The sequence below is a fragment of the Aythya marila genome, assembly GCF_965140915.1.
Source record: "Aythya marila genome assembly, contig: HAP1_HAP1_SCAFFOLD_171, whole genome shotgun sequence".
Taxonomy (NCBI): domain Eukaryota; kingdom Metazoa; phylum Chordata; class Aves; order Anseriformes; family Anatidae; genus Aythya; species Aythya marila.
This window is the reverse complement of record NW_028136953.1, coordinates 207,526-278,825: the sequence shown is the minus strand read 5'-3', so window position 1 is coordinate 278,825 and position 71,300 is coordinate 207,526. Positions and strand designations below refer to the sequence as shown.

General features: G+C 44.5%; 2 protein-coding genes across 2 annotated transcripts; both read left to right on the top strand.

Moving 5' to 3' along the window:
- Positions 1 to 21,325: 21,325 nt before the first annotated feature.
- LOC309891274 (ubiquitin carboxyl-terminal hydrolase 42-like) lies at positions 21,326 to 27,939 on the top strand (the record flags this gene model as incomplete). The annotated part of the gene is made up of 12 exons (XM_082785644.1): positions 21,326 to 21,554; positions 22,307 to 22,507; positions 23,104 to 23,214; positions 23,374 to 23,476; positions 23,681 to 23,748; positions 23,905 to 23,975; positions 24,507 to 24,589; positions 25,486 to 25,597; positions 25,975 to 26,115; positions 26,310 to 26,410; positions 26,874 to 27,015; positions 27,223 to 27,939. 12 exons carry the CDS (start codon positions 21,326 to 21,328, stop codon positions 27,937 to 27,939), a joined length of 2,079 nt encoding a protein of 692 aa, XP_082641770.1.
- A 30-nt stretch (positions 27,940 to 27,969) lies between these two features.
- LOC309891273 (uncharacterized protein) lies at positions 27,970 to 30,038 on the top strand (the record flags this gene model as incomplete). Its single annotated transcript, XM_082785643.1, is given in 3 exon segments — positions 27,970 to 27,983; positions 29,383 to 29,962; positions 29,964 to 30,038. Coding segments are annotated over 3 exon segments (669 nt in total).
- Between the last annotated feature and the right edge of the window lie 41,262 nt (positions 30,039 to 71,300).

Sequence of the window (71,300 nt, the reverse complement as noted above, 5' to 3'; positions counted from 1 at the left end):
GCACAGGCCGCAGGGGAACTGCTGCTGGGAGCCTGGAGCACCTCCTGCCTCCTGCTGCACGGACCTTGGGGGCTGCACAGAGCTTTCTCACTCCTCCCTGAGCCACACGCTGCTGGGCAGCAGCTTTTGTTCCCTTTCTTAGATGCAAGATCTTCTTAAATTCAGTCCAGCCAAGTAGGAAAAGTAAATGTGGACAGCTGTATCTTGGCAAAGAAGATAGTAGGGAGCAAGGAGGTTCAGCAGTCAAGATGGAAGGTGATGCCATGAGGCTTACAGGCTAGTCATGTTCTAGTGAAACCCAGCCTGAAGAAGAAGAAACCTGCCTGACTACTTGATGTGAATAACAGACTCTGTTCAGCTCTTTCCTAACATAGAAACGGTGCTGACTGCTTCTTCAGAGTAACAGAAGTTCGTGATACTACTGAAATAGTTGTGGTTCAGATGTAGATCTGATTTCTCCTAAGCACACTGAATTCACAACTGTTGATCCTCCAGAGGAGGCTTTGCAATTGAACACCTGGAGAATAGGTAAATTTCCCGCTGTTGTTCTCCTCTCCTCTTGTTTTGTTTTGTTTTGTTTTGTTCCTAGTAGCATAGGCTTAAGACTCTGAAGAAACAGGCTGCTTTTTTTCATTTCCAGCACTGGCTGTTCCTCCTGAGCCCTGCCTTCTATTTTTGCAGTCATAGGATATGTGAATGTAAATTCGTGGAGAGAGGTAGAAAACTCTTTCAACTGGTGTTTTTTTGGCTATGTGGGGAGAACAAATAGAGTGGCTTTGAATATTCTGGCTCTTACTCAGAGCAGCATGTGGAGGGAGACAGATGCGTTTGCTTTTTTAGTGCAATGGCTTCAGAAGCAAGAGGGGCAAAAGCACTTTCTCTGGGAGCTGAAGAAGGTGTCCTAATCACAGGAGAGGTTTCTAAATGGCATATCTTTGCGAGCGTTCCTTTAGTCCGGAGGTTTTTGTTTGTTTGTTTGCCTTTGGAAGATTTTACTCGTAATATTCATGTCCTTCAGCAGAAGTGAGAAATGTGATTTTATTTTGTGCAGTGTCGCGGACCCTCCGAAATCTCCTGGGAATGATGAATACCTCGCCCAGTACCAATGTGATGATGGTAGAGACAAGGAGAAAGCAAGAAGATCAAAAGAACGTGGCCTCATTTCAAAAGAAACCGTTTTGTACGGCAAAGAGTCTTGTGAGCCTGGTGAGAAATTGCGGCAAACTTCCTCTCTCAAGTCTGACACTGAATGTAGCTCTAAAAACCTTTCCTCCTCAGCTGTTACAGAGAGATGCCAAGATACAAAGGACGAGACTAAAACCACTGAGAAAAAGCATTACCGAAGCAAGAGGGAACATGCTCCTAGTGAAGAGAAGGAGACTCAAAAAGCAGATCCTTCGAGCAAGAGAAGGGTAAAGTTGAATACAAAGAATACAAACTTGAGCTCCTGATTGGCTTCATGCTGAACTCTGTGCTGTTCTTGTCCTAATCTTGGTCTCTCCATAGATAATATGGTTTAAATCCAAATAGAATCATGCGATGAGGAAGATCTCACTGCAACAAATTCAACATCTAAAATCAAAGTTGACATTTTCCGTGATTTTCTTCCTGAGCAGAAGTGTGCGGTACTCCTTTTATATTAACGTAGAGATTATTTCAAACAGTCTTGAAGTGCTTGATGACTTAACAGTCTGCAGATTTATTATCAAATCAAAAAAAAACCCGACTTGGTAGACTATTTTTTTCCCAGTTTTGAATGACCACTAGGAAGAAGGTTATTCCGGCATCAAGAAAGTCATGTGGAATGTAACAAAATGTACTGAACCAGTAAGTAAAACTTATATTTTTCTATTATTTCCATTGTTTCAACTCTTCAGATGCTTATGGATGGCATAGATAACAGAGGGGAGATCGTGGTAATCGGAGCTACCAACAGACTGGATTCTGTAGATCCTGCTTTACAAAGACCAGGACGCTTTGGCAGAGAGTTCTTCTTCAACTTGCCAAATAAAGAGGTGAGAACTTAAATTCAACGTTAGTGCTACCATGGCAAAGTCCAACTTTATAGGAAAAAAATAATTGACAACTTGAACAAACGAGTGATATGTGGAGACACTGCATTGTTCCATGGAGGGCAAATCTGGTACTGGATATATATGGTCAGGATGATACCACTAAGTAGTTAGTTCTATAATCAAACCTTTCATTCCCCAAGTTGTACCTGTTTGCTTAATTATTTAGTCCACTTGGGTGTTTTCATCATGAAGTTGTGTTTTTGGTCTCAATCCTTCGCTTATGAATGAATAGGGGATGTGTTTGCATTTGATTGTGCCCCGGATCAGTGGTAGTAGTTTGAGTCATAATTCTTTTCTTCTTTATAGTAATTGTAGCAATTGGAAGCATTGTGCCAGAAGTGCTTTCTGTGAATTTACTGACTGAAAATCAAATGTGATGAAGTAATGAGACTGTCCCAATGAAAGCTTGCTAAGTTTTAGAGAAGTTTTTTGGACAGCAAAGAAATGTTTCTGGATAAATTTTTCATTACAGTATTTTCTTCTGGGTCCTTAGGTCTCGTAGTTTGGAAACTTGTTATTGAAGCTATAAATGCCTTTTCTTTCACTGTAGGTTCCTAGAAAAAGTTCAGTATAACAAATAAGAACTATTCAATTTCCTGGTTGACAATGCAGAGTGTATATTAAATAACTGTAAAATACTTGAAAGTTGAGCAAGTAAGAAAAGCGTATTAATAGATGAGGGGTTTTGAGGGAGGACTGTTTTGTTTTTTGTTTACTTGTTTGCCTTTTGGTTTGTTTGTTTCTTGTTGGTATTTTTAAGGAAAACTTGGGACAAGCTAAAATGCAATGATTTTGCTTCCAGGCTAGAAAAGAAATTGTCAAGATTCATACTCGTGACTGGACCCCTCAGCCACCGGACATGTTGCTTGATGAACTAGCTGAGAAATGCATTGGTAAGACTGAAACAGAAACGGATTCTTGCTTGTGACCAAGTTGTAAAGAACCTTAGCTTGTACCAGGCAGTACCCATGCTCTTGTGCCTTGCTGCACAAGTAGTCAACGAGGCAGCTGGCACACCTTCATAGCAATCAGAGTGAGATGCTTTCATCTATTTACTCTTTGTTGTCGTTCCTCTTGTTGTCTAAGAACGTTAAATGGTTCTGGGGCATCTTCCTCAAGAGTATAGTTTTTGATGAGGAGTCTGCTTCAGCTGCATAAGCGCAGGATATCAGGCAGTGAGCAACATGAAACTTCCCTGCAGAGCGGTAGCACTTTGAATTCCCTGTTAAGCTGTTTGGTTTTGGCCTTACAAATTCTTTAAATGTTGCATGTTGTAAACCTGGGCCTTGACTGATGTAACGTTTGATTTTTGTTTGTTAGGAGACTGTGGTGCAGATATCAAATCTTTATGTACTGAAGCTGCGCTGTGCTCTCTACGCCGATGCTATCCTCAGATTTATGCAAGTAGGGAGAAGTTGCTACTAGACGTTAATTCTATTAAAATAAAAGCAAAGGACTTTTTCATGGCTATGAAGAAGGTTGTTCCAGCTTCAAACAGGATCAAGGCTTCACCCATACAAGCACTCTCACCCATTTTCAAGCCACTTTTTCAAAGATCAGTAGAGAATATTTTACAAGTTGTGCAGAAGATCTTCCCGCATGCACAGCTTGCACTAAAGGAGGACCGACAGCAAGGTATAACCACAGCATCCACTTCTTTATAATTCTGCTAAAGCAAAAACTTGTGGTTTGTGCAATCAACTTAAACCTTTCAGACATAATGGTGGTAGAATTTTATTATTTGCATGTGCGTGTCTTTTTTTTGGGCAAGTCTGGAATATAACGCATAGGTTTTATTGTGGATTCAAAACTGAAATGCCAAATGGAAGCTCTGAATGACTCAATACACAGTAAAGGACGATGCGTTCTCTACTGAAGCATGCTGCTTCTGACGGCAGCTAAGATAATTAGCATTTGTAGAGGTTGACTTGAGGTTTGAAGTATAATGCACCTATTTTTCTTTAAAAAATCAAAACTCAGATCTTTGGAGGGGAAGCATTTCTAGGTCAATGTTTCTAATTCCTTTCTGAAGAATGTCAGAACCAGGATACAAGTATAACTGGTCTAAGCTAAATACTGTTTTAGCTATCGTCCTTTTTAACCAGTCTCCTAATTTAAATGTTTGTGGATCGTACTATACACGTGAGATCAATTAGCATTGATACTTACTAGATGAATGGAATTCTGTGGCCATCACATCCTTTATCCCCGTGCTTTCATTGTGGGAACCTCCTCCAGAAAGAAATGGTCTTGTTTGTTTCTTTTTTAGCTATTAAGCAACTGCAGAAAGTGTTTGTAATCTCCTTTATTCTAAGGGGGAGAAAAAAATCACCAAGAGTAGCGTACCTTACACGTACACATCAGTGGGACTTAGTAGAGCTTTGTAGGGCCTTGTGCCATCTCCTTAGATCTGTGGTGGGCTGAACTCTAGGAAATAGCTTTCAGTGTGTGCTCTCAAATGAAGAAAGGGTTTTGGCACTGATTTAGAAGCTGTATTAATGGAAGAGAAAGAGACAAAGGCTATTCAGGAAAGTTAACAAACCTCTTTTGCCTTTCAGAGCATTTCAATCCTATTTTACAAGATGATATGTTTGACAGTGATGACGATGCATGCTTGGTTTCTGGAGATGAATTAAAAGATGGAATGCCTGACGGACCAGAGAAAAAACGCCTCTGTTTCAGCAGGTAAAGAAAGATAGATCCCTGTTACGTTTAAATTCTCAGGTCTGCTGAGTCTTTGTGAACAGTTCCAGCTGTTAAAAGTGCGAGGGGTGGTAGAGGAAGGGGCAACATCAAGTTTGTGTGTTGAAGGGGTGCTTGGTATTCACAAGAAGAAAGGGTGGAGGGACTAAAGTTGTAACGAAGTTGCTCTGAATGACCAAATTGAAAAGCCCAGGCTTCTCTTCGTAAGCCAAAGTGATTAGTAGACTACCAGAACACGTTGACTTAATCCATGGCATTCTTTGAAAGACTCAAGACCACGTAAATGTGCTGTCTGTCCTTTTAGCTAAAAATACCCCAACTTTATGGGTTTGTGTTGCCACCTTTTGCCCTTCTGTTTTCCAGGATTGTTAAACCAGTAGTGAATTATGTAGCAGAAAGAAAACAGAGAAATGGCTTGTTAAAACACCTTGAGAAAAAATTGAATGGTGTCTTTATTTGTTAAGCCACCAAGTTGTGTTAATCTTGTGATATTTTAGTATGGAAGTCATGCAAGCCCACAGTTGGAAAGTTAGATCATGTTGTCACAGCTGGATCAGTTATTTTTCTCCGTTTCTATTGCTGTGCTGTCCAGAAGATTTTCTGTGCTTTAGAGCAAGGCTAAGTCTCTAGCATCTTTGATTTAAGCCAGCAGAGGTACAGCCTGATTGTAGTGGGGAAACAAATGCTCCTCACCAATTTATTTTTAAATAAAAATAAATTTATAATAAAGTAAATAATAAATATATAATAAATAATAAATTTATAATAAAGTAAAGCAAGATTGCAGGGATATTAATTTGCAGTCTTGGTTTACTAAAGAATAGGAAACACAAGGGAAGAAGGTGAAACAATTGGAATGAGTGAATAACTTAACTGGAAATCTTACATGTATTTAATGTACCGCTGCCATTTGGATTATTTGGGGAGGGAAAAGAAAGTCTATAGGAAAATTACTTGGAACATCTGTGTGTCTATTCAGCACCTCATTTATAAGCTTGTTTTCTTAACTCTTGTTCTAGGAGTGCTTTCTGCGAACCCGTCTGCCCCATCTGCTAATAGTAGGAAAAGAAGGGTACGGCCAGGTTTCTTACGTGGCACCCGTGGTGTTGCACGCTTTGGAGAAGTTTCCCGTTCACACCCTGGACCTTTCTGTTCTGCTTACAAACGTTGCATCGCCAGAAGAAATCTGCGGACAGGTACCTTTTTTTCTTTTTCTTCTCATCGGATTCACTGACTGTATGTAAAGGATCAATCGAGTTGCAAGTAAGGTGAGCAAAATTAATTGGTAATGGAGGTGGCCTTGTTTTAATGCGCTGGGATGTTTGCTTCTGTCTGAAAATCCCCTTTTCTTTTAGACAGCACCACAAACAATCTGGATGTTGTACATGTCCACATTTTCCATACCCAGTTTTACAGTGAGGCTGTTGCTAGCAGCTCAGGAAGCTGGGCGGTGTTGCTAATAAACATCTCTTTGTGGAAAGAAATGCTGTTCATGTCACTGGGATCCAGAAAGTAGTTCTCATTGCCTCCTAAGACTGTGTGCTCCCAGTAGATGGCTCTGTATCAGACTGCATGTCGGCTACTTTTTGTAGGCTTCTTCTAAATTATATTAGTAAGGCAACCGAGGTTTGGGGCTTCTGTTTATTTTGCTTTCGCACGGACATACACAACTTGTGCTGTTGCAGTATGTGCAATAAAAGCATTAACATTCAGAAAACACTTCATTTGCACAGTGATGTGGTTTTAACTAGAAAAAATGAACAGATTTGGTGTTTTTACTTTTAGGCAGGAAATCCATTTTCTTGTTTGGCATCACTACCTTAAAATATTTTTACCTTTAGTGGAAACGTTTGAGAGCCATACAAGTAAGGACAGACATGTTACACGACTGAATACTGATGTGTCCCTTAAGAGGGACATTTCCTTTCTTTGTTATGCGATGATTGTGGCTGTGGCCATATAGCTACGGTGTCTAGCCACTGCCTGAATATATCCTTCCCATCTTCTGACTAGAGTTGTCCGAATACTGATAATCTGAAAGGGTGCACAGAGAAATTCCTTATGTGAAAGGATGCTTGCCACTCTGTTCACGTAGTTTCATTTCATGGGGCAGTCAGATGGCTATGTAGCTATGTATTAAGAGGTTCTTGTACGTGTTTTAGTTTTCTTACGCAAGCTTTCCTTTTCACTAGCTGATCCGAAATGCTCAGAAGACAGCACCAAGCACAATTTATATCCCAGATATCCATTTATGGTGGGACAACGCTGGACCTGCCTTGAAACTTACTTTTCTAACTCTACTACGTAACATTCCAGCATTTTTGCCAGTTTTGCTGCTTGCTCCGTCTGATGTACGTCACTCAGATCTCCCAGAAGAGGTATTTGTCAATACTTTCCTTACTATTTCTTCAGTGTCTTGTAATTTATGAATGCTTTCAGCATCAAAATGCTGTGCTTTCTTAAATGCATGCTGTTATTACTCAGGCACCCTAACAAATCACTTAAAATTTGCTTAGAGAAAAAGAATACTGTGAAAGCATCTGCTTAAGGTTTTTTCTGAGTCAAGCAAGTGACTTTCACCCCCTTCTCACACATGCAAATAATAAATTAATACAATAATTCTGATGGCTACAAAGTGGTTTAGTCAAGAATATGAAGTGCTTGAAATTACAAGAGGATGTTTTTACTGAAGAGATTTCTTCTGACAGTCTGCCATTCCATGCTACGTTGGGTAAACTGCTAATAATGCAATTTAGTAGAGAATTGAAACACTTTGATTAAAAAAAAATAAGTAAATCAGTTTCTTTCTTCATATAGGCCAAAGCTTTCCAAGCTGGAAAGCTGAGTTCCAATTTCTGCTAAAGTAACTTTGGAATCGAATTCTAGTTGTAATCCTAAATAAACTGTAGTAAAAGTAGGTGCAGAACTTCATTGACTTCTGAGAGTTTACATTAAGGGAAGGTGCCCAAAACAGGACCACACTGTTCTCATTCTGATGATTTGGTCTCAGTCACTGGGGGAAGAGAACGGGTCTTACCTAGACGTGTTTATTATCAACTGCTTTGAAAGTGCTTGAGTTCCCACAGAAGTTTTTGTACAGGCTGTAAATTCCTTCTAAAATAAGTAGTGAAATTCCTCACCTACCTTTTAATACTAGAACTTGAAAATGGAGGAAGACGTAGAGGTACTAGCTACTTCAGACACCTTTTGGGAGAGAAATAAAAACTCAGCAAAAAGCCCTCACTTGTCTGCTGAAGCCTGTCTCTTCCCTCGATAGCCATAAAGGTTCTAAGTAAAGGCTGCAGCAAGGCAAGTAAATACAAAGGAGGCGCTGTTGGATGTGGTGAAAGCCATTACTTTACCAGTGTAGCGTACAATCCCTTCAGCGAGCTTTAATTCTACAGGTGATTCTTAAAGGTGATATTTGAATTTGCCGTGCCAACCTGTGAAAATGTAGCCTTTTAAGGCCAGGAAGATAACTTTTTTCAGTTTGTGTTCTTCAGGTTATAATTAATTTGAAAAGGTACTCGTCTTTTTGGAATAGAAGATGAGTTTTTGTGGCCTTAAATCTGAAATGTCTCTCCTCCTTCTGCTTTAGATGCAAAAATGATTTAATACGGAATTTGGAGAAGTGTGCAATATTGAGTTGCCTGGTAGGGCAGAGAGAGCAGCCTTTTTCTGAGGACCTAATTCTAAATGAAGTGGCTAAGCCTCCTGTAAAGAAAAGAGGTGAGGAGGATATGAGAAGTACATCTAAAACTTTCCTATCGAAGTTACTAGCTCTTTGGGCTTTGCTTTGGTGGTCATTTTCTGTCAGTAATTTGTCATATGCTTGTATTTGAGTACTGTAAATTGGCCAATTTTTCCTGATGAATTGAAGTTGATTGGACATTGGAAGTCGTGCCTGTAGCACCACCAGCTGAGCCTCAGAAGCCACAAGAGTGATCCCCACAAAAGTAGGGATGCTGGAGGAGGAAGAGGAGGATACCTTGCGTGACCTTAGAATTTTCTTGAGGGACGTTACTCACAGACTTGCCACTGACAGACGTTTCAGGGAATTTGCAAAGCCCGTTGACCCACAGAAGGTAAAGTAGTGCTGATCCGTGTGTGTCTGTAACTTCTCAGTGTTTGTACTTCTCAGCGTTTTGGGGAAGGTTCAACTTTGTTTTTAGGGCTGCACTGTTAGGATTTTGCAAGAAGCAGAGGCAGTGCTTTTACTTCTGCTGACTCTCAAATGTCTCTTATGGGATTATTTGCTGAAAGCCCTGGTTTCATTCTAAAAAGCCAGTCCAAATGCCAACACAGTTTGCTCGTGAAAAGGCTTTGATATGTAGGCGTGTCACAGCACTGAAAAGCACAGAGATCTTTCCTTATAATGACAAACAGTATTTACAGGACTACTTGAATGAAGTCTAAAGCCCTTTATTGGACTGTCAGTTCCTGTGGGAACAGGAATAGGAGCAGCAGTTTGTAAAAATAAGTTTTGAGATCCTGTTCTCTGTTTCATCTGGAACTCCTCAATAGGAATCAACCATAAGTGCAGTGTGTTTTCTTTTTCCTCCAATTGGCTGCTTAGATGCCTTTTTCTCCTTAATTTATGAGATAAGCCTAAACTAGGGGCGTATATTTCAAAGACAGGTGTAACTTGAATATACCTGGGGATCAGCAAAGTCGTCTTCATGTGGGCCTCCACTGGCTTTTCTTCCCCTTTTCTCCTAGGTTCTTGAGCTGTGAAAAATCTAGACAGATACATATGTCCTCATCTGAACTGGTCATTAGGCTCCTCTTCTGCTCTGAGGGAAGAAATGAGCACCTCAGGGCCCAGTTATCTCATTCTAAAGTAGATGCCTGCAATAGGTACTTCACAGGTGCAATTCATGCACCTTTTCCTCAATGTCGACAACAAAGAGAATGCCGGATGGCTTGCTCAGCTTTCACTGTTGTGATTTTCTGAAGCAAAGTGAAATGAATCTCCCACCCTCAGTGTTTCTTCTCTACCATGCACGTGCTTCTGACCTCCCTACTTCTTGTTGTCCTCTCGTGGCCGCTCTAATGAAAAATGAAAAAGCCCTTCCATTTTTGAGAAGCAAACTGGTTAATTTCAGCATCTTCTGATGCATCGCAAATGTTCAGAGTTTTTAGGAAGTCGTTTATTTAAAGTCTTCAGAATAATTTTGGTAGACAGTGTGCAAGGTTAAGAAAACCTCTGAATGCTTGTATTTGATCTGCAGGTACCTGACTATGCCACAAGGATTAAAGAGCCGATGGATCTTTCAACAGTTCTGACTCAAATTGACTCGCGCCAGTACCTCACTGCAGGAGACTAGCTGAAGGACATCGATCTAATCTGTAACAATGCCTTTGAGTACTACCTGGATCAAAGATCTACAGGTGAGGATGTGCTTTTTAGCCCTAGTTTAAAAAATCTGTCAAACATATAGATGGATAAATGCTGTGTGCGGACAATAGACTTCGGATGGATTAGATGATTTTGGACGTCCAGACTGTAAATATTTTATCATTTTGCTACTTGGGCATGGAATTGTGATATAAGTGTTCCCAAGGAACTAGTGCTTTTGTTTTAATTAACTTCGATGTTGTTATGCTGAAAATATTCACTGAGAGAACCTTTTGGAACAAACCTATGAAGAAAGCAATTTTTTTCTGTGATCAAAACAGTTTCATTGGTTGGTAGACAACATTCAGTTAAAGTGTGTAAAATTTCAGATAGTCACAGCGCCTATGTTTTGCAAGACACTGCATATTCAATGGTGAGGAACGAAATGGATACAGAGTTTAGACGACTTTGTGAACAAATTAAAGAATCTCGTGAGAAAAGAGGTACGTGCTTTAACGCTAAGGATTTGAAGACTTGTCTCTGCATTTGTAACTGAAAATGCACGACAAAGATCTTTGGTATCTATTCTTTCTTGCAAGGTCGCACCTCTGCAGCGTGTGCTCCATGCGACAACTCCAAGTCACCACAGCAGAACCCTGCTACTGAAGACGAGAAACCAGATGAGGAGATGCCAGCGGCACCTGTAGATGCCAGTACACCCATTTCTAATGGCAAGTTGCATTTTATTCAGCTGCTCTTGTCGTTCATACCTTCTCTGTTCTTGAGGCGCAACAGGTGTCTCTGATGCCTGGCTCTTTATGGCAGAGGTAGTTTGTTTTCAAATTGACTTCCAAATGGGAGAGAGAAATCCAGAGGTCATTCATTCAATATAGCGATGAATTAAAGTTCAAAGAAAGTTGGTTCATTTGATGTACTCTTACTGGAACTTCATTTTGTAAACAGAACGACCCCCCACTCAAGGATATCACAGCTTCCCTCCCGTACTAAAAATGATAGTGCTCACCCTTGTAGGAGCAGCAATGTGAAGAAGGTCAAGGGCAGTAAGAAGGGTTCGAAGCTTTGACATAACAAGCCTTACACTTTTTTTGACAGAGCTCCTAATAAGCATCTTTAGCAAGGTCTGGAGATGGGAGAAAAACTCAAACTAGATTTTAATTCTAGGATGTATAATGTCAAGCTTGACTGTTCCTCTGAACAGTCAATTGAATTATTATTTTTTTAATTTAAATTAATTAGTTTATTTTTTTTAATTTAAATTCATTTGAATATAAAGTTTTTTGTTTTTGTTGTAGTTTTTCACGAAACACTAAGTTTATGTGAAAGGTTTTGCTGCAATATCTTTTTTCCAAGGATATTAAGCTTAAGTTATCCACAAGAAAACGGTGGGGAAAGGGAAGCTTTAGTTTTGAAAGCTTTTTTTTTTTTTTTCTCTCCCGGTTTTTCTTGAGCACAGCAGCGTTTCAGTGTCTGCCTGCCATTAGTTGCCCCACTACCAAGTCAGGAGGGTCAATTAAACTTGCGTGAGGCAGAATTTCTTTATCTGAGTCTACGTGGTTCACATAAATATATTCTTGTTTCCTTCTTTCCCTAGGATTATTCTTCTCCCAGTATTGAATGTTTCAACGGACACCGTTTAAGATCAATGAGCAAAAGCATCCTGCGGTGTTCAGTCTCCAGCTTTGAAGAAAGTATGGCGGTACTGAGGGGAAATGTCAAGAGAAGATGCTTTTCAAGGTGCTGTATTTCTATATGTTCAATCTCTGTTCGATTTGTAGATTGAAAAGCAAGAGAGAAAGCATGTGCAGTGAGTTGTGGCCTGATAAACCTCCGGCTAAAATCAGCAGAGGCCTATGAGCATGCTGATGGCGTACCAGTACCTTAAAACTAGCATCCCTCTTCTCAGTGAAAGTCTTCTGCTTTTCTAAAAAAACCTGTTTTTTTCCCCAACCCCTTTGAGGTGTTGTTGTGGTTTAACCCGGCCGGCAGCTAAACACCACACAGCCCTTCTGCAACCCTCCCACCTCCCTCTCTGGGATGGGGGAGAGAAACGGGACAGTGAAGCCCGCGAGTTGAGATAAAGGCAGTTTATTAAGACAGGAAAATAATAATAATGATGGTGATGATGATAGTACTGCTACTAGTAATGTGTACAAAACAAGTGATGTACAATGCAGTTGCTCACTACCCGCTGACCAGTGCCCAGCGTAACCCCTAGCAGCCCGGCTGCCCCGCCCTATCCATGGTGCAGCGTGTTGCCATAAGGCATAGAATTCTTTGGCCAGTTGGGGTCGGCCATCCTGAGTCTGTCCCCTCGCAGCTGTTGCTGTGCGCCGATTCTGATCGCCAGTAGGACAGTGAGACACCGAAAGGTCCTTGGCTTGTTGTAAGTACTGCTCTGCAGCAATTGAAACATCGGGGTGGTATCAGCACTCTTCTAAACATCCTTTCACACATTCTAAGCCAAAACATAGCAACCTACCCGCTACTAGGAGGAGAACTAACGCTGTCCTAACTGAAACCAGGACATGTATCTTTTCCACTTGGGTGCTATTGCTCATAATTTTGAGAATTCAACATGAGCAAGCTAGGAAATGTGGGTACATACAGAACCGCGTGTATATGGCACGCAACAGACTTGGGATGTGGATCCTGCGTGAGGCCTACAGGCTTCTCTTTGTATACCATGGAGCACTGGCTTGTAAACATGGTGAAATTTCCCATCCTTGATGGGTCTAATACAACAAGTCTTTTCTCCCTTCTCTGCCGTGTCCTCTTTCTTAATGTAGGCAGTTGAGAAAGCCAAAATTGGAACGAAAAAAAGAATATAGCACAGGTAAGTGGCTGTAAGTCCCCGGGATACCTATTTGCGCAGGTTACTGAAGAGGATGGCACTTGGTCACTCCATGGCTTTCATTTGGCCCCAAAGCCTTCTGTAGTCAGCTGAATTCACTCCTCAGTGACTTTTCTGTGAAGAGAGGTAGGTGCAAATAGGAGATTTTATGAATTCCTTGGGGAGGGAGCAGTGTGAATTGCAGCTTGGTAGGCACAAAGCAAACTGTTCTAATTGTGCAAAGTAAATCGATACTTGGTAAGTTCAAACTCAGTTTTATAGCTGGCAAGCACAAAAGTAAACCTTAGCTGTGATCCTAGCAGCACAGCGGTGTAGCTCTTCCCTTCCCCTTGTCCTCTTGGCTCTTTTAATGACAGTGCAAGCAACCAACCTGTGCCAAAGGGTGCTGTATGGCAAACAATGGGCAGGCTTTTTTCTAAAAAGCACGAGTTTGAGTTATGTGGTGTTTGGGTGTTTCTCTTGAAACGATTCTTCCCTCCTTGAGCTGTTAGATCCTAATGCAGGAAATGGAAGTGCTGCATGCATAAACAGAGTAATCAAACATACACCTCTTAGGAAGAGGCTTGCAATGTCCTAGTGTTTGTTTTGAGCACTGTTAGATACAGTTTGACATGAATGGAGTGAAAACACCTTAGAGAAAGGTGTTGATTGTTCTCACTTTTCCAAGACAGAAATAAGTGGAGTAGATTTCCCTCCTGCATGGAACAAAAGTTGCACGTTTGTTTTTGTCTGGCTAGCTTTCAGTCTCTTTAAAAATTTCCCTACAGGTCCCAGTTTTAAGTAGACAGTTTAAACGTGCAGAGCGATAAAGAAGTGGAATGCAGTGGTTGTGACACCAACTTCTGACCTGAAATGTAAAGAAAACTCAATCCACTTCAGGGTGCCTTTTTTGTCTGTCTGTTTCCATTTTACAAGAGCAACGGTGAAATAAGGAGAATCCCATCTTCACTGTTTCAAAATCCTTTGTTTCTGCGTTTCAGTCACCAGAACATTGAGGAGTAGAGCTGGTGCAAAAACTGTGAGACGAGTCCACGGAGAAAACAGGGACTTGGAGCTGCGCCGCAGCTGTAGAGTCGGACACAGTCGGTACTCGACTACTAACTCGTCCATTCTATTTGACAAACTTATGACAAAGTAAGTCATCTTTTCTTGCAGACCTCTTAGAATGATCTTTCTTAGCAAGCCTTTGCACTATGGCATGATGTTGGCCTCGACTTGCTCTTTATTTTGACAGCAAAGAGGTATGGCTGCTCCTGGCATTTCCTTCCTGTTTACAGGGAGACACCGTTACCTGGCTAGATAAACAGATTTTCTTGAAGGTGCTATTTCAGCATATAAGAATTGATTTAAAAAACAACCAACAACAACAACAAAAGTGCTTCATGGCTTGCTAGTTTTGTAATCTCACATTTCTCCAGGAATACTTGATTTGCTGCATTTCACCATTACACTCGTCAGCGCCGCTGATTCTGGTTTATCACTATTTGCATTGCAAATCTCCTTGTCCAAAGCTTAAACTGATGTATGCACTGCTTGAAAACAAAACCTGAAGTTGCAGAGCAGAAGACTCAAGTCATTATGTTAGCCGCTGTGTAACCATACTGCTTTCCAAGCATAAGATGTCCAGCTTATTTTGTTTCTATGAAGAGTTTAAATGGCTCCCGTTAAGCAAAGATGTCCCCACACTGATACTTACTATTAAGCAAGGATTCCACCTCCTTTGGCTGAGGTCTGCTCCCTTACTCACATTGGAACATTCATCCAAGTAGCCTGCAATTCCACGCTCTCGGGGGAAAGTCCATAGAATAGAAAAGGTTCCTCCAGTCTCTTCCTCAGCCTTTTTTTGAAGCATGCAATAAAGCAAAACATTCACAGGCTGCCCTTCCATGCAAAACAAGGCAAATTAGTAAGACAGGAGCCACAAAACTGATTGTCCTTTAAAGTTAAAATGAGATTTGAAATAGATCGAGTTAGCAAGTGTTGTAAGTCTGTAGCTAAGTCTGGTTTTGCCAATGCAGCACAATTCGCTATCACGTAGCCAGAGCTGCTTCTGTAGCTCCAAGAAGCAAAACTGCTTTGACAAAATACTGTGTCATCAAAGCATTCGTTGGCTCAGTAGGCACGGCTCAGGTTCAACAAGTTTGTGAAAAAATGAGTACTAACAGAAGCAGCAGGGTCCAAAGAAACACTTTATGTCCCCACTGCGAAATGAGGGGCTTTACCTTGAGTGTTATGCACACTGTCAATAGAAAAGCACTGTAACAGAATCTGCCACGGCAGTTTGCATGTTACTGAAAGACCATCAGAGTGGGACTGCAGCAAGATCATTGCGAAGTTACAAAAAAACCATGTGGGAGTGGGAGTTTAGTTGCGTTAGATAACACAATCTTAGATAAAGATTTTGGTCTTAACGTAAAAGTAAGGATGTCTACTGATCTCTTCAACTCCAACAACTGAAGCCCAAGTCTGAAAAATCGCCTTTAAGAATGCAAAGAAAATATTTAACTCTTCTGTATGTTCATACTTTGCTATCAAGCAAAGGAATGAATGCTGATGCCTTAACTATGTAGGGCTGTAGCTTACAGAGAGACTACACCTTCCTGTTTTTTTCCCTTTAAAAACGTTAAATGTACGTGAAATTATTTGGGGGTGTTTTCACATGCAAAGCCTAATGCAGTGCATGCAAGCCCTGTCATCTTCTTCGTCTAGTAGTGTCGCGTTAAGGGGTGTAGCCGATTGACCGTCATGGGTCCCGTCGGATTCAGGGTGCTGAACTATCACGGTCACGGATTCACCAACAACGCAGTACGGCCTCGCTCTAGTCGCATTCAAGGAGAACTCTCACAGCTAGGAAGAATGCAATTAAGTGCAATTTCTTACGGCGACAGGTACACAGGTTCTTTGGATTGTCAGTGATAAATTCACTGTCTGCAAAAGCAAGCTAGCATGCATGAAATGCACAGGTACACAGCCTAGGTATTAAGACATTAAAAAGCATCAAAACTCTAGAGATTTCTAAGATTCCACAGAGACGCCTGGTATAAGCAAGCGTTCAGATCTTACCCCACGGCGTCCCAATGGAGTGGGGGTGGGGGAGTGAGAGGCTCAGCCTGTCGAGTGATGTCAGAAGGAATCCTTCCTGATAGTATCTTCCCTAACATCCCCTTTCTCTTAAAGCAATTGGTATTATTTTCTATCTTTAAGGTGGAGCTTGAGTGACTCTAGTCATGCATATCTTGGTTGTGCTTGGTAGAAATGATCTCACTTGCGTTTAAAGGTACAGGCTCTGAGAAATTCCGAGGGCATGCTCAGTGAGGGGTGGTTGCACCTTGGAGGCGGGTAGCTTTTGGGATGGAGGTGTGCTTATGATGCCTAGTCGCTTAAGGCGATTACTCCACAAGTAGTAACTTAGTGTTGATTTAACTACAGCATATCTAAAACATAAGAAGGATGTTAGTATGGAAGAAGCCGATGAAACCAGTCCTTAAATCTTACTACTTACTGTGCGTGAGCAGACTGGCGTGAGTTTTAGCTATACTGGCAAATATCAAACCACACCTGTGTCGTCCCAAAGCTGGGAAAAAAACAAAAACAAAACCAAGGAAATGTTGAAGCAAATAGGGAGGCGTGTAGCTTGTGCAGTCTTTTAGCTGAGAAAATAAAGAAGGAGAGAGACAGGTAGCCTTGAGCTAGCAGAAGCAAGGAAGAGAAGGGCTAAAAGGGAAAAAACAGGAAGGAGAACACCAGCTCCAGACTGACCTATAGTAACCTTTTTCTCATTAAGGGTCATTAGCACATTAAAAATCACACCTGTCAAAATGCTAATCTATGCTAATGTGGGATTCGGTGTGTGTCCCCCCTCTCCTGTTCCCCCTCCCCCCCGGTATTCCTCTGTAATGCACAAGCTCAGTGGAGATAAGTTAGGTGAGCTGTAATAACCAATCCAAAGGAGCCAAAGAGAGAGTTTTCACAAGTTTCCTGTGTATAAATGACGGTGATTCGAGTCAGAGGTGTGCTTGCTTTGCGAAAGATGGCCAAGTGCCTGACTCTGCAGAGTTCTATAAGTAATTATATAATTAAAAGACCTTCGTGTGCATTCCGACTCTGGGTGCTTATTGGCGCGGTGCACTCTGCACGAACCTGCAGACAACATCTGTACTCGGTGTCATGCCTACAGACAACCCTCTGCTGTTTATTTATTCCTGCATATTTTTCTGTGCATTCAACACAACCCCTTTGGCACAACTAGTTAACCACGTAGCTGCCAGTCCACCACTCAGTTGCACTTGTGAAGAGGAAAAGCTATTTCCGTCTACTGGAGGAGCACATCCTCTAAATGCAAGCTTCACTCAGCTGGTCATTTACTGCAGGACAAGATTTGAAAAGTGTTGTTGAGTTCTGGGTTTCCTGCTTACAGGAAAAATTAAGTGCTAGATCGCCCTCTACTCCGCTTTGTCTGCTGCATTTAATGGAGATTAAACTGATTTCATTTGCTCCTCCGTTTATGGACAATGAGCTGAAGGAACAGGTACAGCACATTAGCCTGGAATGCCTTCCCTCCCAACCAAAGTAAACTGGAGCTGTAACTAACACAAGCAGAAGCAAGGCTTCCGTGTTTTCAGCTGAATAAAGTTCCAACAAAATCATCCTCTGGGATTTGAAGGTTACTTCACATGACATGCCAACGACTCTTTTCCCTCCATTGTAAAGCGGATCCCTGCTGTTAGTTGCTCTAGAAGCAAAGGAATCATCGGTTTGGTTACCAAATAGCCGCTTCTGCAAACGAGAAGTGTTGTGCTCTCTCTTCCCTTTGAATGACTCCACACTTCTCATCAGCTACTGGATTGCTGACCTAGAATCAGAGAACATCCCAAGGTGGAAAGGACTCCCAATAATCACCAAGTCCAACTCGTGGCTCCACACAGGACCACCCCAAAGTGAGACCCGATGTCTGAGAGCATTGTTCAACACTTGTTGACCTCCGTCAGGCTCGGTGCCATGAGCAGTGCCCTGGGCAGCTGTCTCAGTAGCCAGCCACCCCCTCAGCGCAGCGCCTGAGGCGCACGGGGCTCGGCGGGGCGGCCCGGGAGGGGAGGACGGCGGGGCAAAGTGGCAGCTCCCTCAGAGCCGTCTCCCCGCCGCCTCGGCCGCATGTCGTGGCATTTTTGTGTCGGGGCTTTTTCATGTCGTGCCCTCGGTCTCTCGCCGCGGGTGAGATGCTGCTCCCCAGCGCGGACCCCTTGCGCGCGGGGCCTGCCCGCGGCGGCGGCGGGAGGGAAACCCCAACCCCAAAGCCCTCCCGGCAGGGAGAGCTCGGGGTGAGGGCCGATCCGGCACCGACAGTAAACACACGCCGGAGGAAACGCTCTGGTTTTAGCCATGAGCAGCGCGGCCAGGTTCACAAGGCGTCACGCTGGAGCTCCGAGTTCGGCGGCGTTCCGAGGCCGTTGTGGCGGTTGTGGAGACGGCCCCGGCTGAGGTGGCTGCTGCTGTCGCTGCTGTCCCCTCTGTCCCTGCTGTTGCCGCTGTTGCCGCTGTTCCCGGACCTTGGAGACCCCCGGCGGCTCCCTGTGCCAGGCCCTGTGGCCCCGGGGAGCTGCCCGCCGCCTCGTCGGCCAGCCCGGCAGCAATCCTGCCAGCACAGAATAGCCCACTGCGTTTCAGGGTAAAGTGACGATTAATTTCTATTTCCTGGCCTGGGTGCTGCTTTCTTCTTTAAGGAAGCTTCAAGGTTAAAGGTTCAACTCAGTTATGTCAGGGTTCAACTCCGTTTCGTGAAGGGGCTCTTGTACGAAAGCTTAAGCTGGGATTGACTCTCTGCTAAGCGGAGGCCAAACGTGGACCTACTGAGAAGCAGGTCCTAAGTGATAACATTTTCTAAAGAGACTGCTAAACACATCTGAAGAGTGCTGCTGCAGAACTCTGAATGGGGGCATAGCAACTGTCTTAAGTGATCTGGAATCTTGAATTTACTTTTCAATGGACAAGAGGTGTGTCTCTCAAGGCAAACAAAGAGAGGAGTAACACCCTCTCTTGTCACTCATGTCAACATAAATTTATGCTCAGAGCGTAGGTGTAGGAACAGCATCGGTATGTATATGGAACATCGGGAGAGGAAGCTCTATCGGTATTTACAGTTTTTCTACTACCTTGCCAGAGAGACGTCATCTCCAAATGAGAAATGGATGTATTTTGAAACAGTGGTGGTGGATCGGATTTCTTCTTTCTAGTGTTAATATTTGCTCTTGAATCGTACTTAATAGCTGGTAACACCTCAATCAGTTGTCAAAAATAAACTTAAAAATGTGTAAGGCTTATCTCATTGGTCAGTATAAAGATCAAGGTCTTCCCTTCCCTTCCCTTCCCTTCCCTTCCCTTCCCTTCCCTTCCCTTCCCTTCCCTTCCCTTCCCTTCCCTTCCCTTCCCTTCCCTTCCCTTCCCTTCCCTTCCCTTCCCTTCCCTTCCCTTCCCTTCCCTTCCCTTCCCTTCCCTTCCCTTCCCTTCCCTTCCCTTCCCATTTTCCCCAGTATTGTTTTTCTGTTCTCCTTCTCACTGCAGTCTTGATTTTGTTTCTTGTCCCTTAAGTATGTTTCCAATGTGTTGCTGAAACATTTTCCCTTTCAATCCTAAAAAAGGAGCTGTCACTGGTGAAGATCGGAGCTTATCCCTGAGCCCAGGAGCTGTCACCTTATTCTTCCAGTCGGACAAGGACGACTTCATTTCTCATGTAAATGCATTTGTCAGGTTTGCGTATTGTTTTTTCAGGAATGGAAAGTGTGTATAGAATGGATTTAAAATCAATTTTAAATGTAAAACGTCAAGGCAAAAAAGTTCTAATTACAACCTCTGCACACAATTTGCCAGCTGTGGGACTAGGAGTTTTCTTATTTACTGTGTTTTGTTTAACGTGTCTGAAGTTTAATGGACAGCAATCAAGGCGTGCTAGAAATCTGAAAGCACTTTATGCTTTGTTCTCTCCGTCATTTTGGTATAACAAACTAGCTTATGTTTTAAACCCTCCATGAGGTTAGTGGTTTCCCTAAAGGTAACAAGTCCCTGTGTGCTACAGTAAGACAGTAACAAAACATGAAGTATAGAAGTTCATCCTGTCATTATTCAGCTTCTGCCTATGGACACACAACTACGCTTATTTAAAGCGGTATCACCTTGAAACCTAATCAGCATTTTAAAAAGGACTTTGTAGCAGTTATTGGCTTTTGTCCTGGAGGGCTGAGGTTTGTTTTGTTTTGTTTTACATTCAGCATTTCCGTTTCTAGCTTACATTCCCCTGTTGTTTTGCATGAGGAAAGCGTGCAACTTTAGAAAGGAGAACGGAAAGAGCTGCTTTTTAGTCTAACTTTTCAGTTTGTCGTAGGAGTTTTAAATGTGGTAGGAGTAAAACACCAGAAGTACTGCTGCCAAAGTTATATTCAAACTCGTCTTTCTTGGAGAAGCAGAAGAAGCCCAGGGAGAAATAAATTTGCAAACATGCTCTTCATGCTCTCCTTTCCCAAGATTTCTCTGAGATATAGCCCATCCTCTGTGGGTTTTGAGGTATATGGTTCCCAGGAGTGAAAAGGAGGGCCAAACATCTCTCCTCTTGGATCTCAGCATGCCAGGGCTTTGGTGTACTGCCACTTACAGCTCCGCTTTTTCACCTGGAAAAAGCGACCGCATGATGTATACTGAGGAGCCCTCACAAATTAACTTGCTATCAACAAGTGACGCCCAGAAAAGGTGTATTTAAAAGCTAGGCTCATTATAGAATCACAACAAACCCCTCATGACTGGTGCAGTAGACAGTGAGGTAGAGGGCGAGCCCTGGAAAGACAGAAGAAAAGTAGCAGTGAGTTCTGGGTACCTTTGTGCAGACGAAACAGAAAAACGCAGGCAGTGAAGTAATAGTGTTCCGTTACTAATGCCAGCAATAGATAATTGCAACAATTATCTATTAGATCATAGGTACTAATTAACAGATAATTGCGCAACTCCGGAAATCAATAAATAACTGATTCCCCTCAGAGAATGTCTTCTACATTTTTATATTAAAAAGACTCCAGAGTTGTAATGGATTAAAATCCTACGGAAGGGAAAGAAATGGCATCAGCCACTAGTTCTGCAGAAGCGAAAAGTAATACTGATAGAGTTTAGATGGAAATTTTCACTTTGTGTGTTTAGTTTGGGGATTCTTTTTAAATCATTCATACCAGCGATTTAGTTCTTAAGGCTGTTTCTTTGAGATTAAGTGACAGGACTTCTGTTACTCTTTTCTTCTTGGAGTGCTTCTTGATAGTCTTACGTCAACCAGAACTTCTGTCTCTGTCGCAGATGTGAACAATGACCGTAGCTAAGAAGCCCAAATCTTCAAAGCCTAAAAAGCCCTCTTCAAGGCGGTCTGGCAAATCCAAGAAACCAAGTCCTAAAATACTGATGTCACGCACCGCCAACTGGGGCCGGATAGTGCCTGCAGAAGATTCAAGCCAAGTCTCTGTGGCCCAAGGACGTGGAGGTGCTATTTACTGTAGATCATCTGAAAAATCTAAGGCTTTTGCCCCAAGAGATCTAAGTAAGTGTGCGTTCTATCCTGCCTCCATTGTCTTCAAAGCAAAAGTAGAAAATGCAGTTCTTACTTGTTGCACTGATAGAGAAGGGGACTACTGTGAAGAAAGACTTCAAAAGCGAATCCCCTAAGGCAACTGAAGTGACTGATGTTACAGAAATTAATTTTGATATATTTACAGTCAACAGAGAAATACGGGGAGCTTTTTGTAATGCACAGATTCCTCCATGTCTTTTCTGTTTTGCAGAGAAAAGTGTTTGATTGTTGCTATTCACAGCTTCCATTTTTCACAGGTTTTTTGAAGGATAACATTGCTCAGGAAAAGATCTGGTATCTGTAGGGGTACCGTCATTCCTAGTTCCTAGTTTTTACGTTTTTACCGTATAATTTCAAGTCTAAGTTTGTGGTTTAAGTTATAATAAGGAAAAAAACAGTAGTTGAGTTAATCAGGTTAAAGATTATAGATGGAGAGGAACTTGGCATTAGGTGCTACAAACAGAATGGCAGTTAGCCTTGCCTTAGAAGAATTAAAATGGTTGACTAAAATTGTTTTTTTTTTTTTTTTTTTTTTTTTTTCCCCAAAACATTGTGTTGACCAGCCAATTTGAATTTGGTGGTATTAAAGCTGTCTGCAATAAGTTTTTCTGGTTTGGATTGTAGCTAGCTCCTCTAGGTGCTCCTGCAGAATAGTATTTTTTTAAATACCTTTCTTCGAAACAAACAAACAAGATCTCTTTTTAAATTTAACTTTCTTGCAGTCGTTAATGATGGAATTGCTCCGCCACAGAGCATTCTTTTTCCACCTGAGAAGATTTGTATGGATTGGCGAGAAACACAAAGTGTTGGAGTTGGCCTGTACAATCTTGGCAACACATGTTTTCTTAATGCTACTCTACAGTGTTTGACCTACACACCCCCACTTGCCAATTACATGCTTTCTCTTGAGCACAGCCAGTCATGTGAGTACTTTCTAACAGTATTTTGAATCTGTTGGATAGCTCTGAAGGTGAAAGAACAGCAGTGATTCTGTGAGATAAGCTTATTTGCCTGATTTTACCTGTAGCAGCTGGCTTTGAGCACTGTATTAGCAGTGGGCTCCGAATAGCATATGGAGTGCAATTAATGCACCATGTTTTATTTATTTAGTTAGTTATTTGTTTGTTTGTTTGTTTGTTTGTTTATTAAAGGATTATTTATTGCTTCATGGGAATAATGAAGTGCATTGGACAGTAATGCATTTGGTAGTAATTTTAGAGAGTAATACATTTTGCAGCCTGTGGAGTTCACATTCCTGTCAGCCTTTACAACTGCGACTTTGCAGTAGTCTTTTAGATTTCTCATCACAACATGCATTTGAATACAGGCTTAGTGGATATTTTTCTTCTGTCAAGTTGTGTGAAATGAAATGTTACAAGACTGTTGGGACATTGGCATCTTGGGAGAATAGAATGTAGCAAGGAGAGTGGATATTGTATCTATAGTTTAAATTGTACTTAGATGTTTGTAGTTCTGGATATTTCGCTGGACTGGGATGCTTTGCTCTTTCACTCTTCAGGTCGTGAACAAGATTTTTGCATGATGTGCACGATGGAGACTCACATTAACCAGGCCCTGCGTTGCACTGTTGATGCCATCGAGCCTACGCATGTTATCAGTAATCTCAGTCGTAAGTGGCTTCAGATGTGTTTCTTTTCGATAGCTTGTAATCTTCAAATAATTATTTGATGTGTCTAAGTGGTTTTAACACTCCAATGAAGAGAGATTTTAGAAATACAAGAATGATTTCATTTTTAAATGAGGTCAATACTATCATCTTCTTATTTAGGAATAGGACAACATTTCCGTTTTGGCAGTCAAGAAGACGCACACGAGTTCTTGCGCTATACTGTTGATGCTATGCAGGAAGCGTGCTTGAACGGAAGCACCGAGTAAGCATAAACAAGTTCACTTTCATACATTCTCTAGCACCTTCTAGTCCTTTATTTACTCTCAGAAATGATCTCTAGCACCTTTTAGTGCCTTATTTACTATCAGCAACGCAAGTCTACATCATCCTTGGTTTTCATCAAACTCTTTGAAGAGTTAATTCTGTGCCTTAAATCTTCTGAGGTCTGATTATAATTTATTTCCAGATTGGACAGATCTTCTCAAGCTACCACCATCATTCATCAAATATTTGGAGGATTTCTAAGATCGAGAGGTACTTGAAAAAATATTCCTGTCCTTAGAACTGATCTGTGTCTTTTGTCGGTAGTAAAGCAGTCTGTAGTTTGTCTAAAGTAGTATCTGTCAACAACTTGAATTTGGACAGTTAGTCTCCTTCACATAATGTTAAGCATTTATATTTTGCTTCCAGTGAAGTGCTTGAATTGCAAAGCAGTTTCGGATACGTATGAGGCATTTCTTGATATCACTTTGGATATAAAGGTAAGATGTTTTCTAAATATAATTCATGATGTTTAAGTACATGCATAACTTTCTAAATTAAACTTGTTTAACTTAAAAAACCAAACCACATATAATGTTAAAACGTAAGAGCTTGGTGGTGCTAAGGAAGTGGATTGGACTTTGTCCTTCCGTGGAACCCATGTAAATAGTCTCCACATTTGCATTGGGTTTAAGGGGAAAGAATTCTCTTTCTGCAAAAATTATAATGCTGTCATACTTCTTTGTTGTTCTACCTCAATATACATCTAATTGTTAGACTGATGAATTTGTCCCCAGTATTGATGACAAAGCACACTGTAGATGCTGTCTAGGCTACTGGAAAAGTATTTGTTCCAAAGTCAAATGCCTTCCAGGTGAGGTCAATGCTGAGCATGCTCTTTCTGCCTCCTTCTTCACAGTGCTCCTAGTAGATCGCTTGAGTATGTTAGTAAGATTCTCTTATAAACTACTAGTATGTCTCTGGAATTCTGAATTACGGTGACTTTGCGCTCTTCTTTCTCGCTGCTCTAGGCGGTTTCGTCTGTTAGCAGAGCTCTGGAACTCTTTGTGAAACCTGAAGAGCTGGATGGAGAGAATTGCTTTAAATGTAGCGAGTAAGATTTTGACGTCAGTTTTCTATGTTGCATGACTCTGTTGGACTACCTCTAAACTTTGGATCTACTTACAAGTTTTGTGGAAGTTTATAAAAGACTTGGATTTTTGTTTCCTTGGAGGGGGGAAGTCTTGTTCATAGGCATTCCCTATGGGTTTGCAATTCTCTGGCTTGTATTTTGCCATCAGAATTCAAAAAGAGCTACTTTTGTTCTTTCTATTTATTAGCTCTCGACAGTACTTTTCTTGATGTAAACTGCCCAGTTTCCGTTGTTCTCTGGGCTAGTGGCTAATTTTCACTGCTTACACCGTAGGTCCTACCTTGGAGCGGGCAATGTGTCAAACTGAACTATTTTGTTTCAAAGGATGGCAGATGGTTTCAGTGTCTTTCCAGACAAGCTCAGTACATGAAGACTTCCTACTGTTAAATGTCTCCCTCCTGTAGAATGACCATGTGCTTCTGTTGTATTTTTGATGTTGATAGTCGACCTATGTTGGAGATTATTTGCAATTTCTAGCCCTGGGGACCAAGGCTCTCTCGTTCCGCTTTCAGTATTTGTATTTCCCTTGAAAGCTGAAAGAATGTATCCAGGATTGGAGTTCAAATAGCCACTTTTGTAGACCAAGAAATGGTACCTTGCCATCCAACCTGGTCATACCCTTTTGTGAGAGATTCCTGTTCCCGCTATGCTCTGAGTTGTTGGGAAATTTGACCTTCTTCTGTGTATTAACAAACCTGACACGCAGTGCATGGGTTTATGAAAAGAAAAAAGACAAACCTATTATGCAAGTAAATATCATTCAAATAGCATAGGCATGCGTGAGACATTAAAAGGAGTTTGTTTTGGGGGCGAAAAAAGAAGATGCCTTCAAACACTTATCTCTGCTTGGTTTTAAGGTGTAAAAAGATGGTTCCTGCATCCAAGAGATTTACCATACACCGTTCTTCCAAGGTTCTCACAATATCACTGAAAAGATTTGCAGATTTCACAGGTGGAAAGATCAACAAGGTATATTTACCACTGTAATGCAACTATATCATTGTGTAATGGGACATCCCCCAAAGCTGAAAGTTGTTAATATTTTCAGACAATAATTGTAGACTAACGACTATGGCTTATTCTTTCTCTTAATATCAATAAAGTTCCCGCTTGACAAGAAGCATATGCTTTCCTCTGAGAAGGCTGATTCATCAGGAAACAGTTCTCTGCAACTTCTAGTCTTAACCGTTGTTTATGGGAAGACTTATTTGTAGTGAATCAAGAAATATATTCGAGAAATATATTCTAGAAATCAATTCTAGTCTGTGTTTTTTGGAAGTGTTTTTCTCTGGCTAGTCCACGAAGTACTCTGGGATAATTTTTCTATCTTCTTGATGTCTCTTTAGGAGGTGAAATATCCGGAGTATTTGGACCTGAGAGCCTACATGTCGCAGTCAATGGGAGAACCACTGCTCTATGCCTTATACGCGGTGCTGGTACATCACGGTGTCAGCTGTCACTCAGGACACTATATATGCTATGTAAAGGTAGAAGTCAACAGCATTTCTAACAGGGTAAAGGTTGTGCTGGCAAACCAATTAAAGCATGACTAGCAGCTACTGTTTCTAGGGAAAAAGATTTCATTATATTTTTATTTGACATGTGTGTATTTTGTTCCTATCCGTGATTTCAATTGGAAAACGTGCAATTCACCTAAAGAAATCATTGTCTTTATTTGCAGGCTGGTAATGGACTTTGGTATCAGATGAATGATGCTAAAGTAGTGCGTACTGACATTAAAAGAGTTCTTGGTCAGCAAGCTTACATACTTTTTTATATCAGGTAATAACAAATCTTAAATTGTGTTCAGAAGAGATTTACTTTCCTGTTATTGATATTTTTCTGTTTTGCAAGTGTTTTTCTTGCTATCCCAGGAGAAGATTATTATTTGTCTAATTCAGTTCTGTCTAACCTGAAATTCTCTGTGTCGTTTATTATCTTTTGTTGCTTGGCCTTAAACTGCAGCACTTGTGTAAATTGCTATCTATGTGTTATCTGTAGCTGGCTACTTTAGAGAAGGAGAGAAATGAAGGTCATCTGTGGTGTAAGAATGAATTATTGCTCTGCAAGTGATAGTCTTAGTAGGAAGACTGTTCTCTACTTTTCAGTCTGTAGTCTTGGCGAAGCCTTCTGTAGAGAAGGCTTCCATATCGTATGAGCTGTTCCTCTAAAATGATAGGATGGGATTTAATCCAAGAGTAGGCTGAAAGAAAAACTAAACTACGATCACTGCTCTTTTCTGAAGGCGCTATGATTTGACACTTGGAGAACGTGCGTTTTACTTGCCAGCACCATCTTATCCCTGTTCATTCCCTCCTGGTCAGCAGGGGGCTAATAGTAAGCAGGCTGGATTTCTGGGACCACGACTTCTTCCTCATATGATTAAGGTAATTCAGGGAAGCGGGAGGGCAGATAACGGCACCAAACTGCTAGTGGGTTTGGGGTTTGGTGTGGGGTTTTTTGTTTGGTTTTAAGCATCTTTTTAGGTGTTAAGACCATTTGTAGAAACACTCAGTAGGAGAGTTTTGTGTTTCAAAATGTTACATGCAGTGTTTGCGTTAATCCATCTTGCAATTTCTTCTTTTTAAATACAGAATTCAAGCCGTTTAAATGGAAATGGATCCATAAAAGAGGACACAAAGACCACTGGTGTCACCCTAAAAAGGCCATCTTCAGCACCACCAATGGCCTGTGTTCAAAACCAGGCAATTACCAGGCCTTCAATGACTGATACGTCAAGAAAACAGAAGATCACCATCAGTATTCACAATAAATTGCCTGCTCGTCAGACTGTGTCACAGCCTGACTTTCTTAGCAGTGCTGTGGAGGATGAAGATCTCTACCAGGCTGTTCCTTCATCCACAATTACAAATTCGGTAATGCAAATGAAGCAAATGCAAACAAACAAAAAAGTTTCTGATGAAATTTTTGTGGAGCCAACAGTGAATGAAAATCCTAAACTCAGCTCTGATAACACAGTCCCTTATGGTGCAGAATCTTCAGGAAAATCTGAGGAGGAGTCAAAGGGCTTATTTCAAAGGAATTTGAAATGCAATGCAATGTCCTCTAATGGAATTTTGGTTGGAAAGGTAGTCCGTACATTGCAGCATTCCGATTCTTCCTGTCAGAATGCTGACAAAGGAAGATCCCAGCATGAGCTGCCAAAAACAGATTCACTAAATGGTGCTATTAGGTTAGTTAATGAATCTAAAGAAAACGGACTGAAACTTGATGATTCCACTTGCCGAGTTGAACCTGTTAAACCTTCTGAGATGTTCTTTTCTAAAACAAATGGATCGCTTGAAACATAGATTTGCTCCATCGAGAATTTCTCACCTACGATGTATTCGGGAGTGTTTATTGTGTTCCTAATTCAGGTGAAATACTGAGAAAACACAGCACACATGTGATCGTAAGGCTTTGTGGTATTATCCCCTTAGAATTTGCAGACCTGAGCTTACATTAGAACTTGTCAACTTAAGCTCAGCTGAGATAAAAATTCCTAAGTTTCATAAAGTAGATTTTGGGGGGTGAGTTGGGGTTATCTTTGAAGTGTAGATAATGCATACAACTCACAGCGGTCTTGCTTACCATTTAATGGAGACATTCTGACAAGACTAGTCCTCAGTACTACTACAAATAGTATTTTTTTGTCTGCTGACTTGTGCGTTTTAATTGCAGATGCCTGGAGCTATGCCTTCAGTCAATCGAGAAGTCATCACGGAGTCCTTCAGAGCCAGCCAGCTGAACAGCTTGTCAGAGGAAATGAGGTAAAATGAGCACAGTCTGATTAAGACAAGACTTTATGGAAGTTCGTTACAGTTTTATCTGTCTACTAATAGTATTTAATGGAAGGATTTAAATTAGTACAATTCCATACTGTGTGTCCAGTGTCACGAACAGAACTAATGATCAGCACTGAGCATATCACTCTGATGCAGGTTGGTGCCTCAAGGAGAACTTGTGTTCCTTTATAGAATGTTTTTCCATTTTTCTCCACTGTCTGGAGAAACACTGGCTGTTCCCCGCTCGCCCCTATGCCTTTTTTCTCAGAGCAGCAGGTGGAAGGAGACAGATGCGTTTGCTTTTTTAGTGCAATGGCTTCAGAAGCAAGAGGGGAAAAAGCACTTTCTCTGGGAGCTGAAGAAGGTGTCCTAATCACAGGAGAGGTTTCTAAATGGCATATCTTTGCGAGCGTTCCTGTAGTCCGGAGGTTTTTGTTTGTTTGTTTGCCTTTGGAAGGTTTTACTCTTAATATTCACGTCCTTCAGCAGAAGTGAGAAATGGGTTTTTATTTTATGCAGTGTTGCGGAACCTCCGAAATCTCCTGGGAATGATGAATACCTCGCCCAGTACCAATGTGATGACCATGGAGACAAGGAGAAAGCAAGAAGATCAAAAGAACGTGACCTCATTTCAAAAGAAAATGTTTTGTCCGGCAAAGAGTCTTGTGAGCCTGGTGAGAAATTGCGGCAAACTTCCTCTCTCGAGTCTGACACTGAATGTAGCTCTAACAATCTTTCTTCCTTAGCTATTGCAGATAGACGCCAAGATACAAAGGACAAGACTAAAACCACTGAGAAAGAGCATTACCGAAGCAAGAGGGAACATGCTCCTAGTGAAGAGAAGGAGAGTCAAAAAGCAGGTCCTTCCAGCAAGAGGAGGTGTTCTCAGAGCGTGGAATTTGTTGAGCAAAAGAGTCACAAGCAGGAGTACTGGGAGGGAAGCAGGTACAGATCTTTCCCTCGTGAAAGAAACAGCCCTGAGAATGGCAGAAGAGCAGTCAAATATTCAAAGTACAGATCTGGCAGCGGAGGAAGATCAGAACAAGGTAGCAATAGGTACTACCGATCCAAAGGGGAAAGAAGTTGGAGCAGAGAAAGATACTATCGAGACGAAGCACGGAGATGGGAAAGATGTGGCTATTACAAGGATTACTATTCACCTCATGCGACAGGAGACAGTAGAGAGAGAAAGTTCTCTCACGGCGATTCAGCCTTTGACAGATCGACTGCAACTTACTACAGCAGGTCACATAAGCATTATCATTACAAAAGCGGATGGCCTCACGGTTCCCTCTTGAGAGAGGAAGATGTACGTCGCTTTGGCACACCCCGAGCAGACTTGCATCGTTGCTCGGTACCTCAGCAACATTCCAGAAGACATTCTCGTGAAAGACATGCGCTTCCACCTGTGTCAGCTCATTTGGAGAACTGTCGCCAGAAAACTGAAACAGAAGGAAACAGAAAAAGAAAATATACCCGTGCAGAAGGTAGTGAAAGTGAAATAGAAAGGAAAGACAGAAAGATAGAAAAGGAGCTTGTAGGTGGTGAAAAAAATGCAAAAATATCACAAGTTCTGGAAGAAAAAGAAGTCTAAGGATAAAGATGGAGAGAAGGATTCCAAGTAAGCAAGGATTCCAGCATACTCCGCATTTTTTATCCTAATTCTTTTCTGGGTGCTTCTCATGTCTTCCTTTTATTTTATTTATTTATTTTTTTTTTTCTGGTAGTTTCTAAGTTCTTTAGATAGCACCAGCTGGCTGGGGATCATGTTGTTAGGTTGATCAGTGAAGACAGGAAAGCTCTTGCTGAATTGTGTCAGAGCACTAGCTTTGGACCACATAGTTCGAATCACATCCGTACACCATTCCAGATTAGGTTAAAAGATTTTTTCTGCTTGCACGTATTCCAGAGCTAGCCGTTGTTAATGATCTGTGTACAAACCAGGACCTATGGTCCTTCAATCTGACGGCTTAAGTTTGCTGCATCTAAAGTAAGTTGCGTGTGCACAAAGCACCACAAAATAGCTGACATGCTGCAAATCATCACCTGTGGTAAAATAAATCAGGTTTCATATAGGCAACAAGTGCCACATCTTTTTTTCCCTTTTTAACTTGCATGTTTCTTTCAGACTTCATGATTTGTGTTTCTGTGCGCTCCGCTTTGACAATGCCAATCGCAAGCGTAAGAAAAAGAAGAAAAAGGAGAAGAAAAAGAAGAAAAAGGAGAAACACCAGGAAAGCGAAAGGCTCCTTGGAACACTTAGATCCTCGTTTCCAGAAGATAACGCGGGAGAAGAAGGAAGAATGCCATCCTCCAGATGGCTCTTCATGTCAGTAATGCAGAAGTGAGAGCAGTAAACAACCTTACAAGGAAGGGAAGACTTCCAGTGCAGGCGAAAGCAAGAAATACTGCTCCATCGCATCCAACGACTATACTAAAGGTAAGCGGCCGCAGCGTGTGTGAGGAATTCCTTTTATATTAATCTCGAGATTATTTCAAACAGTCTTGAAGTGCTTGATGACTTAACAGTCTGCAGATTTATTATCAAATCAAAAAAAAACCCCACTTGGTAGACTATTTTTTTCCCAGTTTTGAATGGCCACTAGGAAAGAAGGCCTGAAATAAAGAGGTTAAAGGCAAATGGTTTTCATTTGGTTTGATGATGAAGTGGCAAACAAGAGGAAGAGTTGCAAGCTCCCTTCTTAAATTCAGTCCAGCCAAGTAGGAAAAGTGAATGTGGACGGACAGCTGTATCTTGGCAAAGAAGATAGTAGGGAGCAAGGAGGTTCAGCAGTCAAGATGGAAGGTGATGCCATGAGGCTTAGAGGCTAGTAATGTTCTAATGAACATGGCCAAGTCTTGCGCTGGGCAGCCTGCTTGGGTCCAAAGCCTGCAGTCCTCCCCAAGATGTCGGCGAGGGGCTGGTGAGCCGTTGGGACGGAACCCCCGTTGCCCGGGTTCCCCAAGCAACCGCCCCACTCTCCAGCCACCATGGCAGGTCCAGCAGCCGGCTCCCGCTCCTCCCGGGGCTGCGGCCCTGCTGGCGAGCCCAGCGCCCCAGAGCTCAGCCCAGCGGCCTTTTTCCCACAGAGGGTTTCCCCAGACGGCTTCCGCGGCTTGCGCAGACGCAAAACTCCCCCTTCGTCGTCCCAGCCGTGCCGCCAACGGTGGCTGCCTGGCTGCTGCCCTCCCTCCCCGGAGCGACGGCGCTGCCCTTGCAGCCCCCGCAGGTACCCACCCTCCCCTCCGCGCTGCCCCAGGCCACCGTCTGGCACGTGGTGCCGGGGGTCCAGGGGCAGGTGCTGCAGCTCCCCGCCGGGGTGCAGCTGCCACCTGGGGGGCACCTCCCAGCCCAGGGGCACCACCTGCAGCTTGGGCAGCTCCCCGCCGGGGGGCAGCTCCCTGCTGTGGGGCAGCTCCCCGCCGTGGGGCACCAGCTGCAGCTGGTGCAGCTCCCCGCTGTGGGGCAAAACCTGCAGCTGGTGCAGCTCCCAACCATGGGGCACCAGCTGCAGCTGGTGCAGCTCCCCGCCGGGGGGCAGCTCCCCCACACCGCTCCTCCCTGTGCCCCCGTCCATCAGTGGGGACAGCCCATGGTGACGGGGACACTGGTACCCCACCATGCGCTGGGGCTGGGGCCCAGGGCCGTGCTCCATGGGGAGCTCCTGCACCCCGCAGGCACCTGCCTGTTGCAGGCCCCCGCCCAGCGCAACCCCCCGCCACCCCTCGTCCCGGGGCCTCCGCTGCGGGGGCAGGCGCTCCCCACGCCCCGCACCCTGAGCAGCAGCCGGGGGCAGCTGCCGGAGCCCTGCTTGCACGCCGTGGGGCTCAGCGAGGACCAGGGGCCCCCGCTGCCCGGCCCCACTGCCCCCAAGCCTGCCCAGGCTCCAAGGACCGCCAGCACCCAGACGGCGACGCCTGACGGTGAGTTTGGGGCTGGCACAGCCGGCCGCTGGGCGCCCCACACCCAGGGGCCATGGGAAAGCTGACATCGCCCGTCTTGGGGGATTTTCTTGCTTCGTCCTCAGCGGCGACAGCCCCGCAGGTGCCTGAGGAGCCCCCGCAGCTGCCCGAGCTGGGCCCTGATGCCTTTGCCGAGGCCTTTCCAGAGCTGGCAGGGGACAGCCAGCAGCTGCAGCACATGCAGGACGAGCTCCTGGCCGACCTGGACATCCCCATCCCCGGCATGGAGGAGCTGCTCAGCTGGCTCGATGCCGTGGAGCCCCAGGACGCCTTCCCCGATTTGCCCAGCAGTCCTGCCCTCAGCCGCTTCCTCTCGCAGCTGCCCGACCTCTGCGAGGACATCGAGGAGCCGAGCACGCAGGGACTGGAAGCCACAGGAGCCCTCGGTGAGGTCCCCTCAACCCCTGGGCTGCGCCCCGAGAAGCTTGAGGGTGGGCTGTCGCTGCAGTCCCCCGTCGTGCCAGCAGTGAGCCCCCCGCTCAGCCCTGCAGCCAGTCCCCTGCCCAGTGCGCTTAGGAGCCCCCTACCCAGTCCACCCCTGAGTCCCCCCAGGAGCCTCCCTGACACCCAGCTCCTCAGTGCCCTTAGTAGACCCCTGCCCCAACCCCCCCAGCGTTCCCTCAAGACCCGCCCCAACCCCAAGGTCCCCAGTGCCCTTAGTAGACCCCAGCCCAAATCCCCCCCGAGTTCTCCCAAGAAACGCCCCAACCCCAAGGTCCCCAGTGCCCTTAGTAGACCCCAGCCCAAATCCCCCCCGAGTTCCCCCAAGAAACGCCCCAACCCCAAGGGCCGCACTGACCATAGGAGACCCCTGCCCAAACGCCCCCTGGGTCCCCTCAAGAGCCCCCCGCCTGCCCCTGCGTCCACCGGCACCAAGCGGGGGGCCAAGCGCCCTGCGCCCAGCAGCACCCCCGGGACAGCGCAGAGCTGCCAGCACAGGAGGCCGACGACAGAGAACCCCCCCGGCAAGGAGAGGAAGATGCTGCTGGGCCAGGCTGGCCAAGGCCGCAAGAGACCGTGCCAGGGGAAGACGGGTGGCAGCAGCACGGTGGCTGGCAGCAGCAGGGAAGCAGGCAGCAGCGGGCAGCAGCTGGCGATCAACAGCACCACGGCACCCAGCAAGAGAGCGCGAAGCCCGGGGGCTGCAGGGGGGCAAGGAGCAGCGGCGCCACCTCCCCGCAGAGCGCGGCTGCTGCCGGAGATTCCGAGTGGGGAGCCCCGTGCCGTGCGGCCCCAGGACAGGCTCTGTCCCCAGGCCAGCGGGGCCAGGACGCTGCAGCGCCAGCAGCCGGGGACAAAGACCCCCAGCGAGACTTTGCAGCCGCTGGGGGCCAGGGCCAAGGTGCTGGGGCCAGCGTGCCAGCTGGCCTGTGTGCAGCCGCAGCCCACCTCCAGCAGCCCCAGCAGCATGCCCAGCGCCCCGCCGACAGTGCCAGGCTCCAGCTACCCGTGACCGACCTCGGGCTTCTCCTCGACGGCCCCCGCAGCACCCAGGCAGGCACAGAGACCTCTGCAGGCACCTGCTCCAGCTTCAGCCACGCTCCTCAGCCCTTGCCCCTCTCGCTTGCCCTCTCCCCTCTCTCGTGCTGGAGCTAGGGGATGGGCTTGCCACTCACAGGGATGGCAACAGCGCCAATGGCAAATGCGCGCGCGCCTCACCCAGGAAGGTGGCAATGGCAAGCTGGGGAGATGCTGGCAGCAGCTGGGCTGGGAAAGCTTGGCCATGGCAACTGCTGCTTGGGACACCAAAGGGCTGAGAGACAAGACTTGCTTCTTCTTTCGGGGCATTGCTCTTCTTTCCTGCCTTCTGGATTAAATTCCTCTCCTTAGGTGGTCACTCAGCAAGGCCTCTGCCTGCAGAGCACTTCTTCTTGCACTGGCATGCCAAGGGGATAAGAACTGGGAGGTCTTTGGGATAGCAAATGATCAGTGGGATGGGAAGTGATGATGGGGATAGCAATTCATTGGAATGGGACAAATGGGTTTTATTTGTATTAAATTTAAATTTTTAAATTTTCATTTAATTTATTGGTTTTCTTATTTATTTAATTAAATCCACTTTATTGACTGTGTTGTACAGTATGGCATTGTTTTATTAGTATAAAATTATAAGTATTTAATAGCATTAAATATTTTTATATATTAATATCTTATAAACTGTAAGTATCATTATTTATTATTTTGTTGGTTTTTATTCCTTTTCTACCCTATTAAACTCTCTTTATCACAACGCACTGGTTTGGATTTTATTTTTCCTTCCGAGTCGTTCTGGATTCACTCCGGATGGGGGGACACTAGCGAACGCCTGTGTGCTTCAGATCCAAGGTCACCTTTGCCCTCATTCAAGATACATATTTGCATCTGTTGTTGTGAAACAAAATTAACAACAGGAACAATAAAGTTACCTACTTGCTAGCAGCAGCTCTACATTTGCTGGGGTCTGCTCTGTGCATTTTGAAGACCATTCCATGCTCTTCAGCCCCTTCAGGAGGAAATGTATGGTTCTAGGAAAATGCGTCTTGACCTGATGCAAAGCTGTGACGCAGCCTGCAGCTGCTGCAAGCCCTGGCATTTTACCTGCAGCCCCTCCAACAACTCTGATGTTCCCTGCATCGACTTCAACCACTGCGGCAGGACCTGAGGCCCCTCAAAGCCTTGTCACACACCCTGCGGCCCCTCGAGCCCCTGGCATGTTCCCTGCAGCCCCTCCAGCCCCTGGCATGTTCCCTGCAGCACCTCCAGCCCCTGGCATGTTCCCTGCAGCCCCTCCAAGCCTGGCACAGGCCCTACAGCTGGCTCCGGGGACGACCCCGTTGCTGTCTCAGGCACCAATACACACAAGGGGAAGGAATGCATGCAGAAGTCATCTCGTTTCGGAAGGGCAGAAAGTCCTCCCAAGAAGAGGAAGGAGCAAGAGGAAGGCGAGGCAGCCTACCCCAAGGTAGGGCCATCCCAGGGCACAGGAGGCTGTTGGAAAGGAGAGCAGAGAGAAAAGCAGCAGGAAGCAGGTGATCCCCATCCCTGGGCGAGCTGCGAGCCATGGGACAAGATTGCAGCTGTCCTCCAGGCGAGCACATTGTCAGCTGGCTGCTGCGCTGCTGGGATAGCAGCTGCGGGAGCCTGGCAGCAGAGGGCAGGGAAGCCAAGCAGCTGGGATCCTTCTCTGGGGAAGGGGGCACTGAGAAAGCGCTTGCAAACGGGGCACAAGCCCTCAGCCTCTGGAGGCGTGAAGGAAAGGGATCCCTTCTGGGAAGATGCTGTGGGCTTGCTGAGGCTCGAAGAACAGACGGTGCTGGCTGCTACCAGCGTGCTGCAGCAGCGGCAAGACAGAGCCGTGGTGGTTTTCCTCAGCTGGGCAGCTGAGCTCCAGCACAAGCGCTCTCTCCCTGCCCCTCCTCCAACGCCAAGGGGAGAAAAGAGGCTGGCAAGGGCTCAAGGGCTGCCAGAAGGACAGGGAGATCACTCCACAAGGAGCGTCACGGGCAAAGCAGGCTCAGCACAGCCTGTTCCAGTCCAGCCCGGGGCCTGCTCCTGCGGGGGCTCTCCACAGGACGCGGCCTCCTCCAGGCCACAGCCACCTGCTCCACCGGGGGCTCCTCCACCCGCAGGGGGGCTGCAGCGTGGAGATCTGCTCCACGGGGGACCCATGGGCTGCAGGGGGACAGCCTGCTCCACCAGGGGCACAGCCTGCTCCACCAGGGGCCTCTCCCTGCACAGGCCGCAGGGGAACTGCTGCTGTGAGCCTGGAGCACCTCCTGCCTCCTGCTGCACGGACCTTGGGGGCTGCACAGAGCTTTCTCACTCCTCCCTGAGCCAGACGCTGCTGGGCAGCAGCTTTTGTTCCCTTTCTTAGATGGGCTCTCCCCCAGGCGCAAACATCATCCTTTTGCTCTGCGTTCTGGGCAGCAGCGGGTGGGTCCGTCCTGGAAGGAGCCTCCTGGCAGCGGCCCTGAGCTCCCATGGGGCAGCTGCTGCATTCTCCTCACAGAGGACACCCCTGCAGCCCCCCGCTCCCACAGCCTGGCCACGCAAACCCAAGCCAAGACGAGCGAGCCTCCCTGATTGCCAGCCAGCAGCTGGCTCAGCCTGGGACCCCAGGCCAGTGCCCACAAGACTCTCCTGGGCCTTGAAAAGCAAGCCTTGTGGGGACGGAGCACCCACAAAGAACGGACTCACACAACAGGACTCCTTGCCAACACCGCCTCACAGACACCTGGGCCTTGAGCGGGTAGCTCACCTTGAGCGAGCTCGTTTCCTTCCCAGTAGCTGAAATGTGCCATTTCGAGGGCATTTGGGGGCTACAGCGTGCTGCTGAGAGGGTTGTTGGAGCTCCTGCAGGGCAGTGCTTCCACTAAGGCAAGGCCTTTTCTGCATCTTCTACTGCCCTGCAAGCGAGGATGCTTGGGGCACACAAGAAGCTGGCAGGGGACACAGCTGCAGGGATTGCAGGGATTCCTAAAGTCATAGCCAAATACAAGAAAGACAGGAGGACGTGATGCTTCCGAGAGAAAGGAGCTCGCTTTGGGGTCCAAATCCATCCATTTTTCAAATTAAAATATTTTCATATATTTTATTTGGGGCCTCCTCCTCCACCATCACTTCCTCCAACACATCCTCCTCCTCCTCATTTTCTAGGATTTTTCTGTTTTTTATTTTTTGGCCTCCTCCTCTCCCACCTCCTTCTCCTCACCCACTTTTTTTGTATTTGTGATTTTTTTGGCCTCCTTCTCCACAACCTCCTCCTCCTCCACGTCCTCCTCCTCCTCTTTTTTTGTCTTTTACATTTTGGCCTCTTCCTCCTTTTCAACTCCTCCTCCACCACTTCCTCTTCCTCCTCCACCACATACTACTATATATATATATATATTTTTTTTTTTATTATTATTATTTTGGACTCCTCCTCCACAACCTTCTCCTCCGCCACCTCCTCCACCTATGCTTCTTTTGTCTGGTTTCTTTTTTTTTGGCCTCAACCTCAAACACCTTTCCTTCCGCAACGTCCTCCTACTATTATTTTGTTATTTTTTCGATTTTTTTTGCCTCCTCGTCCACCGCCTCCTCCTCCTCCTCCACCGCCTCCTCCTCCTCCTCCACCGCCTCCTCCTCCTCTGCCTCCTCCTCCTCCTCCACCGCCTCCTCCTCCACCGCCTCCTCCTCCACCGCCTCCTCCACCGCCTCCTCCTCCTCCTCCGCCTCCTCCGCCTCCGCCTCCTCCGCCTCCGCCTCCTCCACCGCCTCCTCCGCCTCCGCCTCCTCCTCCTCCTCCTCCACCGCCTCCTCCTCCTCATCCACCGCCTCCTCCTCCTCCTCCTCCACCGCCTCCTCCTCCTCCTCCTCCACCGCCTCCACCGCCTCCTCCTCCACCGCCTCCTCCTCCACCGCCTCCTCCTCCTCCTCCTCCGCCTCCTCCTCCTCCTCCTCCTCCGCCTCCACCGCCTCCTCCTCCTCCTCCTCCACCGCCTCCTCCTCCTCCTCCACCGCCTCCTCCTCCACCGCCTCCTCCTCCTCCACCGCCTCCTCCTCCTCCTCCACCGCCTCCTCCTCCTCCTCCACCGCCTCCTCCTCCTCCTCCTCCACCGCCTCCTCCTCCTCCTCCTCCTCCTCCTCCTCCTCCTCCTCCTCCTCCACCACCACCACCTCCTCCACTACCTCCTCCTCCTCCTCCTCTCCATTTATAGGGAGGAGCAGCCACATCCCCGGTTGATGACAGGCTATTTGCATAATAGCTAACAATCGCTACCCAGGCAACCAGGCCACAAGCAATGCATCACAGAGCGTCATCAAGTTGCTAGGAGCCGCCAGCTGCTACCTTACAGGGCTACGGTGCCATGGTCCTGTGGGATTACAAACAGAACTAGAATTAGGAGCGGTGGTCAACGCTCAGCGCCAGAGAGGGTGTTTTGTTTTGGAGTCCTCCGCCTCCTCCTCCTCAACCACCTCCTCCTCCACCTCCTTCTCCTCCTCCACCTTCTACTCCTTCTCTTTTGTTTTTTGTTTTTTTTTGGCCTCCTCCTCCACCACCTCCTAGTCCTCCTCCACCTCCTCCTTTTTGTTTTTCTTTTTTGCTGCCACTTCCTTCTCTCACATTCTACTATTTCTCCTCCACCTTCTCTCCTCTTCCACCTCCATTGTGTCCCTCTGCCTAGCCCTTGCTCACCTCCTCTTTTGTCACCGCTTCCTACTCATCCGTCTCCTTTTCCAGAAATGCCGCCACCTCCTCAATCTTCTCCGCCACCTCCTCAATCTTCTCCGCCACCACCTCCTCCTCCGCCACCTCCTCCACTGCCCCCTTCCCCTCTTACCCCCCCCCTTTTCCACCTATGCCTCTTCCTCATCCTCCTCCTTTTCTGTTTCCATCTTCTCCCATCTCCCCTCTCCAGCACTCTGGCTCCCACTGCCCCCCTTTGGCCCTTTTATAGGGAGGAGCAGCCACACCCCTGACTGATGACAAGCCATTTGCATAAGAGCTAACAATCGCTACCCAGGCAACAAGCAACGCATCACAGAGCGTCATCAAGATGATAGGAGCCGCCAGCTGCTACCTTACAGGGCCACGGTGCCATGGTCCTGTGGGGTGACAAATGGAACTAGAATTAGGAGCGGTGGGCAGCGCTCACAACCAGAGCCTCCCAGAGAAGCCGCCTTGGCACACCTGGTTCGTGGCAACTTTTCCTGACATCTCTGGGCTCACCATCATTGCTACCAGCATGCCTCAGCAAGGAGCATGCAGAGGAAGTTGGCCAGGAAGTTTCTGCCGAGGTGGAGGAGGCTGTGGAGGAGGAATAGTCCGTAGGGCTGGAGAAGGAGAAGGAGGAAGAGGCAGTGGAGGTGGAGGAGGTGTTGGAGGTGCAAGAGGCAGGGAAGGAGGAGAAGGAGGAGGAAAATGAGAAATAGGATTAGCAGGCGGGGGACGAGGAGGATGCGGTAGACAAGGAGGAGGCAGCGAATGAGGAGGAGGCAGTGGACAAGAAAAAGGCCGTGGATGATGAGGAGGAAGTGGTGGAGGAGGACGTGCTGGAGGTATCATAGAATCACAATTGTTAGAGGAGACCTTCACATTTGTCCGGTCTAGTCATCACTGTACTACCAATGTCACCCAATAAACCATGTTCCTAAGCACCAGCTCCAACCTGTCCTTGAACACCCTGCTCCTCTGGGGCGTCCTCCACAGGTCGCAGCCTCCTCTAGGGCAGATCCACCTGCTCCACCGGGGGCTCCTCCAGCCACAGGGGGGCTGCAGCGTGGAGATCTGCTCCACGGGGGACCCATGGGCTGCAGGGGGACAGCCTGCTCCACCAGGGGCCTCTCCCTGCACAGGCCGCAGGGGAACTGCTGCTGGGAGCCTGGAGCACCTCCTGCCTCCTGCTGCACGGACCTTGGGGGCTGCACAGAGCTTTCTCACTCCTCCCTGAGCCACACGCTGCTGGGCAGCAGCTTTTGTTCCCTTTCTTAGATGGGCTCTCCCCCAGGCGCAAACATCATCCTTTTGCTCTGCGTTCTGGGCAGCAGCGGGTGGGTCCCTCCTGGAAGGAGCCTCCTGGCAGCGGCCCTGAGCTCCCATGGGGCAGCTGCTGCATTCTCCTCACAGAGGACACCCCTGCAGCCCCCCGCTCCCACAGCCTGGCCATGCAAACCGAAGCCAAGACACCGAGCGAGCCTCCCTGATTGCCAGGCAGCAGCTGGCTCAGCCTGGGACCCCAGGCCAGTGCCCACAAGACTCTCCTGGGCCTTGAAAAGCAAGCCTTGTGGGGACGGAGCACCCACAAAGAATGGACTCACACAACAGGACTCCTTGCCAACACCGCCTCACAGACACCTGGGCCTTGAGCGGGTAGCTCACCTTGAGCGAGCTCATTTCCTTCCCAGTAGCTGAAATGTGCCATTTCGAGGGCATTTGGGGGCTACAGCGTGCTGCTGAGAGGGATGTTGGAGCTCCTGCAGGGCAGTGCTTCCACTAAGGCAAGGCCTTTTCTGCATCTTCTACTGCCCTGCAAGCGAGGATGCTTGGGGCACACAAGAAGCTGGCAGGGGACACAGCTGCAGGGAATGCAGGGATTCCTAAAGTCATAGCCAAATACAAGAAAGACAGGAGGACGTGATGCTTTTGATAGAAAGGAGCTTGCTTTGGGGTCCAAATCCGTCCCTTTTTCAGGGAAGGAAGAGATGTTGTGCATTTCTCTCGTCCCCCTCAGACAGCCACTGGGTGACGATGGTGCCAAGTGTCTGGAAAGAGACCTTGCTTTCTCAGGCCCAGGTGTCCAGCTGCACACCAAGGCCGTCCCTGGCTTCCAGGCGCAGTTGCCAGGCCCAAGGCTGAGCTCCCCTGCGAACCCCCAGCCCAGCAGACCTTGCTCCTGGCATTGTGGAGCAGCCATTTCACGGCAGCCTTTTCTCCTGGCAGTCAGCTTAGCGCCGAAAGCTCTGTCACCGGGACACCCGAGAGCCGTGGCAGCTCAGCAGAGAGTCACTGTCAGCCTTGGAGCTCACAAAGGTGGGTGGCCGCAAGTGCCCTGAGCGTCCAGCTCGCAATGAGGACTGCTGTGGCACTCAAATTGTCACCTGTTTGCTGCGATGCTGGGATACCTGCTCTGGTAGCCTGGCATCAGAGGCCAGGGAAGCCAAGCAGCTGGGATCCTTCTCTGAGGCAGGGGACACTGAGAGTGGAAATGGAAATGGGGCACAAGCCCTCCGCCTCTCAAAGGAACCCCTCAGATGTTTAGGTATAGTAAACTTATGTATATCTGTGTGACTCTAGACCACAACATGTTAGTGTTCTGGTTTGTCCACTGCTTTGTTGTGGGGGCTTTGAGTTGGCCTCTACTCTTTAGGTGAATGCTGACTTCATATCTATGGTGCACTTTATTCTTGAAATGGGAAGTTTCTACCAATTTCCTGTCCAAAGTTCCTCATAAGCCAACTGCAATCATCATTTCAGATGTATCTCCCAACTTACACATTTCCTAATTCTCCTTGATATTTACTCAAGAAATGCATTTTCACAGAGACGTCATATTTTTCTCTCAACTGGCATCTGGCTGAGCAGAATGATGTCCTTTAATTCCCTTCCACACAATAGGCAACTTGTTCCTTCTGTCTTCTGAACACTTCCTCCTAAGTTCAATGTGAATACAAGTGGCAGAATTTTGCCTCATGTCTTAAATGTGTGGCAGGGCTGCCCTGTCAGGTGTATTTATACTGGAGAAAAAAAAAAAAAAAAAAAGAATAGCCATACACACCATATAACCACTTAACTTTTTCAGTTCTTCTGTTAACAGTGTATGAACATGGGGTTTTGTTGTTTTATTGTTTGTTTTAAACTCCTGACTGCCATATAGCAAACATGACAAAAAAAAAAAAAAAAAGAAAAACAAAAAAAACCACCCTTGGTTGAGAATCTCTTAGCATGGCTCTGCTTTGTATTATCAAATGTCACTTCACCTGAACCATTTCAATCACAAGGGATATCCTTCTGTCAGGCTCGGTAGTACTTCCCAACTTTATGTCACCTGGAAATCTCAAAGCTCATATGAAATTTTTAGTCTTCGGCCACCATGTCCATACTGAACATACCTAAATTTGAAGTCATCTCTGCTCTGAATAGGAGGTTGGGTTTTCAGAGCTCCCTTCCAGCCTACATTTCTCCATGAGTCTTTGCCTCCTTAGCAGCTGCAGTTTCAGAACTGTCTCTGAGAATCACTACAGGGAACCTCTCCTTTGCCGGTAATTCCCTCTTCGAACAGTGTGAACAATTGCAAACTCCCTTGATTCACTTGCAGCCCCAAAGCCCAAATCCATAGATAATGTATCAGAAGCTCACAGAAAGTGAAATAGATGTAGTTCATCCCCTGTGTAGGGGAGCACTGGTCCTACAAAGGCAAGCTACTAAATTCTCTGGAAACAAATTAGCTTTAATAAATTATCTTGTAAATTCCACATTACCCGCTACTTCCCTAGTCTTATCTCTTCTTGCCACAAAACTTTGCCCAGCGTTGATGTCAAACTAACAGGCCTGCACTTGTCTGGATCACTCTTTACATTCTCCTGGACAGAAGTGTATTTGTTACTCTCCCATTCTGGGGACTATCCCTGATTTGCACAGTTGTGACGTATTTTTCCTACTTGAGTTGTTGTTCTGTGTGCCAATGCTGTTAATAGGCTAGGTAGATATCAGCTTGTCATTTTTCACTTGAATCACTGTAGATTTTTATTTCACCTCAGATGATGTTGTGCCTAGTGCCCTACCCTCATTTGCAATGGGAATCCTGTCACTGCCCTTAATATCACATTGTTGTTGCTGTTAGATGCAGGAAATAAGATTTGCAGCATTTGAGACATCATTAACTTTTGATCTATTTTTGCCTCGAGTATGCAACTGTCCTAATTTGTTCTCTTTGTTCCCCCTGGTTTCTGTGGCTTAAGTATCATTTACTATTATTGTTTAATTTCCTACGTGAAGGAGGTTTTGGGTCATTCGTACTTTATTTTTGCAGTTTTTAACCTCTGAAATGTACCTTTTCTCATTGCTTTTTTCCCATCTGAATTTTGAATTTTAACTCTGCCTTCTCTGCACTCCAGTCCCAGAGATGCTTAGTCAGACTCAATGATTCATTTCCTTAGATTTCAAAGTTTGCATTTGTAAGCCTCAAAACCTTCGTTCTAAGCCTGGTGTTGTCTGTCTTGAAATGTAAAATGAGAAAAGTCAGCTCATGATCAGACTTTATTCAAATCTTACTACATTTAAACCCGTACAGGAGCCAAGTCTAAAATGGTCTTATATTTTTTCACTTTTGTGAAGAAATCCATCACATAGTATATCTGTATGAGAATAAGTGGTAATCATCTTTCAGTCTTTTGCTGGGAAGTTGAAGTCTCCCGTAATTCCCATTATTGTTTATGTGTCTGATAACTGTAGACTGGAGCTAAGAGCAAAGAGCAGGCTAGCAAGGCTGTCTTTCTTTAGCAGCGATTTGCACAAAACCACTCTATTGCTGACCCATAACATTTCCCTAACCTCTGCTTCTTGCTAACACAAAGCACCATCTTATTCCATCCATTTGCCCTGGTTTCCAGACTTCCTGAGATTTATCAGTACTTGTATGGCATTCATGCCTTTATTTCACCCTTCCTGTGTTGACACTTGTCTTAAGAGTTTTAGATCCTGAACATGATCATCTCAAAGTTTGCCTGACAGTTTGGTCTTCCTCACATTGTCGTAGAGTATCAGGTCTCTACCACTTGAAATAGATTGTATTGGATTAGATTATTGGCACTGTCTCTTGTGCTGCTAGTCCATTATCTTCGCGGTCCATACAACTGGCCATCAGCGGACATGAAGTGGCCTTATCCTGCCCATTTACCTGTCTGGAAATCAGCCACTCTCTCTGCCTAGAACAGGGAATGGATTTTCCTCAGCTTTCTTCAAAAGCTCTGAAGTTTTCTGTGACCTTTCCACTTTTATGGTATGATAAGCTTTTGCTTCCACTGAAGGGTAGAAGTCATTACGAATAGTGCCAACAAAACAGAAACATAACAATGAAAATGATATTTGAATTCAGAATAGGTATTTAAAAAGTTCACCTTCTCCAGCACAAATGGGGAAAAGAAAAAATAAAATATATAAATAAATAAATAAAGCAGTCCTAAATCATCAAAACTGGCCAAAGAATTAGAAGAAGCACTATTTTTCCAAGGCTGCAATGTTTTCCATTCATCTCACTGGGCCAGCAGAGCACTAGAGAGCTGGATGCACTGAAGTCCTGGCTCATACCCTAAATGACCTGCAGGAAGATCTTCTTATCTCTGTCCCCCCGTTTCTCCTTTCAATCTCTGTTTTGTCTGTTTGTATCACTAGCTATCAAAGCGCTACTGAGATATGCACGTGCAGCACCCAGCACAACCTTGTTTCAGGCTCCAGTGGGACCTTTAGGCATTACCATCCTATAAACAAGTCACAGTGATAGTGAGTGTAATTACAGTCGTCAAACTATTCCAGCTCCACATCATTAGCCATGCCCTGAGCTAAATAACATTTTAATCAGTCAGATATGTCACCTGTGGCTTTCTTCACTGTCACTTGCAATCCAGCAAACTTCTTCGTTCATGTTTCTAGATTAGACAGAGGGTTCTTAACTGCAGACATCCACTTCCCTGTTCAGGAAGCAGTGAGACCTTTCATCTTCACACAGAATTAAGATGATATCCAAGCATCATGAGACACAGCGCGTATGTCTCCTAAGCCCATCCCATAAGAGCAGGACATTTACCTCACATGAGAAGAAGACTTAATGCAGAGGCAAAGCAAGATACTCGTTGTCAAAGCCATGTCTGGATGATCATTAAAGACAGATCAAAATTACCCAGTACAGGAGGAAAATCTATCATTTGAAGAAGATTATGGTCTCTGATTATTAGTTTCAAAATTAGTTTTTTTCTTTGGATTTCCTCTGAACTTAAACTTAGTTTGGAATGCCTTTGGTTTTGAATAGTTCTGAAATTGTATTACTTCTCCTAAGTAAGTTGATAGTCTGTTCTATTTACGTGAAATTCAAATAATATTGTGAAGGATCTGCCATCACTCAGCCAGGCTGAGAGCCTTCCTGTACTTAAAGGCAACCTATAGGAAAGCTGGGGAGGGGGTCTTTATCAGGGCCTGGAGTGACAGGACATGGACTAATAGCTTTACACTGAAAAGTTAGATTTCTGATATATGTTAGGAAGAAATTCTTTACTGATAGTACTTCACATCCAGCCCCTCCAGCCCCTGGCATGTTCCCTGCAGCCCCTCCAGCCCCTGGCATGTTCCCTGCAGCCCCTCCAAGCCTGGCACAGGCCCTGAGAGCTGGCTCCGGGGACGACCCCATTGCTGTCTCAGGCGCCAATACACACAAGGGGAAGGAATGCATGCAGAAGTCATCTCGTTTCGGAAGGGCAGAAAGTCCTCCCAAGAAGGGGAAGGAGCAAGAGGAAGGCGAGGCAGCCTACCCCAAGGTAGGGCCATCCCAGGGCACAGGAAGCTGTTGGAAAGGAGAGCAGAGAGAAAAGCAGCAGGAAGCAGGTGATCCCCATCCCTGGGCGAGCTGCGAGCCATGGGACAAGATTGCAGCTGTCCTCCAGGCGAGCACATTGTCAGCTGGCTGCTGCGCTGCTGGGATAGCAGCTGCGGGAGCCTGGCAGCAGAGGGCAGGGAAGCCAAGCAGCTGGGATCCTTCTCTGGGGAAGGGGGCACTGAGAAAGCGCTTGCAAACGGGGCACAAGCCCTCAGCCTCTGGAGGCGTGAAGGAAAGGGATCCCTTCTGGGAAGATGCTGTGGGCTTGCTGAGGCTCGAAGAACAGACGGTGCTGGCTGCTACCAGCGTGCTGCAGCAGCGGCAAGACAGAGCCGTGGTGGTTTTCCTCAGCTGGGCAGCTGAGCTCCAGCACAAGCGCTCTCTCCCTGCCCCTCCTCCAACGCCAAGGGGAGAAAAGAGGCTGGCAAGGGCTCAAGGGCTGCCAGAAGGACAGGGAGATCACTCCACAAGGAGCGTCACGGGCAAAGCAGGCTCAGCACAGCCTGTTCCAGTCCAGCCCGGGGCCTGCTCCTGAGGGGGCTCTCCACAGGCCGCGGCCTCCTCCAGGCCACAGCCACCTGCTCCACCGGGGGCTCCTCCAGCCACAGGGGGGCTGCAGCGTGGAGATCTGCTCCACGGGGGACCCATGGGCTGCAGGGGGACAGCCTGCTCCACCAGGGGCCTCTCCCTGCACAGGCCGCAGGGGAACTGCTGCTGGGAGCCTGGAGCACCTCCTGCCTCCTGCTGCACGGACCTTGGGGGCTGCACAGAGCTTTCTCACTCCTCCCTGAGCCACACGCTGCTGGGCAGCAGCTTTTGTTCCCTTTCTTAGATGCAAGATCTTCTTAAATTCAGTCCAGCCAAGTAGGAAAAGTAAATGTGGACAGCTGTATCTTGGCAAAGAAGATAGTAGGGAGCAAGGAGGTTCAGCAGTCAAGATGGAAGGTGATGCCATGAGGCTTACAGGCTAGTCATGTTCTAGTGAAACCCAGCCTGAAGAAGAAGAAACCTGCCTGACTACTTGATGTGAATAACAGACTCTGTTCAGCTCTTTCCTAACATAGAAACGGTGCTGACTGCTTCTTCAGAGTAACAGAAGTTCGTGATACTACTGAAATAGTTGTGGTTCAGATGTAGATCTGATTTCTCCTAAGCACACTGAATTCACAACTGTTGATCCTCCAGAGGAGGCTTTGCAATTGAACACCTGGAGAATAGGTAAATTTCCCGCTGTTGTTCTCCTCTCCTCTTGTTTTGTTTTGTTTTGTTTTGTTCCTAGTAGCATAGGCTTAAGACTCTGAAGAAACAGGCTGCTTTTTTTCATTTCCAGCACTGGCTGTTCCTCCTGAGCCCCGCCTTCTATTTTTGCAGTCATAGGATATGTGAATGTAAATTCGTGGAGAGAGGTAGAAAACTCTTTCAACTGGTGTTTTTTTGGCTATGTGGGGAGAACAAATAGAGTGGCTTTGAATATTCTGGCTCTTATTCAGAGCAGCATGTGGAGGGAGACAGATGCGTTTGCTTTTTTAGTGCAATGGCTTCAGAAGCAAGAGGGGCAAAAGCACTTTCTCTGGGAGCTGAAGAAGGTGTCCTAATCACAGGAGAGGTTTCTAAATGGCATATCTTTGCGAGCGTTCCTTTAGTCCGGAGGTTTTTGTTTGTTTGTTTGCCTTTGGAAGATTTTACTCGTAATATTCATGTCCTTCAGCAGAAGTGAGAAATGTGATTTTATTTTGTGCAGTGTCGCGGACCCTCCGAAATCTCCTGGGAATGATGAATACCTCGCCCAGTACCAATGTGATGACGGTAGAGACAAGGAGAAAGGAAGAAGATCAAAAGAACGTGACCTCATTTCAAAAGAAACCGTTTTGTACGGCAAAGAGTCTTGTGAGCCTGGTGAGAAATTGCGGCAAACTTCCTCTCTCAAGTCTGACACTGAATGTAGCTCTAAAAACCTTTCCTCCTCAGCTGTTACAGAGAGATGCCAAGATACAAAGGACGAGACTAAAACCACTGAGAAAAAGCATTACCGAAGCAAGAGGGAACATGCTCCTAGTGAAGAGAAGGAGACTCAAAAAGCAGATCCTTCGAGCAAGAGAAGGGTAAAGTTGAATACAAAGAATACAAACTTGAACTCCTGATTGGCTTCATGCTGAACTCTGTGCTGTTCTTGTCCTAATCTTGGTCTCTCCATACATAATATGGTTTAAATCCAAATAGAATCATGCGATGAGGAAGATCTCACTGCAACAAATTCAACATCTAAAATCAAAGTTGACATTTTCCGTGATTTTCTTCCTGAGCAGAAGTGTGCGGTACTCCTTTTATATTAACGTAGAGATTATTTCAAACAGTCTTGAAGTGCTTGATGACTTAACAGTCTGCAGATTTATTATCAAATCAAAAAAAACCCCGACTTGGTAGACTATTTTTTTCCCAGTTTTGAATGACCACTAGGAAGAAGGTTATTCCGGCATCAAGAAAGTCATGTGGAATGTAACAAAATGTACTGAACCAGTAAGTAAAACTTATATTTTTCTATTATTTCCATTGTTTCAACTCTTCAGATGCTTATGGATGGCATAGATAACAGAGGGGAGATCGTGGTAATCGGAGCTACCAACAGACTGGATTCTGTAGATCCTGCTTTACAAAGACCAGGACGCTTTGGCAGAGAGTTCTTCTTCAACTTGCCAAATAAAGAGGTGAGAACTTAAATTCAACGTTAGTGCTACCATGGCAAAGTCCAACTTTATAGGAAAAAAATAATTGACAACTTGAACAAACGAGTGATATGTGGAGACACTGCATTGTTCCATGGAGGGCAAATCTGGTACTGGATATATATGGTCAGGATGATACCACTAAGTAGTTAGTTCTATAATCAAACCTTTCATTCCCCAAGTTGTACCTGTTTGCTTAATTATTTAGTCCACTTGGGTGTTTTCATCATGAAGTTGTGTTTTTGGTCTCAATCCTTCGCTTATGAATGAATAGGGGATGTGTTTGCATTTGATTGTGCCCCGGATCAGTGGTAGTAGTTTGAGTCATAATTCTTTTCTTCTTTATAGTAATTGTAGCAATTGGAAGCATTGTGCCAGAAGTGCTTTCTGTGAATTTACTGACTGAAAATCAAATGTGATGAAGTAATGAGACTGTCCCAATGAAAGCTTGCTAAGTTTTAGAGAAGTTTTTTGGACAGCAAAGAAATGTTTCTGGATAAATTTTTCATTACAGTATTTTCTTCTGGGTCCTTAGGTCTCGTAGTTTGGAAACTTGTTATTGAAGCTATAAATGCCTTTTCTTTCACTGTAGGTTCCTAGAAAAAGTTCAGTATAACAAATAAGAACTATTCAATTTCCTGGTTGACAATGCAGAGTGTATATTAAATAACTGTAAAATACTTGAAAGTTGAGCAAGTAAGAAAAGCGTATTAATAGATGAGGGGTTTTGAGGGAGGACTGTTTTGTTTTTTGTTTACTTGTTTGCCTTTTGGTTTGTTTGTTTCTTGTTGGTATTTTTAAGGAAAACTTGGGACAAGCTAAAATGCAATGATTTTGCTTCCAGGCTAGAAAAGAAATTGTCAAGATTCATACTCGTGACTGGACCCCTCAGCCACCGGACATGTTGCTTGATGAACTAGCTGAGAAATGCATTGGTAAGACTGAAACAGAAACGGATTCTTGCTTGTGACCAAGTTGTAAAGAACCTTAGCTTGTACCAGGCAGTACCCACGCTCTTGTGCCTTGCTGCACAAGTAGTCAACGAGGCAGCTGGCACACCTTCATAGCAATCAGAGTGAGATGCTTTCATCTATTTACTCTTTGTTGTCGTTCCTCTTGTTGTCTAAGAACGTTAAATGGTTCTGGGGCATCTTCCTCAAGAGTATAGTTTTTGATGAGGAGTCTGCTTCAGCTGCATAAGCGCAGGATATCAGGCAGTGAGCAACATGAAACTTCCCTGCAGAGCGGTAGCACTTTGAATTCCCTGTTAAGCTGTTTGGTTTTGGCCTTACAAATTCTTTAAATGTTGCATGTTGTAAACCTGGGCCTTGACTGATGTAACGTTTGATTTTTGTTTGTTAGGAGACTGTGGTGCAGATATCAAATCTTTATGTACTGAAGCTGCGCTGTGCTCTCTACGCCGATGCTATCCTCAGATTTATGCAAGTAGGGAGAAGTTGCTACTAGACGTTAATTCTATTAAAATAAAAGCAAAGGACTTTTTCATGGCTATGAAGAAGGTTGTTCCAGCTTCAAACAGGATCAAGGCTTCACCCATACAAGCACTCTCACCCATTTTCAAGCCACTTTTTCAAAGATCAGTAGAGAATATTTTACAAGTTGTGCAGAAGATCTTCCCGCATGCACAGCTTGCACTAAAGGAGGACCGACAGCAAGGTATAACCACAGCATCCACTTCTTTATAATTCTGCTAAAGCAAAAACTTGTGGTTTGTGCAATCAACTTAAACCTTTCAGACATAATGGTGGTAGAATTTTATTATTTGCATGTGCGTGTCTTTTTTTTGGGCAAGTCTGGAATATAACACATAGGTTTTATTGTGGATTCAAAACTGAAATGCCAAATGGAAGCTCTGAATGACTCAATACACAGTAAAGGACGATGCGTTCTCTACTGAAGCATGCTGCTTCTGAGGGCAGCTAAGATAATTAGCATTTGTAGAGGTTGACTTGAGGTTTGAAGTATAATGCACCTATTTTTCTTTAAAAAATCAAAACTCAGATCTTTGGAGGGGAAGCATTTCTAGGTCAATGTTTCTAATTCCTTTCTGAAGAATGTCAGAACCAGGATACAAGTATAACTGGTCTAAGCTAAATATTGTTTTAGCTATCGTCCTTTTTAACCAGTCTCCTAATTTAAATGTTTGTGGATCGTACTATACACGTGAGATCAATTAGCATTGATACTTACTAGATGAATGGAATTCTGTGGCCATCACATCCTTTATCCCTGTGCTTTCATTGTGGGAACCTCCTCCAGAAAGAAATGGTCTTGTTTGTTTCTTTTTTAGCTATTAAGCAACTGCAGAAAGTGTTTGTAATCTCCTTTATTCTAAGGGGGAGAAAAAAATCACCAAGAGTAGCGTACCTTACACGTACACATCAGTGGGACTTAGTAGAGCTTTGTAGGGCCTTGTGCCATCTCCTTAGATCTGTGGTGGGCTGAACTCTAGGAAATAGCTTTCAGTGTGTGCTCTCAAATGAAGAAAGGGTTTTGGCACTGATTTAGAAGCTGTATTAATGGAAGAGAAAGAGACAAAGGCTATTCAGGAAAGTTAACAAACCTCTTTTGCCTTTCAGAGCATTTCAATCCTATTTTACAAGATGATATGTTTGACAGTGATGACGATGCATGCTTGGTTTCTGGAGATGAATTAAAAGATGGAATGCCTGACGGACCAGAGAAAAAACGCCTCTGTTTCAGCAGGTAAAGAAAGATAGATCCCTGTTACGTTTAAATTCTCAGGTCTGCTGAGTCTTTGTGAACAGTTCCAGCTGTTAAAAGTGCGAGGGGTGGTAGAGGAAGGGGCAACATCAAGTTTGTGTGTTGAAGGGGTGCTTGGTATTCACAAGAAGAAAGGGTGGAGGGACTAAAGTTGTAACGAAGTTGCTCTGAATGACCAAATTGAAAAGCCCAGGCTTCTCTTTGTAAGCCAAAGTGATCCGTAGACTACCAGAACACGTTGACTTAATCCATGGCATTCTTTGAAAGACTCAAGACCACATAAATGTGCTGTCTGTCCTTTTAGCTAAAAATACCCCAACTTTATGGGTTTGTGTTGCCACCTTTTGCCCTTCTGTTTTCCAGGATTGTTAAACCAGTAGTGAATTATGTAGCAGAAAGAAAACTGAGAAATGGCTTGTTAAAACACCTTGAGAAAAAATTGAATGGTGTCTTTATTTGTTAAGCCACCAAGTTGTGTTAATCTTGTGATATTTTAGTATGGAAGTCATGCAAGCCCACAGTTGGAAAGTTAGATCATGTTGTCACAGCTGGATCAGTTATTTTTCTCCGTTTCTATTGCTGTGCTGTCCAGAAGATTTTCTGTGCTTTAGAGCAAGGCTAAGTCTCTAGCATCTTTGATTTAAGCCAGCAGAGGTACAGCCTGATTGTAGTGGGGAAACAAATGCTCCTCACCAATTTATTTTTAAATAAAAATAAATTTATAATAAAGTAAATAATAAATATATAATAAATAATAAATTTATAATAAAGTAAAGCAAGATTGCAGGGATATTAATTTGCAGTCTTGGTTTACTAAAGAATAGGAAACACAAGGGAAGAAGGTGAAACAATTGGAATGAGTGAATAACTTAACTGGAAATCTTACATGTATTTAATGTACCGCTGCCATTTGGATTATTTGGGGAGGGAAAAGAAAGTCTATAGGAAAATTACTTGGAACATCTGTGTGTCTATTCAGCACCTCATTTATAAGCTTGTTTTCTTAACTCTTGTTCTAGGAGTGCTTTCTGCGAACCAACATCACGCCAGCCCCGTCTGCTAATAGTAGGAAAAGAAGGGTACGGCCAGGTTTCTTACGTGGCACCCGTGGTGTTGCACGCTTTGGAGAAGTTTCCCGTTCACACCCTGGACCTTTCTGTTCTGCTTACAAACGTTGCATCGCCAGAAGAAATCTGCGGACAGGTACCTTTTTTTCTTTTTCTTCTCATCGGATTCACTGACTGTATGTAAAGGATCAATCGAGTTGCAAGTAAGGTGAGCAAAATTAATTGGTAATGGAGGTGGCCTTGTTTTAATGCGCTGGGATGTTTGCTTCTGTCTGAAAATCCCCTTTTCTTTTAGACAGCACCACAAACAATCTGGATGTTGTACATGTCCACATTTTCCATACCCAGTTTTACAGTGAGGCTGTTGCTAGCAGCTCAGGAAGCTGGGCGGTGTTGCTAATAAACATCTCTTTGTGGAAAGAAATGCTGTTCATGTCACTGGGATCCAGAAAGTAGTTCTCATTGCCTCCTAAGACTGTGTGCTCCCAGTAGATGGCTCTGTATCAGACTGCATGTCGGCTACTTTTTGTAGGCTTCTTCTAAATTATATTAGTAAGGCAACCGAGGTTTGGGGCTTCTGTTTATTTTGCTTTCGCACGGACATACACAACTTGTGCTGTTGCAGTATGTGCAATAAAAGCATTAACATTCAGAAAACACTTCATTTGCACAGTGATGTGGTTTTAACTAGAAAAAATGAACAGATTTGGTGTTTTTACTTTTAGGCAGGAAATCCATTTTCTTGTTTGGCATCACTACCTTAAAATATTTTTACCTTTAGTGGTTACGTTTGAGAGCCATACAAGTAAGGACAGACATGTTACACGACTGAATACTGATGTGTCCCTTAAGAGGGACATTTCCTTTCTTTGTTATGCGATGATTGTGGCTGTGGCCATATAGCTACGGTGTCTAGCCACTGCCTGAATATATCCTTCCCATCTTCTGACTAGAGTTCTCCGAATACTGATAATCTGAAAGGGTGCACAGAGAAATTCCTTATGTGAAAGGATGCTTGCCACTCTGTTCACGTAGTTTCATTTCATGGGGCAGTCAGATGGCTATGTAGCTATGTATTAACAGGTTCTTGTACGTGTTTTAGTTTTCTTACCCAAGCTTTCCTTTTCACTAGCTGATCCGAAATGCTCAGAAGACAGCACCAAGCACAATTTATGTCCCAGATATCCATTTATGGTGGGACAACGCTGGACCTGCCTTGAAACTTACTTTTCTAACTCTACTACTTAACATTCCAGCATTTTTGCCAGTTTTGCTGCTTGCTCCGTCTGATGTACGTCACTCAGATCTCCCAGAAGAGGTATTTGTCAATACTTTCCTTACTATTTCTTCAGTGTCTTGTAATTTATGAATGCTTTCAGCATCAAAATGCTGTGCTTTCTTAAATGCATGCTGTTATTACTCAGGCACCCTAACAAATCACTTAAAATTTGCTTAGAGAAAAAGAATACTGTGAAAGCATCTGCTTAAGGTTTTTTCTGAGTCAAGCAAGTGACTTTCACCCCCTTCTCACACATGCAAATAATAAATTAATACAATAATTCTGATGGCTACAAAGTGGTTTAGTCAAGAATATGAAGTGCTTGAAATGACAAGAGGATGTTTTTACTGAAGAGATTTCTTCTGACAGTCTGCCATTCCATGCTACGTTGGGTAAACTGCTAATAATGCAATTTAGTAGAGAATTGAAACACTTTGATTAAAAAAAAATAAGTAAATCAGTTTCTTTCTTCATATAGGCCAAAGCTTTCCAAGCTGGAAAGCTGAGTTCCAATTTCTGCTAAAGTAACTTTGGAATCGAATTCTAGTTGTAATCCTAAATAAACTGTAGTAAAAGTAGGTGCAGAACTTCATTGACTTCTGAGAGTTTACATTAAGGGAAGGTGCCCAAAACAGGACCACACTGTTCTCATTCTGATGATTTGGTCTCAGTCACTGGGGGAAGAGAACGGGTCTTACCTAGACGTGTTTATTATCAACTGCTTTGAAAGTGCTTGAGTTCCCACAGAAGTTTTTGTACAGGCTGTAAATTCCTTCTAAAATAAGTAGTGAAATTCCTCACCTACCTTTTAATACTAGAACTTGAAAATGGAGGAAGACGTAGAGGTACTAGCTACTTCAGACACCTTTTGGGAGAGAAATAAAAACTCAGCAAAAAGCCCTCACTTGTCTGCTGAAGCCTGTCTCTTCCCTCGATAGCCATAAAGGTTCTAAGTAAAGGCTGCAGCAAGGCAAGTAAATACAAAGGAGGCGCTGTTGGATGTGGTGAAAGCCATTACTTTACCAGTGTAGCGTACAATCCCTTCAGCGAGCTTTAATTCTACAGGTGATTCTTAAAGGTGATATTTGAATTTGCCGTGCCAACCTGTGAAAATGTAGCCTTTTAAGGCCAGGAAGATAACTTTTTTCAGTTTGTGTTCTTCAGGTTATAATTAATTTGAAAAGGTACTCGTCTTTTTGGAATAGAAGATGAGTTTTTTGTGGCCTTAAATCTGAAATGTCTCTCCTCCTTCTGCTTTAGATGCAAAAATTATTTAATACGGAATTTGGAGAAGTGTGCAATATTGAGTTGCCTGGTAGGGCAGAGAGAGCAGCCTTTTTCTGAGGACCTAATTCTAAATGAAGTGGCTAAGCCTCCTGTAAAGAAAAGAGGTGAGGAGGATATGAGAAGTACATCTAAAACTTTCCTATCGAAGTTACTAGCTCTTTGGGCTTTGCTTTGGTGGTCATTTTCTGTCAGTAATTTGTCATATGCTTGTATTTGAGTACTGTAAATTGGCCAATTTTTCCTGATGAATTGAAGTTGATTGGACATTGGAAGACATTGCCTGTAGCACCACCAGCTGAGCCTCAGAAGCCACAAGAGTGATCCCCACAAAAGTAGGGATGCTGGAGGAGGAAGAGGAGGATACCTTGCGTGACCTTAGAATTTTCTTGAGGGACGTTACTCACAGACTTGCCACTGACAGACGTTTCAGGGAATTTGCAAAGCCCGTTGACCCACAGAAGGTAAAGTAGTGCTGATCCGTGTGTGTCTGTAACTTCTCAGTGTTTGTACTTCTCAGCGTTTTGGGGAAGGTTCAACTTTGTTTTTAGGGCTGCACTGTTAGGATTTTGCAAGAAGCAGAGGCAGTGCTTTTACTTCTGCTGACTCTCAAATGTCTCTTATGGGATTATTTGCTGAAAGCCCTGGTTTCATTCTAAAAAGCCAGTCCAAATGCCAACACAGTTTGCTCGTGAAAAGGCTTTGATATGTAGGCATGTCACAGCACTGAAAAGCACAGAGATCTTTCCTTATAATTACAAACAGTATTTACAGGAGTACTTGAGTGAAGTCTGAAGCCCTTTCTTGGACTGTCAGTTCCTGTGGGAACAGGAATAGGAGCAGCAGTTTGTAAAAATAAGTTTTGAGATCCTGTTCTCTGTTTCATCTGGAACTCCTCAATAGGAATCAACCATAAGTGCAGTGTGTTTTCTTTTTCCTCCAATTGGCTGCTTAGATGCCTTTTTCTCCTTAATTTATGAGATAAGCCTAAACTAGGGGCGTATATTTCAAAGACAGGTGTAACTTGAATATACCTGGGGATCAGCAAAGTCGTCTTCATGTGGGCCTCCACTGGCTTTTCTTCCCCTTTTCTCCTAGGTTCTTGAGCTGTGAAAAATCTAGACAGATACATATGTCCTCATCTGAACTGGTCATTAGGCTCCTCTTCTGCTCTGAGGGAAGAAATGAGCACCTCAGGGCCCAGTTATCTCATTCTAAAGTAGATGCCTGCAATAGGTACTTCACAGGTGCAATTCATGCACCTTTTCCTCAATGTCGACAACAAAGAGAATGCCGGATGGCTTGCTCAGCTTTCACTGTTGTGATTTTCTGAAGCAAAGTGAAATGAATCTCCCACCCTCAGTGTTTCTTCTCTACCATGCACGTGCTTCTGACCTCCCTACTTCTTGTTGTCCTCTCGTGGCCGCTCTAATGAAAAATGAAAAAGCCCTTCCATTTTTGAGAAGCAAACTGGTTAATTTCAGCATCTTCTGATGCATCGCAAATGTTCAGAGTTTTTAGGAAGTCGTTTATTTAAAGTCTTCAGAATAATTTTGGTAGACAGTGTGCAAGGTTAAGAAAACCTCTGAATGCTTGTATTTGATCTGCAGGTACCTGACTATGCCACAAGGATTAAAGAGCCGATGGATCTTTCAACAGTTCTGACTCAAATTGACTCGTGCCAGTACCTCACTGCAGGAGACTAGCTGAAGGACATCGATCTAATCTGTAACAATGCCTTCGAGTACTACCCGGATCAAAGATCTACAGGTGAGGATGTGCTTTTTAGCCCTAGTTTAAAAAATCTGTCAAACATATAGATGGATAAATGCTGTGTGCGGACAATAGACTTCGGATGGATTAGATGATTTTGGACGTCCAGACTGTAAATATTTTATCATTTTGCTACTTGGGCATGGAATTGTGATATAAGTGTTCCCAAGGAACTAGTGCTTTTGTTTTAATTAACTTCGATGTTGTTATGCTGAAAATATTCACTGAGAGAACCTTTTGGAACAAACCTATGAAGAAAGCAATTTTTTTCTGTGATCAAAACAGTTTCATTGGTTGGTAGACAACATTCAGTTAAAGTGTGTAAAATTTCAGATAGTCACAGCGCCTATGTTTTGCAAGACACTGCATATTCAATGGTGAGGAACGAAATGGATACAGAGTTTAGACGACTTTGTGAACAAATTAAAGAATCTCGTGAGAAAAGAGGTACGTGCTTTAACGCTAAGGATTTGAAGACTTGTCTCTGCATTTGTAACTGAAAATGCACGACGAAGATCTTTGGTATCTATTCTTTCTTGCAAGGTCGCACCTCTGCAGCGTGTGCTCCATGCGACAACTCCAAGTCACCACAGCAGAACCCTGCTACTGAAGACGAGAAACCAGATGAGGAGATGCCAGCGGCACCTGTAGATGCCAGTACACCCATTTCTAATGGCAAGTTGCATTTTATTCAGCTGCTCTTGTCGTTCATACCTTCTCTGTTCTTGAGGCGCAACAGGTGTCTCTGATGCCTGGCTCTTTATGGCAGAGGTAGTTTGTTTTCAAATTGACTTCCAAATGGGAGAGAGAAATCCAGAGGTCATTCATTCAATATAGCGATGAATTAAAGTTCAAAGAAAGTTGGTTCATTTGATGTACTCTTACTGGAACTTCATTTTGTAAACAGAACGACCCCCCACTCAAGGATATCACAGCTTCCCTCCCGTACTAAAAATGATAGTGCTCACCCTTGTAGGAGCAGCAATGTGAAGAAGGTCAAGGGCAGTAAGAAGGGTTCGAAGCTTTGATATAACAAGCCTTACACTTTTTTTGACAGAGCTCCTAATAAGCATCTTTAGCAAGGTCTGGAGATGGGAGAAAAACTCAAACTAGATTTTAATTCTAGGATGTATAATGTCAAGCTTGACTGTTCCTCTGAACAGTCAATTGAATTATTTTTTTTTTTAATTTAAATTAATTAGTTTATTTTTTTTAATTTAAATTCATTTGAATATAAAGTTTTTTGTTTTTGTTGTAGTTTTTCACGAAACACTAAGTTTATGTGAAAGGTTTTGCTGCAATATCTTTTTTCCAAGGATATTAAGCTTAAGTTATCCACAAGAAAACGGTGGGGAAAGGGAAGCTTTAGTTTTGAAAGCTTTTTTTTTTTTTTTCTCTCCCGGTTTTTCTTGAGCACAGCAGCGTTTCAGTGTCTGCCTGCCATTAGTTGCCCCACTACCAAGTCAGGAGGGTCAATTAAACTTGCGTGAGGCAGAATTTCTTTATCTGAGTCTACGTCGTTCACATAAATATATTCTTGTTTCCTTCTTTCCCTAGGATTATTCTTCTCCCAGTATTGAATGTTTCAACGGACACCGTTTAAGATCAATGAGCAAAAGCATCCTGCGGTGTTCAGTCTCCAGCTTTGAAGAAAGTATGGCGGTACTGAGGGGAAATGTCAAGAGAAGATGCTTTTCAAGGTACTGTATTTCTATATGTTCAATCTCTGTTCGATTTGTAGATTGAAAAGCAAGAGAGAAAGCATGTGCAGTGAGTTGTGGCCTGATAAACCTCCGGCTAAAATCAGCAGAGGCCTATGAGCATGCTGATGGCGTACCAGTACCTTAAAACTAGAATCCCTCTTCTCAGTGAAAGTCTTCTGCTTTTCTAAAAAAACCTGTTTTTTTCCCCAACCCCTTTGAGGTGTTGTTGTGGTTTAACCCGGCCGGCAGCTAAACACCACACAGCCCTTCTGCAACCCTCCCACCTCCCTCTCTGGGATGGGGGAGAGAAACGGGACAGTGAAGCCCGCGAGTTGAGATAAAGGCAGTTTATTAAGACAGGAAAATAATAATAATGATGGTGATGATGATAGTACTGCTACTAGTAATGTGTACAAAACAAGTGATGTACAATGCAGTTGCTCACTACCCGCTGACCAGTGCCCAGCGTAACCCCTAGCAGCCCGGCTGCCCCGCCCTATCCATGGTGCAGCGTGTTGCCATAAGGCATAGAATTCTTTGGCCAGTTGGGGTCGGCCATCCTGAGTCTGTCCCCTCGCAGCTGTTGCTGTGCGCCGATTCTGATCGCCAGTAGGACAGTGAGACACCGAAAGGTCCTTGGCTTGTTGTAAGTACTGCTCTGCAGCAATTGAAACATCGGGGTGGTATCAGCAATCTTCTAAACATCCTTTCACACATTCTAAGCCAAAACATAGCAACCTACCCGCTACTAGGAGGAGAACTAACGCTGTCCTAACTGAAACCAGGACATGTATCTTTTCCACTTGGGTGCTATTGCTCATAATTTTGAGAATTCAACATGAGCAAGCTAGGAAATGTGGGTACATACAGAACCGCGTGTATATGGCACGCAACAGACTTGGGATGTGGATCCTGCGTGAGGCCTACAGGCTTCTCTTTGTATACCATGGAGCACTGGCTTGTAAACATGGTGAAATTTCCCATCCTTGATGGGTCTAATACAACAAGTCTTTTCTCCCTTCTCTGCCGTGTCCTCTTTCTTAATGTAGGCAGTTGAGAAAGCTAAAATTGGAACGAAAAAAAAGAATATAGCACAGGTAAGTGGCTGTAAGTCCCCGGGATACCTATTTGCGCAGGTTACTGAAGAGGATGGCACTTGGTCACTCCATGGCTTTCATTTGGCCCCAAAGCCTTCTGTAGTCAGCTGAATTCACTCCTCAGTGACTTTTCTGTGAAGAGAGGTAGGTGCAAATAGGAGATTTTATGAATTCCTTGGGGAGGGAGCAGTGTGAATTGCAGCTTGGTAGGCACAAAGCAAACTGTTCTAATTGTGCAAAGTAAATCGATACTTGGTAAGTTCAAACTCAGTTTTATAGCTGGCAAGCACAAAAGTAAACCTTAGCTGTGATCCTAGCAGCACAGCGGTGTAGCTCTTCCCTTCCCCTTGTCCTCTTGGCTCTTTTAATGACAGTGCAAGCAACCAACCTGTGCCAAAGGGTGCTGTATGGCAAACAATGGGCAGGCTTTTTTCTAAAAAGCACGAGTTTGAGTTATGTGGTGTTTGGGTGTTTCTCTTGAAACGATTCTTCCCTCCTTGAGCTGTTAGATCCTAATGCAGGAAATGGAAGTGCTGCATGCATAAACAGAGTAATCAAACATACACCTCTTAGGAAGAGGCTTGCAATGTCCTAGTGTTTGTTTTGAGCACTGTTAGATACAGTTTGACATGAATGGAGTGAAAACACCTTAGAGAAAGGTGTTGATTGTTCTCACATTTCCAAGACAGAAATAAGTGGAGTAGATTTCCCTCCTGCATGGAACAAAAGTTGCACGTTTGTTTTTGTCTGGCTAGCTTTCAGTCTCTTTAAAAATTTCCCTACAGGTCCCAGTTTTAAGTAGACAGTTTAAACGTGCAGAGCGATAAAGAAGTGGAATGCAGTGGTTGTGACACCAACTTCTGATCTGAAATGTAAAGAAAACTCAATCCACTTCAGGGTGCCTTTTTTGTTTGTCTGTTTCCATTTTACAAGAGCAACGGTGAAATAAGGAGAATCCCATCTTCACTGTTTCAAAATCCTTTGTTTCTGCGTTTCAGTCACCAGAACATTGAGGAGTAGAGCTGGTGCAAAAACTGTGAGACGAGTCCACGGAGAAAACAGGGACTTGGAGCTGCGCCGCAGCTGTAGAGTCGGACACAGTCGGTACTCGACTACTAACTCGTCCATTCTATTTGACAAACTTATGACAAAGTAAGTCATCTTTTCTTGCAGACCTCGTAGAATGATCTTTCTTCGCAAGCCTTTGCACTATGGCATGATGTTGGCCTCGACTTGCTCTTTATTTTGACAGCAAAGAGGTATGGCTGCTCCTGGCATTTCCTTCCTGTTTACAGGGAGACACCGTTACCTGGCTAGATAAACAGATTTTCTTGAAGGTGCTATTTCAGCATATAAGAATTGATTTAAAAAACAACCAACAACAGCAACAAAAGTGCTTCATGGCTTGCTAGTTTTGTAATCTCACATTTCTCCAGGAATACTTGATTTGCTGCATTTCACCATTACACTCGTCAGCGCCGCTGATTCTGGTTTATCACTATTTGCATTGCAAATCTCCTTGTCCAAAGCTTAAACTGATGTATGCACTGCTTGAAAACAAAACCTGAAGTTGCAGAGCAGTAGACTCAAGTCATTATGTTAGCCGCTGTGTAACCATACTGCTTTCCAAGCATAAGATGTCCAGCTTATTTTGTTTCTATGAAGAGTTTAAATGGCTCCCGTTAAGCAAAGATGTCCCCACACTGATACTATTAAGCAAGGATTCCACCTCCTTTGGCTGAGGTCTGCTCCCTTACTCACATTGGAACATTCATCCAAGTAGCCTGCAATTCCACACTCTCGGGGGAAAGTCCATAGAATAGAAAAGGTTCCTCCAGTCTCTTCCTCAGCCTTTTTTTGAAGCATGCAATAAAGCAAAACATTCACAGGCTGCCCTTCCATGCAAAACAAGGCAAATTAGTAAGACAGGAGCCACAAAACTGATTGTCCTTTAAAGTTAAAATGAGATTTGAAATAGATCGAGTTAGCAAGTGTTGTAAGTCTGTAGCTAAGTCTGGTTTTGCCAATGCAGCACAATTCGCTATCACGTAGCCAGAGCTGCTTCTGTAGCTCCAAGAAGCAAAACTGCTTTGACAAAATACTGTGTCATCAAAGCATTCGTTGGCTCAGTAGGCACGGCTCAGGTTCAACAAGTTTGTGAAAAAATGAGTACTAACAGAAGCAGCAGGGTCCAAAGAAACACTTTATGTCCCCACTGCGAAATGAGGGGCTTTACCTTGAGTGTTATGCACACTGTCAATAGAAAAGCACTGTAACAGAATCTGCCACGGCAGTTTGCATGTTACTGAAAGACCATCAGAGTGGGACTGCAGCAAGATCATTGCGAAGTTACAAAAAAACCATGTGGGGGTGGGAGTTTAGTTGCGTTAGATAACACAATCTTAGATAAAGATTTTGGTCTTAACGTAAAAGTAAGGATGTCTACTGATTTCTTCAACTCCAACAACTGAAGCCCAAGTCTGAAAAATCGCCTTTAAGAATGCAAAGAAAATATTTAACTCTTCTGTATGTTCATACTTTGCTATCAAGCAAAGGAATGAATGCTGATGCCTTAACTATGTAGGGCTGTAGCTTACAGAGAGACTACACCTTCCTGTTTTTTTCCCTTTAAAAACATTAAGTGTACGTGACATTATTTGGGGGTGTTTTCACATGCAAAGCCTAATGCAGTGCATGCAAGCCCTGTCATCTTCTTCGTCTAGTAGTGTCGCGTTAAGGGGTGTAGCCGATTGACCGTCATGGGTCCCGTCGGATTCAGGGTGCTGAACTATCACGGTCACGGATTCACCAACAACGCAGTACGGCCTCGCTCTAGTCGCATTCAAGGAGAACTCTCACAGCTAGGAAGAATGCAATTAAGTGCAATTTCTTACGGCGACAGGTACACAGGTTCTTTGGATTGTCAGTGATAAATTCACTGTCTGCAAAAGCAAGCTAGCATGCATGAAATGCACAGGTACACAGCCTAGGTATTAAGACATTAAAAAGCATCAAAACTCTAGAGATTTCTAAGATTCCACAGAGACGCCTGGTATAAGCAAGCGTTCAGATCTTACCCCACGGCGTCCCAATGGAGTGGGGGTGGGGGAGTGAGAGGCTCAGCCTGTCGAGTGATGTCAGAAGGAATCCTTCCTGATAGTATCTTCCCTAACATCCCCTTTCTCTTAAAGCAATTGGTATTATTTTCTATCTTTAAGGTGGAGCTTGAGTGACTCTAGTCATGCATATCTTGGTTGTGCTTGGTAGAAATGATCTCACTTGCGTTTAAAGGTACAGACTGTGAGAAATTCCGAGGGCGTGCTCAGTGAGGGGTGGTTGCACCTTGGAGGCAGGTAGCTTTTGGGATGGAGGTGTGCTTATGATGCCTAGTCGCTTAAGGCGATTACTCCACAAGTAGTAACTTAGTGTTGATTTAACTACAGCATATCTAAAACATAAGAAGGATGTTAGTATGGAAGAAGCCGATGAAACCAGTCCTTAAATCTTACTACTTACTGTGCGTGAGCAGACTGGCGTGAGTTTTAGCTATACTGGCAAATATCAAACCACACCTGTGTCGTCCCAAAGCTGGGAAAAAAACAAAAACAAAACCAAGGAAATGTTGAAGCAAATAGGGAGGCGTGTAGCTTGTGCAGTCTTTTAGCTGAGAAAATAAAGAAGGAGAGAGACAGGTAGCCTTGAGCTAGCAGAAGCAAGGAAGAGAAGGGCTAAAAGGGAAAAAACAGGAAGGAGAACACCAGCTCCAGACTGACCTATAGTAACCTTTTTCTCATTAAGGGTCATTAGCACATTAAAAATCACACCTGTCAAAATGCTAATCTATGCTAATGTGGGATTCGGTGTGTGTCCCCCCTCTCCTGTTCCCCCTCCCCCCCGGTATTCCTCTGTAATGCACAAGCTCAGTGGAGATAAGTTAGGTGAGCTGTAATAACCAATCCAAAGGAGCCAAAGAGAGAGTTTTCACAAGTTTCCTGTGTATAAATGACGGTGATTCGAGTCAGAGGTGTGCTTGCTTTGCGAAAGATGGCCAAGTGCCTGACTCTGCAGAGTTCTATAAGTAATTATATAATTAAAAGACCTTCGTGTGCATTCCGACTCTGGGTGCTTATTGGCGCGGTGCACTCTGCACGAACCTGCAGACAACATCTGTACTCGGTGTCATGCCTACAGACAACCCTCTGCTGTTTATTTATTCCTGCATATTTTTCTGTGCATTCAACACAACCCCTTTGGCACAACTAGTTAACCACGTAGCTGCCAGTCCACCACTCAGTTGCACTTGTGAAGAGGAAAAGCTATTTCCGTCTACTGGAGGAGCACATCCTCTAAATGCAAGCTTCACTCAGCTGGTCATTTACTGCAGGACAAGATTTGAAAAGTGTTGTTGAGTTCTGGGTTTCCTGCTTACAGGAAAAATTAAGTGCTAGATCGCCCTCTACTCCGCTTTGTCTGCTGCATTTAATGGAGATTAAACTGATTTCATTTGCTCCTCCGTTTATGGACAATGAGCTGAAGGAACAGGTACAGCACATTAGCCTGGAATGCCTTCCCTCCCAACCAAAGTAAACTGGAGCTGTAACTAACACAAGCAGAAGCAAGGCTTCCGTGTTTTCAGCTGAATAAAGTTCCAACAAAATCATCCTCTGGGATTTGAAGGTTACTTCACATGACATGCCAACGACTCTTTTCCCTCCATTGTAAAGCGGATCCCTGCTGTTAGTTGCTCTAGAAGCAAAGGAATCATCGGTTTGGTTACCAAATAGCCGCTTCTGCAAACGAGAAGTGTTGTGCTCTCTCTTCCCTTTGAATGACTCCACACTTCTCATCAGCTACTGGATTGCTGACCTAGAATCAGAGAACATCCCAAGGTGGAAAGGACTCCCAATAATCACCAAGTCCAACTCGTGGCTCCACACAGGACCACCCCAAAGTGAGACCCGATGTCTGAGAGCATTGTTCAACACTTGTTGACCTCCGTCAGGCTCGGTGCCATGAGCAGTGCCCTGGGCAGCTGTCTCAGTAGCCAGCCACCCCCTCAGCGCAGCGCCTGAGGCGCACGGGGCTCGGCGGGGCGGCCCGGGAGGGGAGGACGGCGGGGCGAAGTGGCAGCTCCCTCAGAGCCGTCTCCCCGCCGCCTCGGCCGCATGTCGTGGCATTTTTGTGTCGGGGCTTTTTCATGTCGTGCCCTCGGTCTCTCGCCGCGGGTGAGATGCTGCTCCCCAGCGCGGACCCCTTGCGCGCGGGGCCTGCCCGCGGCGGCGGCGGGAGGGAAACCCCAACCCCAAAGCCCTCCCGGCAGGGAGAGCTCGGGGTGAGGGCCGATCCGGCACCGACAGTAAACACACGCCGGAGGAAACGCTCTGGTTTTAGCCATGAGCAGCGCGGCCAGGTTCACAAGGCGTCACGCTGGAGCTCCGAGTTCGGCGGCGTTCCGAGGCCGTTGTGGCGGTTGTGGAGACGGCCCCGGCTGAGGTGGCTGCTGCTGTCGCTGCTGTCCCCTCTGTCCCTGCTGTTGCCGCTGTTGCCGCTGTTCCCGGACCTTGGAGACCCCCGGCGGCTCCCTGTGCCAGGCCCTGTGGCCCCGGGGAGCTGCCCGCCGCCTCGTCGGCCAGCCCGGCAGCAATCCTGCCAGCACAGAATAGCCCACTGCGTTTCAGGGTAAAGTGACGATTAATTTCTATTTCCTGGCCTGGGTGCTGCTTTCTTCTTTAAGGAAGCTTCAAGGTTAAAGGTTCAACTCAGTTATGTCAGGGTTCAACTCCGTTTCGTGAAGGGGCTCTTGTACGAAAGCTTAAGCTGGGATTGACTCTCTGCTAAGCGGAGGCCAAACGTGGACCTACTGAGAAGCAGGTCCTAAGTGATAACATTTTCTAAAGAGACTGCTAAACACATCTGAAGAGTGCTGCTGCAGAACTCTGAATGGGGGGATAGCAACTGTCTTAAGTGATCTGGAATCTTGAATTTACTTTTCAATGGACAAGAGGTGTGTCTCTCAAGGCAAACAAAGAGAGGAGTAACACCCTCTCTTGTCACTCATGTCAACATAAATTTATGCTCAGAGCGTAGGTGTAGGAACAGCATCGGTATGTATATGGAACATCGGGAGAGGAAGCTCTATCGGTATTTACAGTTTTTCTACTACCTTGCCAGAGAGACGTCATCTCCAAATGAGAAATGGATGTATTTTGAAACAGTGGTGGTGGATCGGATTTCTTCTTTCTAGTGTTAATATTTGCTCTTGAATCGTACTTAATAGCTGGTAACACCTCAATCAGTTGTCAAAAATAAACTTAAAAATGTGTAAGGCTTATCTCATTGGTCAGTATAAAGATCAAGGTCTTCCCTTCCCTTCCCTTCCCTTCCCTTCCCTTCCCTTCCCTTCCCTTCCCTTCCCTTCCCTTCCCTTCCCTTCCCTTCCCTTCCCTTCCCTTCCCTTCCCTTCCCTTCCCTTCCCTTCCCTTCCCTTCCCTTCCCTTCCCTTCCCTTCCCTTCCCTTCCCTTCCCTTCCCATTTTCCCCAGTATTGTTTTTCTGTTCTCCTTCTCACTGCAGTCTTGATTTTGTTTCTTGTCCCTTAAGTATGTTTCCAATGTGTTGCTGAAACATTTTCCCTTTCAATCCTAAAAAAGGAGCTGTCACTGGTGAAGATCGGAGCTTATCCCTGAGCCCAGGAGCTGTCACCTTAGTCTTCCAATCGGACAAGGACGACTTCATTTCTCATGTAAATGCATTTGTCAGGTTTGCGTATTGTTTTTTCAGGAATGGAAAGTGTGTATAGAATGGATTTAAAATCAATTTTAAATGTAAAACGTCAAGGCAAAAAAGTTCTAATTACAACCTCTGCACACAATTTGCCAGCTGTGGGACTAGGAGTTTTCTTATTTACTGTGTTTTGTTTAACGTGTCTGAAGTTTAATGGACAGCAATCAAGGCGTGCTAGAAATCTGAAAGCACTTTATGCTTTGTTCTCTCCGTCATTTTGGTATAACAAACTAGCTTATGTTTTAAACCCTCCATGAGGTTAGTGGTTTCCCTAAAGGTAACAAGTCCCTGTGTGCTACAGTAAGACAGTAACAAAACATGAACTATAGAAGTTCATCCTGTCATTATTCAGCTTCTGCCTATGGACACACAACTACGCTTATTTAAAGTGGTATCACCTTGAAACCTAATCAGCATTTTAAAAAGGACTTTGTAGCAGTTATTGGCTTTTGTCCTGGAGGGCTGAGGTTTGTTTTGTTTTGTTTTACATTCAGCATTTCCGTTTCTAGCTTACATTCCCCTGTTGTTTTGCATGAGGAAAGCGTGCAACTTTAGAAAGGAGAACGGAAAGAGCTGCTTTTTAGTCTAACTTTTCAGTTTGTCGTAGGAGTTTTAAATGTGGTAGGAGTAAAACACCAGAAGTACTGCTGCCAAAGTTATATTCAAACTCGTCTTTCTTGGAGAAGCAGAAGAAGCCCAGGGAGAAATAAATTTGCAAACATGCTCTTCATGCTCTCCTTTCCGAAGATTTCTCTGAGATATAGCCCATCCTCTGTGGGTTTTGAGGTATATGGTTCCCAGGAGTGAAAAGGAGGGCCAAACATCTCTCCTCTTGGATCTCAGCATGCCAGGGCTTTGGTGTACTGCCACTTACAGCTCCGCTTTTTCACCTGGAAAAAGCGACCGCATGATGTAGACTGAGGAGCCCTCACAGATTAACTTGCTATCACCAAGTGACGCCCATGAAAGGTGTATTTAAAAGCTAGGCTCATTATAGAATCACAACAAACCCCTCATGACTGGTGCAGTAGACAGTGAGGTAGAGGGCGAGCCCTGGAAAGACAGAAGAAAAGTAGCAGTGAGTTCTGGGTACCTTTGTGCAGACGAAACAGAAAAACGCAGGCAGTGAAGTAATAGTGTTCCGTTACTAATGCCAGCAATAGATAATTGCAACAATTATCTATTAGATCATAGGTACTAATTAACAGATAATTGCGCAACTCCGGAAATCAATAAATAACTGATTCCCCTCAGAGAATGTCTTCTACATTTTTATATTAAAAAGACTCCAGAGTTGTAATGGATTAAAATCCTACGGAAGGGAAAGAAATGGCATCAGCCACTAGTTCTGCAGAAGCGAAAAGTAATACTGATAGAGTTTAGATGGAAATTTTCACTTTGTGTGTTTAGTTTGGGGATTCTTTTTAAATCATTCATACCAGCGATTTAGTTCTTAAGGCTGTTTCTTTGAGATTAAGTGACAGGACTTCTGTTACTCTTTTCTTCTTGGAGTGCTTCTTGATAGTCTTACGTCAACCAGAACTTCTGTCTCTGTCGCAGATGTGAACAATGACCGTAGCTAAGAAGCCCAAATCTTCAAAGCCTAAAAAGCCCTCTTCAAGGCGGTCTGGCAAATCCAAGAAACCAAGTCCTAAAATACTGATGTCACGCACCGCCAACTGGGGCCGGATAGTGCCTGCAGAAGATTCAAGCCAAGTCTCTGTGGCCCAAGGACGTGGAGGTGCTATTTACTGTAGATCATCTGAAAAATCTAAGGCTTTTGCCCCAAGAGATCTAAGTAAGTGTGCGTTCTATCCTGCCTCCATTGTCTTCAAAGCAAAAGTAGAAAATGCAGTTCTTACTTGTTGCACTGATAGAGAAGGGGACTACTGTGAAGAAAGACTTCAAAAGCGAATCCCCTAAGGCAACTGAAGTGACTGATGTTACAGAAATTAATTTTGATATATTTACAGTCAACAGAGAAATACGGGGAGCTTTTTGTAATGCACAGATTCCTCCATGTCTTTTCTGTTTTGCAGAGAAAAGTGTTTGATTGTTGCTATTCACAGCTTCCATTTTTCACAGGTTTTTTGAAGGATAACATTGCTCAGGAAAAAATCTGGTATCTGTAGGGGTACCGTCATTCCTAGTTCCTAGTTTTTACGTTTTTACTGTATAATTTCAAGTCTAAGTTTGTGGTTTAAGTTATAATAAGGAAAAAAACAGTAGTTGAGTTAATCAGGTTAAAGATTATAGATGGAGAGGAACTTGGCATTAGGTGCTACAAACAGAATGGCAGTTAGCCTTGCCTTAGAAAAATTAAAATGGTTGACTAAAGTTGTTTTTGGTTTTGTTTTTTTTTTCCCCAAAACATTGTGTTGACCAGCCAATTTGAATTTGGTGGTATTAAAGCTGTCTGCAATAAGTTTTTCTGGTTTGGATTGTAGCTAGCTCCTCTAGGTGCTCCTGCAGAATAGTATTTTTTTAAATACCTTTCTTCGAAACAAACAAACAAGATCTCTTTTTAAATTTAACTTTCTTGCAGTCGTTAATGATGGAATTGCTCCGCCACAGAGCATTCTTTTTCCACCTGAGAAGATTTGTATGGATTGGCGAGAAACACAAAGTGTTGGAGTTGGCCTGTACAATCTTGGCAACACATGTTTTCTTAATGCTACTCTACAGTGTTTGACCTACACACCCCCACTTGCCAATTACATGCTTTCTCTTGAGCACAGCCAGTCATGTGAGTACTTTCTAACAGTATTTTGAATCTGTTGGATAGCTCTGAAGGTGAAAGAACAGCAGTGATTCTGTGAGATAAGCTTATTTGCCTGATTTTACCTGTAGCAGCTGGCTTTGAGCACTGTATTAGCAGTGGGCTCCGAATAGCATATGGAGTGCAATTAATGCACCATGTTTTATTTATTTAGTTAGTTATTTGTTTGTTTGTTTGTTTGTTTGTTTATTAAAGGATTATTTATTGCTTCATGGGAATAATGAAGTGCATTGGACAGTAATGCATTTGGTAGTAATTTTAGAGAGTAATACATTTTGCAGCCTGTGGAGTTCACATTCCTGTCAGCCTTTACAACTGCGACTTTGCAGTAGTCTTTTAGATTTCTCATCACAACATGCATTTGAATACAGGCTTAGTGGATATTTTTCTTCTGTCAAGTTGTGTGAAATGAAATGTTACAAGACTGTTGGGACATTGGCATCTTGGGAGAATAGAATGTAGCAAGGAGAGTGGATATTGTATCTATAGTTTAAATTGTACTTAGATGTTTGTAGTTCTGGATATTTCGCTGGACTGGGATGCTTTGCTCTTTCACTCTTCAGGTCGTGAACAAGATTTTTGCATGATGTGCACGATGGAGACTCACATTAACCAGGCCCTGCGTTGCACTGTTGATGCCATCGAGCCTACGCATGTTATCAGTAATCTCAGTCGTAAGTGGCTTCAGATGTGTTTCTTTTCGATAGCTTGTAATCTTCAAATAATTATTTGATGTGTCTAAGTGGTTTTAACACTCCAATGAAGAGAGATTTTAGAAATACAAGAATGATTTCATTTTTAAATGAGGTCAATACTATCATCTTCTTATTTAGGAATAGGACAACATTTCCGTTTTGGCAGTCAAGAAGACGCACACGAGTTCTTGCGCTATACTGTTGATGCTATGCAGGAAGCGTGCTTGAACGGAAGCACCGAGTAAGCATAAACAAGTTCACTTTCATACATTCTCTAGCACCTTCTAGTCCTTTATTTACTCTCAGAAATGATCTCTAGCACCTTTTAGTGCCTTATTTACTATCAGCAACGCAAGTCTACATCATCCTTGGTTTTCATCAAACTCTTTGAAGAGTTAACTCTGTGCCTTAAATCTTCTGAGGTCTGATTATAATTTATTTCCAGATTGGACAGATCTTCTCAAGCTACCACCATCATTCATCAAATATTTGGAGGATTTCTAAGATCGAGAGGTACTTGAAAAAATATTCCTGTCCTTAGAACTGATCTGTGTCTTTTGTCGGTAGTAAAGCAGTCTGTAGTTTGTCTAAAGTAGTATCTGTCAACAACTTGAATTTGGACAGTTAGTCTCCTTCACATAATGTTAAGCATTTATATTTTGTTTCCAGTGAAGTGCTTGAATTGCAAAGCAGTTTCGGATACGTATGAGGCATTTCTTGATATCACTTTGGATATAAAGGTAAGATGTTTTCTAAATATAATTCATGATGTTTAAGTACATGCATAACTTTCTAAATTAAACTTGTTTAACTTAAAAAACCAAACCACATATAATGTTAAAACGTAAGAGCTTGGTGGTGCTAAGGAAGTGGATTGGACTTTGTCCTTCCGTGGAACCCATGTAAATAGTCTCCACATTTGCATTGGGTTTAAGGGGAAAGAATTCTCTTTCTGCAAAAATTATAATGCTGTCATACTTCTTTGTTGTTCTACCTCAATATCCATCTAATTGTTAGACTGATGAATTTGTCCCCAGTATTGATGACAAAGCACACTGTAGATGCTGTCTAGGCTACTGGAAAAGTATTTGTTCCAAAGTCAAATGCCTTCCAGGTGAGGTCAATGCTGAGCATGCTCTTTCTGCCTCCTTCTTCACAGTGCTCCTAGTAGATCGCTTGAGTATGTTAGTAAGATTCTCTTATAAACTACTAGTTTGTGTCTGGAATTTTGAATTACGGTGACTTTGCGCTCTTCTTTCTCGCTGCTCTAGGTGGTTTCGTCTGTTAGCAGAGCTCTGGAACTCTTTGTGAAACCTGAAGAGCTGGATGGAGAGAATTGCTATAAATGTAGCGAGTAAGATTTTGACGAATTAGGTCTTAATCCTAGATGTCAGTTTTCTATGTTGCATGACTCTGTTGGACTACCTCTAAACTTTGGATCTACTTACAAGTTTTGTGGAAGTTTATAAAAGACTTGGATTTTTGTTTCCTTGGAGGGGGGAAGTCTTGTTCATAGGCATTCCCTATGGGTTTGCAATTCTCTGGCTTGTATTTTGCCATCAGAATTCAAAAAGAGCTACTTTTGTTCTTTCTATTTATTAGCTCTCGACAGTACTTTTCTTGATGTAAACTGCCCAGTTTCCGTTGTTCTCTGGGCTAGTGGCTAATTTTCACTGCTTACACCGTAGGTCCTACCTTGGAGCGGGCAATGTGTCAAACTGAACTATTTTGTTTCAAAGGATGGCAGATGGTTTCAGTGTCTTTCCAGACAAGCTCAGTACATGAAGACTTCCTACTGTTAAATGTCTCCCTCCTGTAGAATGACCATGTGCTTCTGTTGTATTTTTGATGTTGATAGTCGACCTATGTTGGAGATTATTTGCAATTTCTAGCCCTGGGGACCAAGGCTCTCTCGTTCCGCTTTCAGTATTTGTATTTCCCTTGAAAGCTG